Source organism: Vicugna pacos, chromosome 36 (assembly GCF_048564905.1).
Source record: "Vicugna pacos chromosome 36, VicPac4, whole genome shotgun sequence".
In the NCBI taxonomy this organism is placed as follows: Eukaryota; Metazoa; Chordata; class Mammalia; order Artiodactyla; family Camelidae; genus Vicugna; species Vicugna pacos.
The window spans coordinates 6256732-6328820 of NC_133022.1; the positions used below are offsets into that span (position 1 = coordinate 6256732).

At 41.8% G+C, this 72089-nt stretch overlaps 2 pseudogenes; both read left to right on the forward strand.

The window, feature by feature from the left end:
* Positions 1-13603: 13603 nt before the first annotated feature.
* LOC140691644 (alpha/beta hydrolase domain-containing protein 17A-like) lies at positions 13604-26399 on the forward strand (annotated as a pseudogene).
* A 3604-nt stretch (positions 26400-30003) lies between these two features.
* Positions 30004-31563, forward strand: LOC140691715 (suppressor of cytokine signaling 7 pseudogene; annotated as a pseudogene).
* The last annotated feature ends 40526 nt before the right edge of the window (positions 31564-72089 follow it).

Here is a 72089-nt window from a genome sequence, read left to right on the forward strand (position 1 = left end):
GCATGAGCAGCACAGCACGTCCTGAGACTTTGGCTGGTTCGTGGAGCTGCAGTGAGAATGCGCTGCAGGTTTTCCGTCGACAAACAGGCCCTTCCTTCTTCAGTGGCAGCAGCGAGATCCTCAATTCAACAGCAGTGCTGTCTGACAGCTGCACCGCGTCCATTTGTTTCTACTGTACTGTCCGTCACACACCCGCATCACGATGTCTTTTGCACAAGGCTTGGTGAGCAATTCTCTGATGCATGAGCCTCTCCGCTCGGGGCTGCATGGTAGTTGACACTGCATGATGCTTCTCCAGTGCTTCCATGATCTGTATTGACAATTTTAGGTGCTGGGGGTTTATAGTTTTCAGATGAATCAAGATGTTGCTTGAAAAAGATTATGTTTTTGTCTTTATATGCAGCATGTTTGGTTTCCAAATGTCTTCGAAGCTTAGTAGGGGCCAAAGAGCTTTTCGATAAAATTTCCTTACATAACACACACTGAGCATGAGGTGTAACTCTATTTCCAATGTATTTAAATCCAAAAGACAAATAACTTTCATCATATTTTCTTCTTAGTGGTTTCTTACTAAATGTTATTTTGTTGGAATTGGACATAAAATTGGTCCTGGAAATCTCACTTCCTGAATTTTTAGAAATGGAAGGCTGCAGTGCTCATCTTTACTTTGTAATATTCCGACCTTTTGATCACTTGATTCAGACACAATTTGATAACAAAAAATATTCTACTTCTTGTTTAAGACTTCCTTGTTTCAGCAACACATCCATAGGCAATGTGTTTGTGGTACAAAACAAGGTTAATTTAGAATAAACATTGAGTATCACAAATGTGTTGAAATTATAAGACAGGACACAGAGGATGAGCCATCATCAAAGAGATGCTACCAAGCATCTCGTCAGTGTCTGTGTGAGTGCTGCCTGGGCACCAAGGCACAGGTGGAGCACCGCATGCTCATATATCGGGCGATCTCTCACTCGATGTCCTGGTGCTCTCAGGCTTGGGACATCTTTTCATAAAGGTAGGTTATCACATAAAAATAAAAGCCATAGCAATGAGTTTGGTAGTCTTAAATTTTATTTTAAAATAAACTACAAAGGGAAAACTACTGTTAGCATGGATCTTTTCCCCACAACACTTATTAAGTTAGACAATATTGTGCAGAAGACAGTTTGGGAACCATTGGGCTAAGAAATAATGAAGAGGTCATAAGTGTATTTTTAAGGAAGGGACTTCGAGGTTCCATGGCAGGGGCTGGCAAACGTTTCCTATAAAGGAACATATGGTAAATATTTTTTACTTTATTGGGCCCCACGGTCTGTGTTGCAACAACCCAGCTTTGTAGCTGTGGCAGCAGCCACGGGCAATACGGTAAAGAATGAGCACAGGGGTGTCCCAATACATCTCTGTTTACAAAACCAGGATGGGGCCAAAATTTACCAACCCCCTTCATGGATACAGTGTCCTGGAATCTCTTTGAGCTTTCTGCTGCCTGCTGCCATTAGACACACTCGTTGTTGACACCATTATACATCTGAAGGCTCCTTTCAAGGGTAGCAACTGTTCTGATGAGCTATGTCAAAAACACACAAACATAGTTCAAAGTTGTGCAAGACACAAAATTCTGCTGTATCCTAATTATTGTGTGTTCACATTGAAAAATAAACTATAAACTGAAAGTTAGTTACTATTTCTCTGGACTTAAAATTACATAAATATTTACAGTATACAGAATAAAACTCATTGAAAGTAATGTATATATTTTACTGATTACTCTGCATCCCATTACTTTTTACTGAGGGCTAAATGAAGACCTAATGACAACAAAATCTCTCATTTTAATAGGTTTATTCCTCATAGAACAGCTTTTAAAAAGCATAATTAAATGGAAAGGTAATGCAAGTTTTAGGACCTCTAAAGAATGCTGGCTTTATAAGTTAAGGCATTCACATTTTGTGTCTACCTAAATAAAGCTACTTTTGATTTAAACTTTATGATTTGACTACTGAGTAAGCAAGGGCTTCTCATGTCAGAGCCTGACTCCGAATGGCTTTCCTAGTGACAGCTACAGAGTAAGTTACCTGGAATGAGGAGCCCTCCCTTCTGTAATCACATTCTCTCATTGGCAGCTTGAAATGCAGACTCTTTCAAAAAATAAAATTAAGGGATAGGGTGGAAGGGGAGTAACCAAAAGCCTAGAATGAGAATAAATTAAAATTAGACACTGCAAAGCAGAACTAACTACAAACCTCTCAGATGACCATTCCTTACAATTTGTTTTAGAACCAGGCAGCGCAAATGATTCTTCACCGCAATGCAGACCTTAAGAGTGAAGTAGAAGGGACCTAGCATAGGAGAAACACTAATGTTTTTGTTCTGTTTACTACCCAGGTAATCTCATTGTTTGGAAATGCTCCCCCATCCACTGACTTCGTAGAAAGACATTAAAAACTCTCAGAAACGAAACCTAACTCTTTAAAGTACAGCCACACTTTAATGTCTCTAAAACTAAGCATTGAAAGTAATCTGAAATGGAATTATACATGGAAGTGTTACGCACCGTGACTTTTTGCTATAACTCTTGTCTCAGTCAAGCTTCTAAGGTTACTAATGTTTGAGTGACCATTATTTACTACGTGCCAAGAACTGCTAAATCTTTTAGATTGGCTCATTTAATCCTCAAAACAAACCTGAGAGTCAGGGACTATCATTAATCTGCCCCCACCAAGCAGGGATAAAGAAATAGACACAGAGGTTAAGCCACCTCCTAAGTTAATACATCTGTGAAGAACTAAGAACAGAACCCAAAAAGCTCACCTACAGAGCCCACGTGCCTAGTCACTGCTGTGTGTCCCTGAATACTCTTAACTTCCCAAGCACTCGAAACACCTGGTACCAGGGGTTGGCTGGTGCAGAGAGAAATGACCAACGATGGAGCACAGCTGCCAGGAAGCCGAGGGCCTCCAACTGGTGGCAGCAGTGGCAGCAAGGCCTACTTCTCCATTGCTGGGAGCAAATGAGACTGTCTTCCACAGTCCCGAATGGGATTTGGCGACAGAGAACTTTATGGAGCCGTTCGCTGGGTGACCTAAAAGCTTAGGATCCATCTCCTTTGCTGCCCGAGAAGGACGCAGCAGAGTAGGAAGCTTTGTTATCAGGAAGGAGAGCCTCACCCCCACCTTTTTAGAGGTGCTTCCCCAAATCTCTGGAGGACAGAGATTGTCCTCTCTAGGGAGTAAAGTTTCTATTTGACTCCCTGAAAAGGGCAGGGTGTGGGGGACCCTCAACTTTTGTCTCTTCCAGTTAAGCTGACAGCACAATCCACTCACCCCCACCTCAGGTGGCTCCGGCTTTGAACAACACCCTTGGGGGCAGGAAGGCTGGGGAAGAGCGCAGTCCATTCACAAAGGCAGGGGTGGGCACGGACACCCCATCCAGCATCTAAATGCTTTTTTCAACAGTCACCTCAACCTGCAGCCTGGGCCAGCTGTCCCTCGGCTTCTCCTTGTCACAGGTGCGCGCTGCCCGCAGCCCCTGACAGCTGGGGGCTGGCTTCATGTTGGAGTCCACCCTCGCCTGCAGAGCCCCTCTCGCATCCCTGGATGGTGGCCTCAGCTAACAACCACAGGCAAAGGACACTGTCTTTCTCCTTCATCTCCATCAGTGATGGGGAGAACCGTGCGGCTGGGCTGCGGAGCCTGTGGCCGCCCTTTCACAGAGCACAAGGCAGCCGTCTCGCCAGAGGGCACTGCTGGGCCGCTGTGGGGCTCTGGTCCCCACCACCCCCCCACACCCGCACCCAGGCCTGAGCAGGGTCAACAGCCAGTCCTTATGGATGGGCTGCGGGAGGGGAGGAAGGAAGCAGGGAGGGGGAGGCAAGGGGAAGGGGGAAATGAAAAAGAAAACGGAGGAAAGGAGGATTCGGGACGGGACCAGGTGATGCTCTCAGCTCAGGGGTAGCGCCTGTGCCTTCTCTGCAGACATCCATTCATCAGAAGACACATTTGGCGCTCTGGGGCACCCAGCTTCCTGTCTTGCACTAGCTTCTTGAACTCACCAGGTTTTGTGATCCTGGCAGCACTAAGTTCTCACACCTCAAGGGCGAAGTCCTTGTCTTCAAGGCTCCTGACGAGGCTGCGACACCAATAATCCCATCCACACACACCCCCTCCCAGAGAAGGGAGAAGATATGGTTTAAGGACATTCTTTCCATTTCTATCTCTGAGGGAATTTTTGTCACTTGACCACATACAGAGACCTTCAAAGGAGTCTGGAAATTATGATTCCTTTTTTAAAAATTGAAGTAGAGTTGATTTGCAATATTTGTTAGTGTCAGGCGTACAGTATACGGATTATGTTTGCTGGCTTTTTCCTTACAGATTATATTTCATTATGGATTATTACAAGATATTGGGTATAATTCCCCATGCTGCACAGTAAATTCTTATTGCTTGTCCATTTTATGTTCGGTAGTTTGTGTCTGTTAATCCCATGTGCCCAATTTGCATCCCCCTTTCTGGTAGCCATAAATTTGTTTTCTATGTGAGTCTTTTTCTGTTTTGTATATAGTTTCATTTCTATTATTTTTTAGATTCCACATATAAGTGATATCATATAGTATTTGCCATAGAGTGTTTGTCTTTCTCTGTCTTAATCTGGGTGTATTGAGACTTGTATTTGAGATTCAGTTTCTAAAGGTGAGGTGAGACTAGTTCAGAAAGCGCAGTCTTAAACACGCCCATCAAAGAGCATTCCTCACACCCGTGTGTTCTGGGTACCTGTGGCTGCATGCTAAAGCATCCCAAAGCAATGATCTTCGCTATGTTCAGGATCCATGGGTCAGGATTTTGGTAGGACTCAGCTGAGTGATGCTTCTGCTCCCGGGGTTGGCTGGGGTCACACGGTGGCATTCAGCTGGCAGCAGCCAGTCCCTAGCCCGAAAAGGCTTTTTCCATGTGCCCGAGACTCTGGTGGGTGCAATATGAAGGTCAGCTGGGTGGGCGCACTGTCCCTCTCCTCGTATTCTCAGGGCTTCTCCACACAGTCTCCCCCGCGGGTAGCTGCTCTCCTACCTGGTGGCTTAGATGCCGAGGGGGCGATCCATGTCAAAGGGAAGCTGTCGAGCTCTTAGCAATCAGACTTCGAAACTGACATGACAAGCCTTCAATGCAATAGAAGAGACGCGGGATACAGACGCCCCGTCCTGCGGGAGGGACGGCCGGACAGCGCGTGGCCATCCTAAACCCGTCCTCCGGGGGGTGCTCGGCAGGGTCCTTGTGCTCACTCCTACGAAATCCGAATCACAGCGCTCCAACTGTAAAGTAAATAGATAAATTTTTAAACATCAGGTTTAAGAAATACCCTGGAGAGTTTCCCTAGATACAGATGACTTATAAAAAGCTAAGCTACTGGTTGTATCTACATTGTAGAATTTTTCACAATTTAAATTTTAGGTTCTGAAAGTAATTACCAATGTTCAAAAATATTTATTGTCCTTTTGAGTACAAATAGCCTGTTATCTTCCTCTTAAGTTAGTCTGAGAGAAAAAAATTCTAGGGTCACACCTTTCTAAATATAGTTTGGATACCAAGCAACTGGATGTTCAGGGTATATGTTGTGTGTGTGTATTTCAAGTTTAGGAAGAGATTAAAAGGACAGATGAGTGGTCTCACATCAGTGTGCCATTCCTTCTGGGATGAAAATGAAATTTTAAACTTCTAATTTGGTGTTAGATGCAGAAAACAAAACAACCTCAAAATAAAAATAGAAGGCTGACCAAGTGTCATCCAAGACCATTACAGCTCCAGAGACACCCCATAAACCATGTAATCTTCTTTAGTTAAATACACACCCAGAGAGTTCATTCTTTGCTGACTGGACAAGTCTGTTATAACTTTGTAACTAATAAAAGAAGAAAGAGGCCACTTCCAAAAGTTTTATTTCGAGATCCTGAATTTATCTTTAAACCTCCATTCTTAATTAGAGGTCACCTGTACTCTCCATTATTTCACACTTTAATTTTACTTTGAAATAATTTTAGACTTTCAAAAAGGGTAAAATATTACAAATATTGTCCATCAAGCCTTTACCCAGCTTCTCCAAAGACGAATGACTTATAAAGTCATAGCACAGTCATCAAGACCCAGGAAGTTAACAGTAACGAGACGTCACTGACTAACCTACAGGCTTTATTTGAGCTTCACCCTTCAGTCACCAATGTCCCTTCTCTGGTCCGGGACACACACTGGGTTTAGTCATCAGCTGTCCTCAGTGTCCTCCAATCTGGGGCAGTTCCCAGCCCTCCTGTCCTTCATGAACTTGACACTTTGGAAGAAGAGAGGCCATTTTGTGTATTTTCCCTCATTTGGGTTTGTCTGACATTCCTCAGTTTTATGTTTAAATTGCCTTTTTTTTTTCAAAAACACCAGAGACGTGGCTCTGTGCCCTCCTCCGTGCCTCATACTGAGGTGTGTGTGACAGTGATATGTCTCATTATCTGTGCTGTTAAATGAAAGCTTGACTAAAATGATATCCAGCAGGTTTCTTCACTACAAAATTAGTTTTTCTATTTATGAAGTATTTTGGGGGGAGACACAAACATGTGAAAATATCCTTTTCCCCATTATACAGAAATTTTGGCCACAAACGTTGGCATCCATTGATGGTTTTTTTTCCTGCAAAAGTTATTACAATTGTATATGCCAAAAAAAGATTTTCTATTTCCATTATTTTGATACATGTATTAATTGGAAATACTACTAATTGCTTAAAGGAATTCTGGATTTTATTTCCCACTCTACTGTGGCTTGATGATAACAATGACTAAATTTGAAAATAATACTGAGTTTTAGGTTTTGTTTCCTCTCTGTTTTGGGGTAGCTATTATTAGCATTACTTTGTTTTATCTGTGATTAAGGCCATTTTGTAGGGAAGTATTAAGGCTATTCCATCTTCTTTCTATCTGTCTTTTCCTCTTTGTCTCTAAAACTTTTTATTAAAACCATACTACCTTTCTATTTTCCACTTTTTTTCCCTCTATCATCTTTCATGTGAAAGATACTAACCATAATGTAGAAGCTTCGGTTGTGCTACTATTTGAAGAGAAGTAAATTAATTAACAGAAGAGAAGAAAACAGTGTTTTATTTTGATTTTATTTTTTGAGGCAGAAAATTGACACTTTAGTGAGATGAGAGAAAGCAGCTTGACATGACCAGAATGATCAATAACTTCCACAGCCCCTGGGAAACAGGTTGGAGGCAAAATTCAAACAAACCAAGGGGCCAGTAGGAAAGGAATTAAGTACACAAGTTCAAAACAGAATAACTGGCCCCTGGAGGATTTTTAAAACAGAAGAATTTTAACTGAATCTTGAAATGTTTCTGACATTCTTTGTACAAGAGGAGAAGTAACCCTCAGGCCACAGATGGAGTGTTTCGGGGAGACTGGGAGGTGTCCCTTGGGAATCCCGCTGCCAAGAGCAGAGTGAGGGCAGGTGCTTGTGAAGACGTGGAGCTGGCCTGACTGGGACTCAAAGGATGGTGGTGGAAGAGTGGTTTCAATTGAAAGAGGGAAAAGACCTGTAAAGTATGTTTGTTTTCATCTGAAGAAGAGTTAAGGACATGTATCTAACTAACTAACTCACTAAATAAATAAATAGAACAACAACAACAAAAGCAATGAATATACGTACGTTCATGTCTAACTGAACAATTGTGCTCCACACTGGAAATTGACACAACATTGTAAACTGACTATAACTCAAGAAAGGAAGAAAGAAAGAAAAGAAAAGAAAAAAGAAAAGAAAAGACAGGACATGTGTCACATGGTGGTATCACCAGTCAAGCTCATCTCAAGGGAGAAAACACACCATTTTGAGGCAGCAGCCCTTCTGTGTCATTTTTTTCATGGGTAGATGGTAGGCATGATTTATTTTATAATCTTTCTGAGGAAGGCAAACAGCCCATAAGCTAAGTCATAGCTGAACATCGGTCCCAGTCTTCACCTCGACATACTTCTGGTCACCATCTGCACAATCTAAAATGCAAATGATTGGCACATGAACTGGCACCCCTCGGCAAAGAATTCCAGACTCCCAGGATAAACTCCAGCCCACACAAGAGTGGTGGGTGCAGGAAGTCTCAGCTCCTGACACCTGCTGCTTCAGTGCCTTCAAACTGTGTAGCTCTCAGTGGACCAGCTCTGCCCCAGCCTTGGGTTGGAGAGACCAGCAAGCTCTGGGAGGAAGAAAGGGGGCTTTGGATCATGCTCTCAACCATGTGCATTTTATTTTATTTTATTTTATTTTATTTTATTTTATTTTATTTTATTTTATTTTATTCTTCATGTACATTTTAAACGCAGCTTTCCAGAACACAGTATCCCACTTCCTAAATATTTCGTCCTGCACTAGTTTAACAAAAACTCCCACATTGTTGTTTCTTGAACATGTTGAGATGTTTTACCCAGAGGGAAGAGTTCTGGGATGAACAGGGTACTAGCGAGCCCAGAGCAAGCCAGTTTACATCCCTGAATAGACCCACATTTGTGACTTTGGGCATCACAACTGACAACACTTAATGTGTAAGTTCTCCCTGTTTGCAGTTACTTTTCTGAGCACTATTTTTCCTGTGCAAATGATCACACAAATCCTTTTTTACAAACTTTATAATGTAGGTATTATTGTGACTCCATTTTCATGAGAAATAAAAGGGAGGGAGGAGAGAGGGATAACTGGGAGTTTGGGATTAACCAATACAAACTACTATGTACAGAATAGATTAACAACAAGGTCCTGCTGCATAGCACAGGGAACTATATTCAGTGTCTTGTAGTAACCTGTAATGAAAAAGAGTATATATATATGTATATGTGTGACTGAATCACCATGCTGTATGCCTGAAACTAACACAGCACTGTAAATCAACTCTAAGTTAATAAAACAGAGGGGGAATGAGGCACAGAAGTTAAGCAACTTACCCTCTGTCATAGGGTTAGCAAGTATGGAGGCCAGGATATGGCCCCAGAGGTGTAACATAATCTAAGTACCCCAACTTTTATTTATTTATATTTATTTTTATGGAAGTGTAGTGGATTTACAATGTTAGTTTCAGGTGTACAGTGGAGTGATTCAGTTACACGTATACATACATATATACATTTTCTTTTCAGGCCCTTTTCCATTATATGTTATTGCAAGAAACTGAATAGAGTTCCATGAGCTCTACAGTAGGTCCTTGTTTATCTGTTTTATGTGAAGTAACGTGTGTCTGTTAATCCCCAACAGAACTTCCTTTGATACACCTAGTCTTCATTTATAAGTTACATATATTTCTCTACCACCAATGAGCACCATTTATGAAAAAGAAACACATGTACTCACATATCCACTTTCCCTCAATATTTTGCGACTTGATGAAATGTATAATTCATGGAACGTACCTTTGTATGTTACCTAATGTTGTTTTTGAGTGGAAAAGGGAAAATCATATTTGATAAGCAGCGGAGGCCGAGGAAACCTGGGAGGGACTGAGTCTGAGTGGGGAGGGAGAGGTGGGAGACAGTGGTGAGTGACACACACTGCCAGGAGGGAGCCCAGTGGTGGTGACAGGACACAGAGGAGGGGACAACTACAGCGGCAGTAAGCTGACTATGAACTACTATGTTCTGCACATTTTTTTTCACTCTTGGCTCATGGCTTATTCCATAGTGGTGTATTATTTTAAAATGTGATTTTTCTAATTATGTCACTGCTACACGCTCATGAAAAAGACACGAGGCTTTTGAAACCTCTCATAGATGCACCCACAAAGAATGCCAGCTGCCACCTCATCACACGACATTCACCTCTGTTAACAATTTTGCCAACAGGCAGTGAGAAGAGTTAATATTCTGACTGCAGTCTGGGACCCAGGGAATTCTCTGGGACACCAAATGACATTTGCAAATCCTGTGCTGAAAGCTAATGGCAAAATACAGAAAGCCAATAGAGCAAGACCAATAATGACAGGAATTCAAGGACTGAAAGTTTGGATCACTTAACAGTCCTGCATCAGCAATACATTTCCTAATTTGACAATTGTACCAATGTTAGGTAAGAAGGTGGTCTTGTTCTTACACAATATCTGTCAAATCATTTAGTGATAAAAGAGCATAAAGTTCCCAGTTAACTCCTGAATGGGTCAGAAAGTGCAATAGGAATACACATAAATGTAGAGAGAGAGATGATGAAAAAATAAATGGAACAAAAGTGTCAGGAACTGGTAAATCTGAGTGAAAAGACATATGGGACTTTGTACTGTTCTTGCAACTTTTCTATAGATTTGAATTCTATCAAAATAAAAAGTTTTGGCCAATGACCGTTTGGGTCACCTGACCAGGTAAAGGAGTTTAGATCGCTTCACTATGTAAGACCTGGCTGAGTCCACAGGGTGCTGAAACCACTCCCAGAAGAGAGAGGCTGTAAACTGTGAGTTCTGGCTGGCTGGCAGAAGCCCCACCAAGATGGAGTGAATTACTCGAGACTCTGCGGAAAGTCAAGAGAGAGAGGGGGTCCAGAGGCCACTCCCTGAGACTCTCAAATGCTCCCATGCTTAGTGTTCCAATCAAAGGGAAAATCACTAACAGGTGTGAGGGAATGCAGGCATTCAGGGAAAGACAGGGTGGGCTGGAGACTGTAGAAGCCACAATGAGTACAAAGGCTTTGTTTATCTGTAGGGGAGTCATGGGGAGATGGGCACAAGGTACATCTTTAGATATGTTAGTTACAGAGCAGAGCCCAGCCCCACCAGGTCCCTGTTTTGGGGATAACAGACTGTCTAACAGCAGGCACGCCCAGCGTTTATAGATAGCTGAGGGCCTGGGTCATTGCTGTGCCATGAGCAGTGTGCTATCTAACACCTCAACTGTGCAAGCAAGGCATTGTCTCTGCTTTTTAGGGCCAGGAGACAGGGTTGCGGACGCACAGGTGCCTGCTTGCAAAGCAGTTACTAAGCACAGTTGTTCGTGGTGGCTGGGGTCTGTTACAATTTGTTAACCCTGTCATGGGCTGCCACAGTAAATACCAGTGACCACCAGGCAACCAGCTCAGAAGCGAGGACTGAGGGAAATGCATGCCCGCCCTTGTTACTCATTAATACAAGGCTCCATACTTCAAAGGAGGATATCAAAGGGGGATTGTGACTGAAAAATAAATAAAACATCATCGCTCAGAGTTAGAAAAGCAGTGTATGGAACTATCTATAAGTTGAAAAACGTAGAGTCACATCTTGTACAGATTTGTGAGTGAGGTGTTGACACACAGAACTGACTTGACTCACAGACAACAATTCAACCAAGGTTTTGAGAAGGTATCACTTTCAAAAGAATCGCTTGAACTACAAGAGGCTGACTGTTCAAGACTTAAAACGGCCTTTTTGATGGCCATTCCCTAACTTCTGTAAACAGGAAGCAGGTTAGAAGTCTGCATTTGCCCAAAATAATATATTCTGCAGTGTGTTCTCATCTGTGGTTGAGGAGAAGAGTATCTTTCAGAAGATGGAGTCACGAGTCCTAGAGAACCAGGGGTTTAGAAGCCCCACCCTCAGGGCAGGGCCTGCACGTCTTCCCAGCGGGATCACAGACTTGCTGTGTCCCAGGATGGTGCTGCTCCCCCATTGTTTCCTTCTGAAAGGGAGTGTTGATTATGGTTTTCTGGATTTGTGCAGCTCTTGCTTTTGTGTCTGTGTGAGCAAGGCAGAAAAATTGTCTTTATAGTTAATAGGTTTACAGTAAAAGAAGATCCGCGTAGAGACAGTGTTAAGATGCTCACCAATCCTAGCGCTGGGGCTTTGGGATTAGCTCCTTGGAGAAGAGGGTGAGAGTAGCTCTTGTGCATGGCAAGAAAACCAAGAGGGCAACTGGGTTAGATTGTATTACTGTCAAAGTATCCCCTCTCCTGATGAGTCCATCGTCACAAGACCTCACCCTGGGCCAAGCAGCAGTTTGGGGCCAAGAAGTATTTGTAGAGATGATGTGTGCTCCTTCTGAGAAAACGCCTTATGAGCTATCAGGTGGTTGTGACGCCACCTGCTTTGTTGTGCCAAGACTGCCGTAGATATTGGCTACTGATCTACCCCACGTCCATAAGTGAAGTGGAGGGACAGGCAGACTTTGGCCAATGTTAAGCCTATGTCTCTGTTTGCCACTGAGATTTTGAGACTGTTTATCACTGCAGCACAAGGTAGGAGAATCTAACCAATGCACCAAAAAATTAGTAAGGAAGAATCCATGTCTATACCACAGGCAATAAGGCTGGTGTTAGTGGTGATAATCACTGAACATGGAAAGCAGGTATGTGATCTGTCCACTGATTCAACCAACACTTACTGAAGACAACAACTGTATTCAGGAACTGCACTATTATTGTTATGATTTCTGATGTCCAGAAATGCACATGAGCAGGTTTTCTTATTGTGAAGCACTGGAAATTAATGATCTAAGACTAAAAGAAAAATAGCTTTGCAAGGGATATATCAAAATTACTGCGTCATCGTGGGCAGCATGTGCCGCTGGGAACCAAGCATAAAAGTACGCAGGGTAGTTCAGGTGAGAGTCGAGAATCTGTCATTCAGTCTGGTAGTTATTTGGAAGGATGCCCCACATAGGCAGCTTGCAGATCAATCTGCAGAAGGCCTAGCCAGTATGTCTTTTCCTCATGGATTTGAGGTTCTGTGGGTCACATGAATACACACGGGTTTAGCAGGTCCCAAGGAAAGAGCCATGAATTCCCATAAGCTAAAAAGCAGTTGGTTGGCTTAGAAGAAGTCCAATGGCATCCCTCATTCTTATACTAACATCCTTTTGAAAGAGACAACAAACAGAGAGGGCCCCAAACTGACGTAAGACACACAGCATGTGTGGAGGTGATGAAGCTCAGTGCCCTAGTGAGTGTGAGATAAATGGACATCGTGGCACAGAGACCAGCAAGTTGTGACATTTGGTGAAATCCTAAAGAGGGAAATGCTCATGTGGCCAAACATCAATATACTTCTATTAGCTCATTTATATAAGACAGTGGATTGAATGACTGAATTAAAAACACACAAAGAGCAGACCCCATTTTGATTTTGCAAAAAGAATTATTAGAAAATATAATTTTGTAATGTGGGTGGTACTAAGGGGACTGCAGACAAAGCTACTAGGCAAGTTCCAGGGACTTAAATACAAACTGCAGAGAGAGGTTTTCTTTAAGGATTGAGGTGAGAATCTGGGGACTCAGGAAGAGACATTGGTGTTATTTAGGAGAAACAGACACTCTGAGAGGAATTTCATAAGTTCCATTACTGTAAACAAAGTAGCATGAAGAGAAAGAAGACAGACTGGAGGAGATCAAGATGGTGAAGTGGGAGGTCAAGGAGCTCACCGCCCCCCACCCCCCAGACACAACTAAAATATACGTCTGCGTGTGGAGCAGCTCTCACTGAAAACAAAATGGAGACAGGCAGAAAGACTCTTCTAGAACCAAGGCTGTAGAAAAGGATCCACACAGAGGTAGGTGGGGAGGGAGGGGAAGCAATCAGTTTGGGACCCAACTCCTAGCAAGTGACACAGAAGAGGAGGGATGTCATGGCCGTGGACTCCTCCCTGGAGAATGAGGGGTCCAAGCACATATTGGGCACCCAAGCTGTGGGGTCCGACACCAGAAGGCAAGTCCCCTTAGCTGGTTTGAAAACTGGTGGGACTTACAGGAGGGCTGTAAGAAGCCTAGACTCTGCTCTTGGAGAATGGGTACACACAATTGCTTACTCTCCAGAGCAATCTGCAGAGGAAGTGGACTGAAACTGCCCGGGGCTCTGGCTGGTGTCCTGGGATGGCCCCAGCACCTCTCCTGGCCACACTGGGCATTCACTCCAGCCCCTCTTGCTCCAGGGCAGCTTCTCACTAGGGTGATGGCTGCTGTCACTGAGGGGAGTGAGCATTTGGAGGGGATGGGGCTGACTGAGACCCTGCACTGCATCTAAACTGGGCAAGGACAGCTGTTGCTGGAGCTTAGAGAGTGGCAGATCAGGACCAGCCTGGAGCTCTGCCTGATATGCTGGGACCCAGTGTCTGCTCCAGCCCCTCTTGTTCCAATCCTGCACCCCACGGGGGCAAAGGTGCCATTGCTGGGAGTGGGGAGAGTGCATGTAGATGGATTAGGACCAGTTTGGACCCTACCCTTATGACTTCTGCTCCAGCAACTTGGGACCAGGAAGCTGTGACTCCCACTGAGTAGCAGAGAAGCCCTGGCTCACACCTGCCTCTGGCTCTAGCCCCTCCATCTCTAGCCCCACCTCCCACCAAGGTGATAGCTGCTATCACCCCTGAGGGGAATATGTGACCCATACGCACTCCAGATCCTGCTCCCTGCCAAAGCCACCGTGTCCAAAGGCTGCAGAGGGAAGCTAGCACACAAGGACACTACTTCAGTACCAGGAGAGGTCACTGCTCCTTCTAATTTCATAAAGACAGTGTAAGCTCAACAAAATGAGAAGACAGAGAAATTTCTTTCAAACAAAAGAACAAGAATAAATCCCTGAAAGAAACGACAAATGAAACAGATAAGTAATCTACCAGGTAAGGAGTTCAAAGCATTAGTAATAAGAATGCTAAGTGAACTTGGGAAAAGAATGGATGAAAACAGTGAAAATTTTAACCAGGAAAATATAAAAAAAGAAAATATAAAGAAGAATCAGTCAGAGCCGAAGAATAAAGTAATTGAAAACAAACAAACAAACAAACAAACAAACACTGGAAGGAATTAACATCAAAGTCATACAGAAAAATAGAGAAATATTTTGATCTGAAATTTAGAATAATGGAAATCATTCAGTCAGAATAGCAAGAAGAAAAACAAATTAAAAAAAATTGAAGACCGTTTACGGGACCACTGAGACAACATCATGTGAACTAACAAGTGTGGTACAGGGGTCCCAGGAGGAGAAGAGAGGGCAAAAAGTGTAGAAAATGAATTTGATGAAATTATGGCTGAAAATTCCCAAAGCTGAAGAAAGAAACAAATTTCCAGGTTCAGGAATCTCAGAGAGTCCAAAACAAGATGAACCAAAAGAGACTCACGCCAAGACATGTCACATTTAAATTGGTAAATAATTAACTTAAGTAGAGAATTTTAAAGGCAGCAGGAGAAAAACAAAGAGTCACATAGAGGGAACTCCCAAGGCCATCAGCAGATTTTTCTGCAGAAGCTTTTCAGGCCTGAGGGGAGTGGCATGTTACATGTAAAGTGCTGACAAACCCACAGCCAACATCATACCCAACAGTCGAAAGCCAAAAGCTTTTCACTTCTTACAAGGAGCAAGGATGCCCAATTTTGCCACTTACATTTAACATAGTACTGGACCAGAGTGCTAGCCAGAGCAGAAAAGAAAAAGATACAAAATGTATCCAAATTGGAATGCAGGAAGTAAAATTGTCATTATTCACAGATGACATGATACTATATGTATAAAACCCTAAAATCTCCACCCAAAAAGTTATTAAAATGAATAAATGAATTCAGTAAAGTTGTAGGATACAAGATTAATATACAGAAATCTGTTGCTTTTCTATACACAAATAATAAACTATCAGAAAGAGAAATCAAGAAATCAACCCCATTTAAAATCAGAAGAAGAAGAACAACAACAAAAAAACACCTAGGAATAAACTTAACCAAGGAGGAAAAAGACCTATACTCTGAAAGCTATGAAACACTGATGAAGGAAACTGAAGTTGATATAAATAAATGAAAAGATAGCCAGTGTTCATGGATTGAAATGGTTAATACTGTTAAAATATTTATACTACCCAAAGCAATCTACAGAATTAATGCAATCCCTATCAAAATATTCATGACAGTTTTTACAGGAATAGAACAAATAACCCTAAAATTTAAACAAAACACACACACACACACACACACAAACTCAAGAGCCAAGGCAATCTTGAGAAAAAGAACAAAGCTGGAAGCATCACACTCCCTGTCTTCAAACTATACTACAAAGATACAGTCATCAAAAAAAGTTTGGTGCTGGCACAAAAACAGAGAAGTAGATCAGTGCAACAGAACGGAGAGCCCAGAAACAAACTCACACACTTGGTCAATTAATCCATGAAAAATGAAGCATGGGTATTCATTGGGGAAAAGACAGTCTCTTCGTTAAGTGGTGCTGGGACACCTGGACAGCTACAGGTAAATGAAACTAGAACATTTCACAGCATATACAATAATAAACTCAAAATGGCTTAAAGACCTAAACATAAGACTAGAAGCCATAAAATTCCTACAAACATTAGGCAGATAATCTTTGGCATATATCACAGCAATATGTTTTTGGTATCTGTCTCCTCAGCAAAGGAAATGAAAGCTAAAATAAATGATGGGATCTAAATAAACTTAAAAGATTTTGCATAGCAAAGGCAAACATTAACAAAATGAAAAGACAACCTACTGAGTGGGAGAAAGTATTTCCAAATTATATGATAGATAAAGGGTCAATATCTGAAATATATAAACAGCTCATACAACTCAAAAGTCAACTAAACCCAAACAACCCAATCAATAAAATGGGCAGAAGATCTGATGGACATTTTTCCAAAGGGGACAAGCAGATGCCAACAGGCACTGAAAAGGTGCTCAGCAGCACTCCTCATCAGGGAAATGCAAATCAAAACCACAGTGGGATATCACCTCGCACCTTTCAGAATGGCTAGAGTCAGTAAGACCACAAATAACAAATGCTGCTGAGGATTTAGAGAAAAAGGAAAAGATATGCACACATCTCAGTATTCATAGCAGCCTGATTTACAGTTATCAAGATATGGAAGCAACCTAAGTGTCTGTCAACAAATGAATGGATAAAGAAGATGTGGTATAAGTATACACACACACACACACACACACACACACACACACTGGACTATTTTTCATTTATGAAAAGATTGAAACTTTGCCATTTGCAACAGGCAGTATAGATGGATCTGGAGGGTATTATGCCTACTGAACTAAGACAGAGAAAGTCAAGTATTGTATGTAGAATCACACATACGTGGAATCTAAAAAATAAAGCAAGCAAACTGGTGAATATAACAACACAGAAACAGACTCACAGATATAGAGAACAAAATCATGGTTACCAATGGGGGAGGGGAGGGGAAGGCATGATAGGGCAGGAGATAAGAGACACAGCTACTAGGGATGAAATAAATAAGATAGCAGGGTACACTGTACGACACAGGCAATGTAGCCAATGTTTTATACTAACTTTAAGTGGACTGTAACCTATAAAAGAATTGAATCACTATGTTGTACACCTAAAGCTAGTAAAATCTCCACAGATATTTTTAAATGTCAGAGAAGAATACATAAGTTGGTTACTTACAAATGCAACAAATTGCTGAACTATCAGACTTTCACAATGCAATACAGGTGGAGAGCGGATCTTTCAGTGTATACTGTTGTTCCACAGCATTTCATGTCAGACAGCCTTTTGGCAGTAAATAATAGTACTCATATCTATTCTCAGTTAGCTTTTTATGTATTTACAGGTGATAAGAACTAAGGAAAAGCTTCTTGCAGTGTGAAAAGACTCAAAGCTAATAACAGCCATTTGCCCCAAGTCAAGGCTCTGCTCTGTGCACAACAGTAGAAAGACACGTGGTCTAGTAGGTATCACTTCTGACCTCTTCCTTAGACTGTACTTCATCATGAGTTTCTACTCCAAAAATAGTGGTATATAACGAATGTTCAGCAACAAATAAAAAGGTTATGAAGACCAGAGAGCTGTCCTTACCCTCCCCTTTACAACGAACGAATCCATTACACTTCTGCTTTGAAGAGTAAAGCAATGTATGTCAAAATCATTTTGGAGGCAACAACATAAAAACAGGGTCACAAATTTCTTTCTAAGTGTCCTTGATTTCTTGCTTCACTCTAAAAAAACAAACACAAAACCCAAAAACTGAAAATCAGAGTGATGTAGGGTGGGTGTAGTTTATGCAATAAAGACGAAGCAAAGAGCTAAGTCGAAGCCTTTCGTCTCTAAATCAGAAAAGATGCAAGTTAACATATTTCAGGGTTATATAAAATTTATATAATAGGTATGTGTATGTGTTTTGTTTTCCACTTTACCTGACTTTTCTAATTAAGCTATGACTTTTCTAGCCTGGTATTGTCAAATAATGCGATCTATAAAACACATCGCTGGCTGCTGCGGAGAGAGCGCGCCCAGCCCGCCGTGATACCCGCGAGCTCAGGGCGCCTCCTCTCGCCGCGGCCCCGGGCCCGGTCCGGCCGCCCCGCATCTGCTACTGGGGCTGCTGAGCCGGAGCGGGCGCTGGGGCGCGCGGGCACAGGAGCTGGGGGTGGGGGGGGTGCAGCGTCGGACAGGTCCCCCCCAGCCGATGGCGGGGACGGGCAGGACCCGCACGCCAAGCACCTGTACACGGGCACGGGCACGCGCGGCATCCAGAGCGCCGCGCACTGCGTCATGTTCTCCGCGCCCTGGTAACTGGCTGCACCGCCGGCCTGGGGCTCCACGGGCGTGGATGGGGCCGGGGCCCCGCACTGTGCACTGGGGGGCGCGGGGAGGCGCGGGGTGGGCGGGCGCGGTCCGGGACGGAGGGGGAGAGGGCTGTCCCTGAGGGCCCAACCGTTAAAGGCCGTCCCTCAGGCTCCTGTAACCCCCACCCTTCCCCGCTATACTCGCACCCAGGGAAGGGGAGGGGGTCGTCGCCCCTCGTGGTAGCCGGGAGCCCAGAACCCACCTGTGCCCCGCGCCCAGCCTCCAACTTCTGCGCAGGGGGGAGGCAGCGGCCTGATGTGAGGCTGGGACCCGGGGACCATGTGCGGCCGCCCAGCAACCGGGGGTCCGGCATGGACATTTGGACTTTGGATCCCCTTAGCTCGCCGACAGGCAGATCCCCAGATTGAGGGTTTAATTGCAAACCAGGAACTCGCGAAGGCATGATTTCCCACTCTGTGCGTTCCTGAGGTGGGAAGAGGGTGCCTGCATTCCCCCGAGTTCTGGAGGCCCCGCCACAGCTCCACGTGGGAGGGAAGCTGTGCTTTTGGTGACAGGACCCACTGGCCCTGGACCCAAGGCTGTCCTCTGGCACCTGCTCCCCTCTGCTCTCTTGGAGCCGGGTCATCTGCAAAGTGTAAGATGGGAAAGGTCACCACCTTGAATTTACGGCCCCTCCTAGCATGGCTCTCAGGTGGGGCTTCAGTGTGTGCTCCCTGCCAACCCCAGAGGCCCTGTCCTGGGACTTGTCCTAGGAGAAGGACTTCCTGCCATTCACACCTGCACGGGGAGTGAACGCCTTGCTCTCAGGGCCTAGATGCCCGGGATGAAGGAGGGTCCCCGTGGGCCAAGCCGACAGCCAGTCTCGCGGCCCAAGGCCGTTTGCAGACTTACGCAGAACTTGGCAGCCCTCCCCAGAGCGGGAGGGGCCCCTTGAGATGTGCCGAAGGGAAGCAGGAAGGGATGGAGAGCAGACGCCCAAGAGAAGCAGCCTGTTCAGAAAACGCGCTGGTGGAGGGTGGAGGAAGCGTTTCCTCTTTCTCCCCATATTTTGGCTCTTATTTCAGTTCATTTGGAGTTAAATCAACACGTTTTGGTCAGGGCCAGAGCTGTCATTTATTAACAATGTACTATGGGATCCATTGTATTTCAAGTTCGCAAGAACAAACCGACTTGAATTTTTAGACCTGCCAGTGGTATAGAGAATAACTTTTTGGCATAAAATAACTGATACGGATAATTTCTTTGTGAAGGATTATTCTCAGAATAGCTATTCCAACTAAATATACTAGTTAACGGGAGCCAATTTCAGTGGAATAAATCTGTCCAGGTTTTTTTTTTTTTAAAAGAGTAGCTGACATGTAGACATAGTAAGTCCATAAAAAAAAAAAAAGAAAACAAAAAACAAACAAAAAAACTCATTGCTGGCAGACCTGAAGTGAGGCTGGAGCGTCACACAGTGGTGGCAGATTATAAATTGGTCAAAGGTTTTTAGAAAACAAAATGCCCTTGGAAATATTAGTACATTTTGAGCATTTCTAGGCATATCTCCTAAGGAAATAATTCCTTAAAATTTAGAGAAAAGATTTCATGTAAAAATGTTTACAGCCAACCATGTGTATACATCATGACAAATCAGTGGAATAAATGATGGTGGCAGAGGTAACACACACACACACAGATATAGACATATGATCAAATTTTATGCAGTTATTGAAGTAAATGGAATATTAAACAGCATAGAAAAAGTCCTAAAATAATGTTTAGATGATAGAATAGGTTACAAACCTGTATATTGAAAATTATTCCAGTAAATGTAATAATAATTTGGAGAAACATCACCAAAACATATTGTTGGATGCTAAATGATTTTCTCTTACTTTTCTTCATAAGCTTTTACTCTTTCTCACAATTTTTAGGTGTATAATGTTTTTGAATCAGAAAAAAACCTAAGGTTTGAAATTATTTTATATTACAATTGTGTGAAAAAACATCTTGATAGCTTTATTCAAATGAATAATTAGACATTTTTCTAAATTTAACATTTTCCCCCAGTCTGAGAACATTTTGCACTGAGAAGTTTGGGAAGGAGGTGCAGATTTTCTGAAAAATAATTTTTATTCTCTGTAGGACCTTGTCTCTGTAAGCCTAGGTAAGATATTCTAGAACAGAAAGAATATGTGTCAAAACTTTGTACCAGGAGCAACTAGTATAGATTAAGAACAAAGAAAGTAGAATTAAGAGCTCTTCCAAGACTTCTAATAATGAATAGCTCCGTTTCCTCTTTTGTAAAATGAGGGATTTTGACTGTTTAATCTACATATATATTCTTTCATGTCTGACAGAGCATGCTTCTACCGTATTATCTCCAAAACCTGTAATTAGTTTCCAAATTTGCCTCTGCAGAAATAGTCCCTCTGGAGTTACTGCTGTGGGGGGAGGATGAAAATCCTGGTGCCTTATGAATGCTCTTCATTGCACAGCCTTTTCCCCTGTGGCCCACAGTCTCCTTCCAAATTTCTCAATCTCACCTTTCAGAAGTTTTTACTTTTACAAGAAGTGGAATTATTTTAAACGAACCATTTGTTTAAGCTTCAAGAAATTATCATTTTGATTTCAAACCACATAATTTTATTCTTGCTGTTTCACTTTGCTTTGTCTTCCTTCAGATATGGGAGCAGAGCGCATTTCCCTCCTTGTGTCAATTATTTTGCATTCCAGTCACTAATTGGTGACTGTTGGGGGCTCCACATGTGTTTCCCATAAAGTTGCCTGGTGTGAAGTTCCTCTGGTGTGAAATGACAGACTCCTTGAAAGTTAAAGACAAGGTGCTTGCACTTTGTCTAAAAACAGACATAACTGGAATGAACAGAAATTTACAGCAGCCGAGGGTACATCCTAACAGCAAACCGTGCAGTCGTGGATGAAGGAACAGTGGTCAAGAGCAACTCTCTCCTCAGAGAGATTCCAAAAAACAGGACATAACGTCTCTAAAAAGCCTCGCTCTCCCCCCAACCGCACTCATGCTTTTTAAACTCAGCCCCAGGACCCCTCACCACTCTAACCTCCTTCCCATCTCTTCCTTTTTCGAGGGAGAACCCATCTTACGGTGCCCCAGCCCCACACCCGCAGCCCCTGAACCATCACCCGTAGTAATGCCCAAAAAACCCCAGGAGTGACAGCTGCCAGACAACAAAGCCGTCCTTCTGGGAAGAAGTGGGCAGAGAAGAGGGCACACACCGGTTAGTGGTGGCTTAGTTATTTCCTTTTCTCTCGTCCCCTCAGGGACATGAATGCTGGTTTTCCTGCTGCTGCCCTGGCTACGGTTCCTTCCAACTTCTGTCTCCTCATCACACGGTCACGATGCTGAAAACAGCAGCGTGGTGACCAGATGATATCATGGCCCCAGTGGGGCTGTGGGCACCATCCAGCCTGGTGCAGGCAGCGCAGAGACTGGACAGCTGTTGAGAATTTTACAGTTTTACGAAAGACACTAAATTTATTTTGCTTTCTGCTGTCACTGCATAGTGTCAATGACAACTTACCCTCATGCGGGGCCACCATGTACACCAACCCCACTGGGGGTCACTAGTGCCTGGAGTCTACACCTGCCCCTGTTAACTAGGGCCCGTGATTCTCCAACTATGTGGGGAAAACAGAGATGTGAGGGGAGGAAGTAACCACGTGCTTCACTTCATGCAAGGCCGCCTTCTGTCTGGTGTTGAGTTGTGTCTACTCAGTGCTTCCTGCCCGCAAAGAACTCAGCTTATTTATTGAGTTAATCGGTTTCTTTTTGGGGAGGAAGAGGTAATTATGTTTGTTTGTTTATTTAATGGAGGCACTGGGGATTGAACCTGAGACCTCGTGCATGCTAAGCATGTGCTCTACCACTGAGCTACAGCCTCCCCCAAAACTCAGTTTTTTAATCTTCTGTTTATATTGAAATATCCCAACACACGTACAACCAAATGGCTTGCTACTTGCTTTGCACCTTAACAGGGTATGGACATTTTCACAGACATATTTTTTTTTATTTGAATAGGGATAGCGTGACAAAAAACAGTAGTTTTTGTTTTATTTTTTGCCTCGGTGACACAGGTCTATCTAGAGACTTGCTTGCTATGGAAGATTTGTTACAAACAGTAGTGTGGAAGTGTGGGGGGGTGTGTGTAAATTTGTTGGGCCTTTTTCTTTTTTTCTTCCTTAAACCCTATTTTCCACCTTTGATGAGCCAGGAAAGAGTAAATTCCTCATAGACCAATAGCTCTTCTACATGTAGGCGATTTATAAAGTGTGAATTGGAGGTGTTGTGCCCATATAGAAATGGACTTCTTTAAGCTGAAATGTTTTAAATTTTAAAAATCTTCTTCAGAAAAAGTTTGCCATGTTTGTGTTTACATTTCAATAAATGAGGAGAAATACAATTTTCATTTCTGTCTTATTTTTGTGAAAAAGTGCCCTTTGAGATGTAGTCTTTTTTTCTGCCCATCTGAGAATTTTAACTTGTGTCACAAGTATTGGAATTTAGCATGTAGAATCCAGAAGTTGCCTTAGAGATGCAAGGCTTGTCACATGTCTCCCAACAGGGTCAGAATTTTATTTTATTCTGCAGTCAGCAACGTGAGAACAGTTAACCTGCAAGTTACCAAGCAGTAAGACTTCTCTTACGATATGCTGTTTGATTTGGATATGGAATACTAGGAAGTAAATTGTAGCTCAGGGGTAGAGCCCGTGCTTAGCATGCACGAGGTCCTGGGTTCAATCCCCAGTACCTCTGTTAAATATAATAATAAATAAATAAGCCTAATTACCTCCCCCCAGAAAACAAAGCACTGACCTCCTAGGTCCACTCGAGCTGCAGTGTGAGCGCGGGCAAGCCCTCCGAGCCGAGCCTCCATGCTGACATCTATGCTGCCCAGCAGGCCCTGCGCACCAGGTGAGATCTGCACTGCAGCGGGATAGGGGAGGGCAGGCAAGCATTGCCTTACAGGTGATCAGACCAGGTGAAACCAGGTGGTTGCAAGGTGCGCCCCTCAGGCACTCAGGCTGGCTTCCTTGGGGAGGGAGGAAGCCCAAGGGGGTGGGCCTGTAGGAAAGGGAGCCTGTTTGTGGCCACCCTGGGCCACAGGGCAAGGCCTGGCCTTGTGTGTTCTCTGTGTGGTGACAGCCAAGTGCAGGGAGGTGGGTGGTCAGTCTTCAAGCCTCCCTGGGGCTGGCCCCTCCTGGGAGCCCCTTGCCTGAGCGGAGGCGGTGACAGGGCCTGGCACTGGTCCCCATAGGAGTGGAGGCTCCACCTGGATGGAGAGGGGTGGGTGTGGGCCCCTCCCAGTTCAGGAGGTGGTGTGTGAGGCCTGTGTGAAAGGGCTCAGCCCCACCCCCCAACCAGGCTGTGGTTGCTCTTGAGGGCTGGGTAGGTGGAGCAGGGCCTCTGTGTCAGGTGCTGGTAATGGATCATGGTCACATCCTGAGGGCAGGGCTCCTCTGGGCCTGGAAGGCTCCCTTGGGCAGCTTAGTACCCAGCACAGACTTGGTGGCTGGTGGGAGGTCGGCGAGCAGAAGCTGGGTCCTCCGCGGGCACGGTGTCCAGCACACACCCACGGGCCTGACTCAAGACAGGGCCATTGTGGTCTGGTCTACACCTCCTTCCCTGGACCCCACCGCCCTGGTCATGCAGACCCTGGTGGACCCTTCCACCCCTGTGCTCACTCACCGAAGCACAGTGGCTCCGTCTCAACCAGCGTGTGCAGAGTGCAGAGTGTGGCCCTGCGCCCCAGGCTGCTCTAGAGGGAGACGCACCCAGCCCCCACCCTCCTGGAGACTGCGCCCTCTGCCTCCACAGGGCTGGCTGCCCCAGCTCTGCCCTGCCTGGCCCACCTGCGCGACCAGCCCGTGCCAGGACCAAAGCCCATCTGCCCTGGGGAGGCAGGGGCCCTGGTGCCATAGTGATGCCCTAGCTGTCCCTGATGCAGGCCCTAAGAGTGGGGTCCCCTGGCAGTGGTGACCTGTGCTGGGTGGCATGGTGCACTTATGTGTCCAACCTCGGCTGCTTCAGCCTGTCGTCGCTGGCTCGGGGGGGGTCACTGCAGAATCACACCCCACATAGGGATGAGAGTTCTGAGTTCCATCTGTTGGTCCTTCTACCAGCCTTGACCTCCAGAGACCAAATCCCTCAGCCCCAACAGCTGAGAATAAGCAGGAGGGAGGGAGGCTTGGGCCCGGGCCATGATCTGGGGCTGGGGAGGCCTGGAAGAGCCAAACTATCCGGCACCTGCCACGTTTGTCCAGGTGGAGATGGCCAGGTTGCAGCTGGGGGTCCCTGCCTGGAGCTGGGTGATTGGACTGGGCCAGGGCTTGGCACAGCGGTGCTCACAGTGAACCAGAGAGCCGGCCTGGGAGGAACAGCCAGGGTAGTGGGCACAAGACCAAATGGCATCCCCGAGACCTGGAGGTTTGTCTGGGGATTTGGGCCAGAGGACAGGAACACTGCAGATGGCCCCTGGGTGGACAGGGAGATGGACAGTCTGGCTGCCCAGGTGAGATACAGCCCTTCCCTGGCCACTGAGAGGAGAGGCTCCTTTGGGATCAGGGTCATGGGTGTGTGGGAGGAAGGCCACAGAGACCTCCAGCACTGGAAGGTGGTGAATGGTCCTCGTGTGGTCAGGAAGGAGCACCTGGTGGTATGGTGCTGGATCAGCCGTGCTGGTGTGGGGCTAGGGGAGCTTGGGGTGGCGGGTGGGCCCCAGGACCTGGCCACTGGTAGGGGAGGGGCCCAGAGAAGGAGGTGGCGGCCACCCATTTTCTCTCAGGAGCCGTTGTTCCTGCTCACCTGTGTTGTACTAACCTAACTGGCTATGGAGACACTGAGGGGTTGCAAACTCGCTGAGGCATCAGAGGATACAGCTGCCTCCAATCGCCACCCCACAGCTTGCGAAGAGGGTGGATGAGGGTGGGGGTGAGGGCTGCTGGAAGACACGCCCCCTTCCAGTGCGACCAGGAAGGGCTGTCCAGTTCAGAACAGCAGAGACAGGAAAGTCCCAAGCAGGTTCTGCATGTGGCCCTGGTCAGGCATGTGTAGGGGTGGGGACAGCTGGATGACCAGGAGGAGCGGGTGGGGCCCTTACAGGTGCACTGCCCAGGTGTGATCAAGTAGATACTCTCTAAGAAACGGCAGAGTGGGGTGGCTGTCGGCCAGCTCCCCTCACACCTATCTGGGTTCTACCTCCTGTATTGGTCCGACCGCCTCCTTGGTGTTGGGGTTGGGGGTCAGGGGAGGGTCCTGGGCCGAGCCTAAGCATGGAGAATAGGGGACTGCCCCAGGAGGGCGGGCAGTGGGAGGGGTGTGCACGTGTTGTGTCCCAGCTGATCCTGTCCCCACCGCTGCCAGGTACGGCATCAGCCGGGACAGCAACATCCTGAAGGGGCAGAGCATCCGCACGGTGCCCGCCGTGGACCTGGCTTCGCGTTATGAGTGCGCCACGGTGGTGCTGCACCTCGGGCATGCGTATGGCCTTCCCCGACACCAAGAAGACCTACTACTTAGACGCGTTCCCCAAGTGAGCGCGGGGCGGGGACCCAGGGGGCGGGGCCTCAGCGGGGGTGGGGCGCGGAGGCCTAACATGACTCCCCGACCACACAGCATGGAGAAGGGGCCCAAGCTGACGTCGCCGGTGCTCATCATCCACGGGTTGGAAGACGAGGTGGCCGACTTCTCGCACGGGCTGGCGCTCTACGAGCGCTGCCCCAAGGCCGTGGAGCCTCTGTGGGTGGGGTCCTCTGGGCACAACGACATCCAGCTCCACAGCCAGAACCTGGAGTGCCTGCGCCGCTGCATCTCCCAGGAGCTGCCCAGCCGGCGCGCCTAGCCTAGCGGCCACCCAGCCACACCCAGACCTCAGCAGTAAGGAGGGGGCGCCAGGACCCCGCGCCGTTCCCGGGGGGCTGCATGTGAGCCCCCGGGTGCTCCACACCCTCGAAGCAACCGGCAGGCAGGAGTCGGGACATACCCCAGCCCAGGGACCGTGGACAATGTACAGGCGACGGAGCTATGCTCTCATTTCCTTTTGGAAACAGAACGATAGAAGAACGTGAAAGTGGAAATTAAGGATTTAAGAATTTTAGAATAATAATAAAATAAAATAACATAAAAGGAAAAAATCCTAGTTGAGTAAACCTGAATGCAAATAAAAGGATAATAAGATGTAAGAGACACACACGCAAAGCTCTGCGTAAGGTATCACCCACAAAGGAGCACTGGGAAGACTGCAGAACAGTGGTAAGAGTGTAACGGTGAGAAAATCTAAGAGCATGAGAGGAGGATCGTACCACATATGTAGATAAATGAGGAGACATTTGTCAGATACTCAAAGGACAAGATAATAGTGTGTAAGAAGGAGGCTGAGACATGGAGATGGTAATTTAATAAAACGGAGGAAGAGCCAAACTTAATCAGACAGCTCCTATCGTGTAGTATTTAGCATTCATCTGTAACGTTATCTATAGCCTGTCCTGGGTGAAACTGATTTTTGTGAATTTTGCTTTTTACACCACTCCCCACAGGTAACAGTGCATTTGTCATTGGCTTCCCTTATGGAGTCTCTCATGGGTGATTTTGACAAGGTGACTGCTCAATTTAATTACTGTGTAATGAGACATAATTTTTTAATGTATTTCTATGGTGTTCTGATACAGATTTTTCAATGTGTTAATTTACTAAAACCTAAAGCTTATGCACTTAGGGAACTACAGAAGCTGGAGCAATGTCCCTCCTTCCACCCAGAATGCTTAACTTTTCCATATTATCTTCCTAGTCCTCATGGATGTTAGCCAAACGTAAGCTAGTGTTTGATACAAAATATAAAGCTGTGAGACAGAAAATGTGTGTTTTGTCCCCAGTTCCCTGTATGTGAGTTCAGATAATTCCCTTAATGTCTTCATAGTTTCATTCTCACTAATGTAACAATAGAGATCATGCTCTGTACATATCTCTCAAGGCAGGAAGAGTAAACAAAACACAAGAGAGTACTGTCAGCCCTTCTGAACACATATCAGTCTGAGGTACAGCTGAGCCTGACTGTGTAACCCACCTTTCGGAATGCTACTACCATAAGTCAATGACTTGTGATGCCAGGAACCTCACATCCCCTTCTCTCCTGGAGTGCAGCTGAGAGAGGAAGCTCTTCTTGTCTGTGCAGAGGGGAGGCTATCTTTTTCCTTAGACGGCACTGTGCTGGCCATAAGATTTCTGCCCATCCCTAACCCCTACCTCCACCCACCCTCCCTAGTACGGTATTTGGTGTGCAATTGCAGGCTGGTTTTGAATGACCAGGAGGCCAGTGACTGGAAGGCAGCATGGTTAGAACTGGAAGCTCTCTGACCTGGCTCTCCACCTGAGCACTACACAGCTCAGACTCTTAAGCAACATCATCCTAAGAGTTGAAAAATGCCCTAAGAGTCTCTGAAAAATGCCCAGAAAAGTGTCCAGCCATCCACATTCACTGGCCAGCAAAATGCCAGGCATGTGGCCAGTTTGAATGATATAGGGAAGGCACATGGAGAGGGATGGCTCTTTCCTCCAACAGGCTTTAGAGCTTCAAAGGGAGAGTTTGTTTGATTATCATTATATCAACCAATCCCCCAACATCTTGGACCCCCAACAGTTCATCAGGCACTATGCCTGGCACTAGGACAAATAAAAAGAGAGAAGACCTATCTCTAGCACCAAAGGATTGAGACTAGATGGCAAAATGCCTAACAAAATAATTACCCACAATAGTCATAAATAATAGCAATTATGGTTGTTTTTGGAAATCCAAGAAAGGAGAGTATGTGTCAAAATACTCAGGGATGGCTTCACAGAAAGGGTTGGAACTGAACCACCTTGAGGGCTGGATCTGTTTTGGACAATTAGAGAGGAGTTAGGGAGCAACAGTATGAACAAAGCTTTTTCTGGGAATGTTCCTAGAAAGGCAGACAATAATTAGGCAGTAAGAATGGCAACAGGGTTGGCAAGATGAGTTAGAAAATTGTTGTTTAGTGGTGTATTTAACAACATCCACTCAACATTTGCTGTAAGTGAGGCATCGTACTGGAAGCTGGTTATAAAGTGATGAGCAAAACCGACCAAGTTCCTGTCCACTTAGTGCTTACCTTCTAGTCAGGGAGGTAGCCAACAGGTAGGTATGCCAGCGCGTAAGCAGTCATTCTAAATTGCTATTATCACAGTGCTATGGAGAAAATGCTCTGTTGCAGGAAGTTCTGAAACCTAGCTGGCTGCCCTGGGGGTGGCTGCCCAAGATGAGATACTTACTAAACTGAAAGCTGATGGATGACAAGGATCCAGTCACTGAAAGGGTTGAGCATAAGCTTATTCCAGGCAAAGACAACAGAATACAAGAAGGTCCAAAGAAGGGAAGAGTTTGGCATATTTCATATATTAAAAGGAAGCCAGGGAGGTTAATTGCATAGTCCTGATGATAACATTCTTGACTTATTTCTTATTGTGTAGAATTCTTGGCATCTCAGTGTTGGAGGACTCAGGTAATTGGTACTGAGCTTGTTAATGAGGACTTCTACACGTTATTGTGTACATTACCTAGGTAAGTGGAAGTCGAGGCAGTGAATACTACCTTGACCATCCAGAATGTGAAAAGGAGAGTGAATCAGTATGCATTTACTTTAAAAAAATTAGATGCTTTGAGCATACACAAGTTGGTGAAGTTGAGGGTATGAACATTTATGTAAGGCATTCCTTTTGGGTAATATAAATAAGATAATGATAAAGCAAGAAATAAATTTTAGTTCAAATTATAATATACATCTTCTGTGTAGTAAGAGATACTAGTGCTGGTGATATATTAATTCTTAAGATGTTGAAAATGATCATAATGTTGTTCAAGTCCCTTATCACACTGTTCTGTGATGTGTGAAATAGCAGTGATACTACAGAATAGGGTGAAGTCCAGATGAGACGACACCTAAGGCAGTTGCCTTTGGTAATTCAAAAGCAATATTTAAAAAATTATGTGAGTATACATTTGTGTGGTGTGTATGTATAAGCAGTTTCTTTACTTAACTGAGCCTCAAACCTACAAGTGAAAATAGTTCCATTAGTAATATTTTACAAGAGTTAATTGAGAGCATTCTAATATATTGATTGACATCTTCCAAATCATTGTGTGTATGTACTGAAACTATAAAGAGGACTTTTTAAAACTTCCATTGGATTCTTATCTTTTCATCCTTCTGTTTGTGATGATAACAATTGCAGGTTGAAAAATTAGGTCATGGGCGGCGGCGGCCTGAGACCACAAGGGGCCCGGCGCGCCCCCCGCCCGCGCCATGAGGCAGAGGCCGCGGCGGCCATCAGCGCTGTCGCTCCGGGTCGCAGCGGGCGGGGCTCCGGCGGGGCCCAGGCTCGTCCCGACCCCAGCCCGGCTCCCCGCCGCCCGCCCTCCGTCTCTCTGCTCGATGCCCAGGGCTGAGCTCAGGGATGGCGAGGCAGAGGCGGCGGCCGCTTAGTACCGGTTACGGGAAGGCGCCCCCGAGCCAGGCCCGCCGCCGCCGCCCTCCCTCGCGCGGCCCGGCCCGCGGGGCTCCCGGCCGCCGCAGCTGACGATGCTCCGCGGCGTGGCTCAGCCGCCGGAGGGGGAGGGGGAGGGGGACGCAGAGGTGGCCCTGGAGCCCGGCCCCTCGGAACCGCTGTGTCGCTGGCACCGCTGCGCCCTGGACCCCAAGGCCCCGCCGCCGGGGGGGCGCTCGAGCGGACATTGGGCCCGGCGCCTCTGGGGCTCAGGCAGCCGGCGGGGCCGGGGATCAAGACGGTGGGCGGGGGCTGCTGCCCGTGCCCCCGCCCCCCGCAGCTCCCCCTCCGCAGCCCCCAGGCCCTGAAATACCCCGGTGCCCTTCCCGATGCGGGACGTGGTCCCTCCAGGGCGCTGGAGTAGAGGGAGCAGCAGCAGCAACCTCCCCCGCCCCCTCCTGGGCCCTTAGGCCGCTCATGGGCCCTTCTCGGAAGGGCTCGCTCAAAATCCGCCTCAGTCACCTCTTTCGCACAAACAGCCGCAGCGGTGGCCCCGGCGGTGGTGCTGGGGCCGCAGGAGGCCTTCCGGAGAGCGGGCTGCTTCAGCTGCGAGCCTGACAGACATGGGAGGCTCTGCAGGCCGGGAGCTGGACTCGGAGGGGAAACCCAGGTTGACAAGAACTCAAAGTGCATTTTCTCCAATCTCCTTCAGCCCCCTGTTCACAGGTGAAACAGTGTCACTTGTAGACGTGGACATCTCTCAGCGGGGCGTGCCCTCTCCACACCAGCCAACCCCCGTCTTCCACAAAGAAGCCTCAGTCTCCTAGATGCATTTCCCCGGATTGCTCCCATCCGAGCAGCCAAATGCCTGTAGAGCTAGTCCCTGCAACACCTTCAGTGTCCCCTCTACCCACCCGACTCAGCAGCTTGGCAGCCAGCCTTCAAGAGTTGGAGAAGTGTTGGTATTGGGGGCCAATGAATTGGGAAGATGCAGAGATGAAGCTGAAAGGCAAGCCCGATGGGTCTGTCCTGGTAGGAGACAGCTCTAATCCTCGTATCCTGAGCCTCAGTTTCCAACCACAGGGTACCGCCCCCCACACTAGAATGGAGCACTGCAGAGGAAACTTCGGCCTGTGGTATCATCCCAAATTTGAGGATCGCTGTCAGTCAGTAGTGGAGTTCATTAAGAGAGCCATCATGCACCCCAAGAATGGAAGTTTCTTTCTTTCTTGAGATCCAGGGTTCCAGGACTGCCACCAACTCCAGTGCAGCTACTCTGCCCAGTGTCCCGATTCAGCAACGTCAAATTCCTCCTGCACCTTTGCCTATTCCGAATCCGACAGCTCGTCTGGATAGATCACATCCTGGATCTCCCACTGCCTAAGCCTCTGATTTCTTATATCCGGAAGTTCTACTAGTGTGATCCTCAGGAAGAGGTATACCTGTCAGTAAAGAAAGCTCAACTCATTTCCAAACAGAAGCAAGAGGTGTTGGAACCCTCCACGTAGCGAGGGGCCCCCTGCTGGTCACTGCCTAGGGTACACGCTCTCCGCCTCACCGTCCAGCCGAGTCTCCTGGGCAGTTATCATCATGCACTGGGCCTCGTCCCCCGCCCTCCCACCCCATGTGTATGCCCCTGATACAGGCATCTGTCCAGAGAGTTGCCAGACCTGATGGTGGAGTTCCAAGTGGATACATATCCCAACACGGAGAAGGGCGGATAGACACGAGAGGCTTGAAGAGTACTTGCCAGGCAACGTGCGAGCTCATCACTGAGTGTATATAAAGACGAAGACACACACGAGCAGCTAACTGTGCATCCTTCTCTCCTCCTCTGGCTGATCGCCCCGATATTGGACAAATGACAGATGAAGCAGGAAACCAGGGAGAAAGAAAACTTCATCAAAGGGAACACGAAATGCCTTTAATTGCAATAGGCCTGCATGTCAGTGAGAACCGCACTGTGTCCCATGGCTTGGACCGTGAGGATGAGGAAAAACAGCTTGCTCTTCTGTCTAGAATTCCATCTGGACTACTGGAAAGTAAATTGTTGAAAAGAAGAAATGAATTAACTAAAGAATTCATTTATCTAAGAGGCTATTCTCCCAATGCTTCACTGAGTTCTACTCATTTATTTTCTCATAAAATATCTTGGAATTAAAAAAAAAGAAAGAAAAATTAGATGATAACAGTTGAACTTTATATTCTACCTTTTATGTAAAACCTTGAAAACTTTTATAAATTAAACTTCTTACTGCCCCCTAGGAAATCATAAAATGCAGTATAATTCCTACAGCATCTCCTACCATGTTCCATGCTGGCCATTTAGTTCTATTTTAACTTCTATTTAAAATCCCTTTATGTATAAAAAAATTTAGATTCTCTGGGCATGTCTAACATGCAGGCACTCTGACACAAGATTGTAGAGTATTACTACTCTGCCAACTTGGACCTTATTCGAATTATATTGAGGCAGTTTGTGATTCTTTGATTCATTATCTGTAATTAGATTATCCCTATCTTTTTAGAAAAGGAAGCCATATTTATTAGTATGTGCATAACACACAGGAAAAGGAAGCACAGACCTATTGTTACAAGGTGCTCTAAGCCTTGTAGTATCTGAAACTTTTAATGTCATATATGTCATTTTTATTTGACTATGATGTACCTTAACTACGAGCACAGTAAATGGATTTCATTGTGTCAGTTGGTACCTGCAGTGTGAATGAGGGTGGAACAAAATAAGGACACCCCTCGGGAGGTGGCAGCTGTTGTGGGGTTCTCCTTTATTTTGTTGACAGTAATACATGGTTCTGTAATTACCAGAAGCTTTTCTGGTGATGTCATATGGGGAAAGTTAGCATTTATTCTTTTTTTAATGTTTTACTGGATCTTTATAGAGTTTTATAAAACAAGTGTTTGCTACTTAGTAGCTAAGCATTTCCCCCTCTTTGTTTCTTTGATTACTGTATTGATCTAAACCAAATCTATAGAAACAAGCTTATTGAGGCAGATGGCCTGTGCTCTTTCAAGAGATCACTGCTACACTTCTCCTTCTTCAGCACATAAAATATGGACAAAACTGCAACATGCAGAGGCAGAAGAATCCGCTGAAGACTTTTGGCAGTAGTGCCTTAAAGATATTTCAAAAATCATTGTGCTTTGTCACTTCATCTGTGCTATTACATATAATGAGGATTTTAAAAAGACCAAATACAGCTCTGTGATTTCCATTTAATGGAAGAGGTAACAAAGTTTAATTGTATACTTGAGCATGGGGCATCATTTCCAGCACATCTGATCAATAACTCATAGACTGGTTTGGGCTCAAAGTAATATTTGGAAGAAAATGCAGCTGCTGGGAGTTTATCTAGCCCAAGCTTCAGCATCTCTATTAAAAATGTTTTCCCAAAATTTGCATCATTTGGCCCCCAAAGTGACAGCAGATGGCGAGCAAACTGAACAGGATGCTGAGAGGACCAACACGAGAGCAAACTCCTTAGGAGAGTTCACTAAGTACCTCGCCCAGGATGCGGAAGGTATTAGAGAAGTCACAATGTAATCATCACTTCTCCCAACCGAAAAATAAAGGGCTTACTCAGGCCTGGAATTTATCTTGTAAGAGATGACGTTTCTAAATTTGGGAATTGGATTTTTAAAAAGTGTTTTGAGCTAGATATTGAAGGGCATTATTAGCTGAGAATCTACAGCCCACAGTGTTAAACTAGTGACAACAGTCAGTGAATTAGGAATCATGAGAACAGAACAGCAGTAAGTTAAATGCATCCCTTTAGGGTTCTTGAGAACAGGGTAGTATGATCACATGGGATTAAATTAGTTAACAGACAACATATGTTCTGCTATTGTTCTGTTTTTGTATTTAAACCTAAAAAATTTTTTTTAACAAAGTTAATCTTATTTTCCTTGGCACATTAAAGCAGCACTTAAATTTCTCAAAATGGCTTTTAAATATTTGGCACTGGTTTGTAATGAACATCTGCTGCTTGGGATCTGGGTGTGCTGCCTTACCAGAGCTGACTGCATTTAGTCCACAGTTCTCTAGGAGCTAATTCCTGGCATCTACCAATCTGATGTGAAAATCAAAGTGGAAGCCATTTTGGGGCAAAAGCCCAGATGAAGAAACTCAAAGAAAACAGATGAAGCTTAAACAAGCAAATAAGCCCCCCCAAAACAAACAACAAAACATTAGTTCTTAAATATCTATTAATATTTATATAATATAACAAACATGCACGCGTGTTGAGAAAGTAGGAAGAATGGTTTTTGCTCTAGAAAAATAAAACATTTTAAATTGCTCTACAATGTTATATATACACTTCAGATATTTTGCTTGGCTATATAGCCAAATAAATCAGGACACGAGATAAACTTTAAGGCAGATCCTGACAGGTAATCCTCAGGAATCACTGGCTAAGAAGAGACAGAAACTTCCAAAGATTCCCCACCGGAAGCAGCAAACAGTTTTAACCTGCGACGTAACCTCAGGCAAAACATGTCAGAATCTGAAACAGTTGTTGCTCCTACCAAAGAATTCTCAGTTGACTCACTGTGGTTTGTCCTTTGCTAGAGGAAGCTGTGCTTTCCCTGATATTATTTTCCATTAATGTTACTTGAAAGTGTCTACCCCTCCCCCACCCTCCCACAACGGTCAATCAATCAATCAATCAAAACACCGTGATGGTTAGAATTAGGAGATACGCAAGAGCGAGTGTTCAGAGCAGATCCATAATGAGGAGGAGCTAGAGATTAATGTTGTTATGAGCGATGTGACCATAATCATCCTGCTATTGTACTGATTACCTAGTGTGAATTAAATTTATGCTGATTGGTTTCTTTTTCCACAATTTTCCCAACAAGAGGTAATAAGGCAACTACTCTCATTATTTCCATTCTATAGCCAAGGAAGTTGGGAAAGCAAATTGCCCAGGGTCATGTTGCTAGCATGTATTACTCAGCAAACCTGTGTCTGAATTCAGGTTTGAATTGTCTTAAGCACCACAGAACAGAGCCTTACCCACTCTCTGTAATTATATACATTTATGTTTAAGTTAATGTATACAATTCTCATGCCAGCATTAGGCTCAGACTTTTCCAAATATCTTTTCAAAGATTCAGATTTAAAAATCATCCGTCCAGGTATAGTTATTTGTATGACATCCATATGGAATACTCTGTGTTCTGATCAAAATGTTGATACCTGGAATTAGCACAAATTGTCCTTGTTACAGGAATATCTGTTAAGGAAATATTCCTTATGCACATGCTGCTCTCGTAGTATTTATTATGATCACTTAAAGTCCCTCTTCATCACCAAAGAAACCCTACCAATATAAGCATATGAACTCAACCACCAAAGACATCTGTTCTACTGAAGCAAAGCAAAATGACTTTTGAGGTGAGAATACCTTGAACATCTTCAGTTCTTTCTTTTTGCTGGTTCTTTCAAGCTGATACGAATTGTCCTTTGTAATCTATGGCCTCTGAAAATAATTGGTTTTCTTAAAATCGTTGTGATGGCATGGTTAGCGCGACATCAGCTATGAGAGCCAGCTAGCCTGCTGCTCTTGTACATAGAATGCTACCCCTAGGCTTTTAGTCATCATTTTCTCCTAAAGATTTTTCTCTCCTATTGAGTAAGAAGAGTGGATTCTTACTATTTACTTTGTCCTTAAGAAAGAAATGCCCCAAATGATTGTCTATAAATATGATTTTATTTGATTGCTTATCTCTGAGCCTTTATGTGGAAACTGTGAATGGCTGGCTGATAAACTAGGTCTTCTCTTCCTTTGTGACTTTCCTACACTGCAGCCCAAGATCATTAAAAAGATTTTTCTTTTAGGCAGAAGATTTGTTTGCGATTTTTTTTTTGGATCTTTTATTTACCTAAAAATTCAGATGCAAAATTATTCATTTTTTTCTTTTACTATGAAAACAATGTAATTTTTTTCCTGCTTAACTTTTTTCAAAACTCAGCTGAATTTCATCTTGTGACTTGAAGAAATAGATGTCCCTCTTTTTCCATTATTACACAGAATATTTTTCATTATTTTGGAGAACAAGCAAATACAAAAGGGATGTGAATATCAGTGGAAGAGAAAAAATTCAAAGCAATTATTTTCAATGGTTGAAATTAACCCTACCAAAGCTACTCTATTTCTGGAGCCCTGGTTCTCAAGTATCTGCTTCTTTCTTCATTTTTGCTCCACTCTCCTCTGAGGAAAGAGTTTCACTACTTAGTCATCTCTATATCCTAAACTGTGGGCCTCAAGAATCCACAGGGCCTTTCAGTTCACTTTCTACCTACTATGCATAGTTAGTCTTGATAGAAATTCTTGAGAAACATAATATCGGTTGCTGACTAGACAATTCATTTCCTTCTATTAGATGAATTGTTCACTACTGGTCGTTAGTCATGGCCAGGATTATGAGGTCATAAGTTCTTCTGAATAGTCCATTTGGGACTTGGTGGCACCCAGGCTTATTTATATTATATGATCATTAAGAACTGTGACTGGCTAAAGAGATAGAGTACTTGTCTTTGAGAAGATTACCTTTTTGACAGTCTTTAAATACATCATTCATTTCAAATAGTTAGCTATCTGTATAAAGGAAATACATTTCAAATATCTTCATGGTCTTATCTGACCTCACCATACCTTTAAGGTGTCTTGACTCATTCATATTCAGCACCTTTCTGCTTCATTAAAAACAGTTGCCGAGGACACTTCTTACCTTTCTCCTAACTCTACTCCTGTCCTGTGTTTCCCATCTGCCTGGCACTTGGCCGTAACACTCATCTCTCATAGACACCACTTGTGCAAGTAGTTGCTGTTCGTTTCCTTAGTTGGACCAGAAGCTCTGTTCCTCTGGCTCTTCCTTCTTCTTGCTGCCTTGGATAGAGTGCTTTGTTTTAACTTAGATTCTAAGACCCAAAACTCCACTGTTTAATCACTTTGTGACTATCTTGACTTCTTTCAAGTTTCTAAACCTTGTTTAGATAATTCACGTGAGTGTTATTTTCAAATTATTTCTGTGATTCCCCAGTTTCTTTCTAAGGAGAGCTAATGAGCACTCTTAATGGTAGAGGCAGTAGATTGCTATAACTTCACTGGCTATGTCTAAGAAGTAGAAGAGAGATTATTTTCATATTTGTTTTCTGGCATATATGAATGAAAATCAAATCAGCATTTACTTAGGTAGAAAACACATGAGACTATTTGGATGAAAAATCTAGAACAGGAAAATCTTCTGGTTGGGGAGACATTTTAAGTAGAAGAGTATCTTTGGGGGCTAAAGAGATGAGTTAATTCTTAGCAATTTTACACATTCTAACTTTTGACAATTGACCTGGGCAACCTATGAGGCTGATAATGAATCTCTAAAAAAATCAGCCATTTCAAAGTTTTCTTGCTGGCTTCTTAATAGATTCCCCATTGCTCTTTTCATCCAAGGAAGAGTTAATAATATATCTGAGACTCTTAACAGAAGTATCAAAGCACTGAATGTTCTTCAGTTCCAGTCCTAGATTAGAACCCAACACAAGATACTGTTTTCCCAGTTCATTGGAATATTAAGATTTTTGAGGTTTGATTGCCTAGGAGCTGGTTTATTTGGACTAGTAAGATATGAGAAAGACTTTTTAACACAAAGAGGTAAACCAGTGGTAAGCTCGCTTCCCTTTACATATCACCTGTTTACCTCAATGTGAATTATGGCCTTGTACAACTTCTAGAATTATGATTTTAAAGTTTATAAAATCGCTGTAAGCTAATTTCTTTAGGTCATGTTTGTCCTGAGACTGAAGGTGTAGAGAAGTACATGCCTGTAGGGAATGAAATTCTCTAAACTACTGCTCGCTGATAATTGATCTTAACTGTATAGATCAAGAACACCAGAGTGGGACAGCAGCACAGGACACTGCACGGCCTCAGACATAACCCATCCTGGATGTTCAGATAGCTGCTATTTCAGTTAGACATTTGTTCAATGTAAGCAATTAAATGTGATTTGCATTATTATGTTTACCTACATAATGTTTTTCATATGAGTAAACTCAGAAGTCAGAACAAAAATTCTTTACCTATCCATGTATCCTGGCATTTATTTTAAAAATGTTATCATTGCAGCTAATGTGCATTCATGAATATATGTTGGAGAGTAATGCAGACAGTTTGTAAGCCCCTGCAAAGCTCTCATCCTAGCAGTCTTGGGAAGAGATGACCAAGATCATATGAAACTTGGAGTAAGCCTTACTTGCTGCAACCTGATGGAATATTTTATTTTTATTCATTTTCTTCTTCCTCTATTGTTATGCACTGGCACCCTAGTGCTATCTAGAAGTGAATTAAATGGCTCAGAGGCTGTGATTCTACAGCTACCAAGATGTTAGAATGGACATTACTATCTAGAGGTGTTTGCATATATAATGTACTCATGTCCATTTTAAGCTTAAGAAGTTTGCAGGAAGCTTTTTTTAACACCATCAAGCATTTACTATTTCTGCCTGTATGCCTTCTGAATCACTGAATAATTGGTTTTTTAAAGTAGAATTATAAATAAAGGCAATATGACAGAGGAGAAATAACATGTTTCAAGTAAAAGGCATGAAAATTCATATTTAAGCAGCTGGAACAGGTAAGGCAGCTCCTCATTCCTTGTATACCAGTTTCCTTTGTGTGCTTAATGGCCCAGGCCAATGTGAGGAATCTACATCAAAGGACTTTTAAATATTACTCCATCTTATAAACACTTTTCAGAATTGGTTGGAAGGTAAAAGTGAATTGTATTTGCATGGGGCAGAATTTTAAACTTTTTCTATTATTTTCATAAAAATCTCTGTTTGTTCTCAACCACAGTATCTCTAATAGTATAAAAAAAAGTAGGAAATCACCAGAGTACTTTTATCATTGAGTCTATTCTAAATCAGGCTATAATTCTCTGTATCGACCCCACAGTGCTCTGAAATTGAGTAGTTTCCCTCCCTGAAGCCAGCACAGAATTAACCTTTCTTCCTTCCTCCCTTGATCTTCTTTGTCTCTCCCTTCCTTCCTTTCCTCCTCTCCTTACCCCTCTTTTCCTCTCTCCCTACTCCTACTCTTTTTCTTTTTATTCACCTCTCACTTCACCCTTTTTGATTTCAAACATTTATTAAGCTCTTGTGTGGCAAGCAATAAACACATTACCAGAGACAGAAAACCTAAGAAGTAATTACCGACTTTGAATTATATATAATCTAGAAAAATGATTTCACACTTTTTTTGACTGGGCCCACAGCAAGAAATACATTTCCTTGCAATCCAGTACACACAGACACACATGTATTAGTTGCTAGGGCTGCTGTTAACAGAGTATCAAGAACTGAGTGGCTAAAAACAACAGATATCTATTGTCTCCCAATTCTGGAGGCTGCAAGTCTGAAGTCAAGGTGTGGGCAGCAGTCCATGCTCCCTCTGACACCTGTAGAAGACAATCCTTCCTTGCCTCTTTCTGGCTTCTGGTGGTTTCCTAGCAATCCTTGGCACTCCTTGGCTTGCAGCTCCAGCATTTCAATCTCTGGTAGGGATCTCACATGGCATTCTCCCCTGATGTGCCTTCTTTCTTTGAGCCTCTTCTCTTCTTTAAAGGACACTAGACATATTGGATTGGGTCTTACCCTACTCTGGCATAGCCACATTTTAACTTCACTAATTACACCTGCAATAACCCTATTTCCAAAAAAGGTCACATCCTGAGGTACTTGGAGAGTATTTTTGGGGGACACAATTCAACCCATAATAACACATACACAATGAAACAGTAGTTTTATGAATCAATATTCAGTTTTTTACTTTGTAATTTTTTGTTCTATCTTATTATGAAAAAGTTTGATTTTTGACCCACTAAATTTATTAGCAACACACTAATAGATACAAGCCCTTGCTGGAAAAAGATTGTTCTAGAAAGGGAGATAAACATACTTAAAAATGTTGTATTACAGGTGCTAATAGAAGAATGTATAGCATGAATATTCTAGTATGGGGATAAATTTGTTTATGAAAGTAACGGAAAGCTACATAAAGAAGTAACCCCTACTGAGTCTTAAGGGATAAACAGGAGTCACCAGTGGTGGGCACTTTGAGGAAGAGAAGAAAGAAGAAAAAAGTAGCTGTATAGGATGACTGACCCTTGGAGGATGAATAGGAGTTCATGAAACAGTGAGACCAGTTTCTAAAAGTTCTTATATACAATGCTAAGGCATTTAGCTTTTATTCCATAATAATGGAGGATTTCAGACAGAAATAAAAGTGGTGAAAATTATGGGTGAGAATTATTTGAATTTAAATCCCAAAGTGACCTTGAGTCACTTTGTTTTTGCTTTGGTTCGCTGATATATCATTGGGAATAACAATGCCACCTGCTTCATTGAGTTGTTGTAGGAATAAATGAGTTACTATATAAAAAGAATTGCATCTGGCTCATAGTAAGCCACAATAAGGGTTAGTTACTATTATTATGATACAATTGATAGCTTTTAAGCAAGGGAATGAAACAAGGTGAGCAAATGCTACTGTACAGTTTGAAAATCATTGCAGATAAATCCATGGAAGATGGAAGCCACTGGGTGAAAAAACACAATAGGTGCTACACAACAGTTCCAAATATTTGGCTTCACTCTCCCCACTTCCAGGTTAAGTGGAATAATTGATTTTTAGGTGTTCTTTAGGTATAGGTCAATAAAATATATTTCACTTTAGACAGTTCAATTGACAGGAGTAATTTCTTTGTCATTTTCATAGTTTAAGTGCCAAAGTGAGGGCACTGTCTTTGTATCTTACATTTTTTTTCAAAGAAAGGTGTTGGGGACCCATACATACACTTGGAGTCACAAACAAACAAAAATTTTATTTAGAAAAATAAGGCAAATTTCAAGTGAACAAAATAAATTACTACAATTTTTATGTCACTTTGTTTTGTGTATTAAACTGAGTGTAATATAATAAAACACTGCAGAATATTTAGCTAGGTCTTTGATCAAAGTCAAATAAAAATAAAACGTTTTACCACAAATTGGGATTAATGTTGGAATTAGATTTGGAGGTTTGTTGTAATTTGACTTTTTCTTTTGTTTAAACCACCTTCATTTTATCTCCAGTCCCCCATGGCTGTCAAGTTATAAGAACGGAAAAATCTAGGCTCGCATTAGTAGTTGTTACAGCAGCTGCACTGTGTGTGGCAAATATATCTGGGCAGAAACCTGTGTCTTAGTTCCATCCCAGAGCAGCTGCCTTCAAACTGAGCCAAAATCCGAGCCAGCCAAAGAACCACAGCGATGAGTGGATATCAGAAAGAAGGAAAGAAGAAACCAGCCTGGGAACTTGGGGTCAGCAAACAAGGAGTGATGAAATCCTTCCAAGCCGGCGAGGAGAGCCGCCCCCGCGGTCACTGGGTCACTGCATCCGCACAAGTGCGCTGCGGCCGCTGCTGAACCCAGATCCTAACGTGAAGCGATACCCACCGCACACTGATGCGCCCCTGTGAACATGCCCACAGTCCTGCTCTGCGGCGTTGGAGGGAGTTCCCTTTCTCCTTTGTCCTCTGGAGGCTGCAGGGCCTGGTGATGCTCTGGCTCCACAGCAGAGATTCCGCAAATGATTGTGTCTTGCTTTTGCTTAATGGTGTCCCTGTGGATCCTAGTAGTGAAGGTCACTTGAAAATTTTTCCCTGGCTCAAGCTCTGAAAGAATTTCCCTTTCAGGGCTTGAAAACTAAAGTCAGAGAACTCACCCAGCAAGACGACGATTTTGTAGACTTCTCCCTTGGCAGAGACAAAAGGACTAGTGATTGTAAACAGACCTTGGTAAGGGCCTTCTTTACTCCAGCAAGGTGGGGAACCAGACTTTGATTTTATAAAATACCACTGCTTAATAAGACAATTTCTGTACACAATGACAACTCATAGCTGGCTAACTCTCATGGTGGACAGACCAGCTTAGGAGGAATGTTACAATCTCCTTTACAATTTTCAAAGTCAATCATAATTTTCAAAAGTTTTGTAAATTCAGCTTTCATCCTTCTAACTATCTATGTACTCTTAAAAGACAGCACACTATTGCCCACAGCAATTCTCTGCAATATTACCTGCACGCCATTAGTCATAGATACTGGTGGATACATTTTCTGATTTATATACAATAAACAGGGGAAGACAAAAAGATTTCAGGCTCTTGTATTTTAAAAAGAACTCTTTTGTTTCATTCTATCGTAAAACAATATGTATCAATTACTGAAAATTTAGAAAATATTAAAAAGCAAAAAAAAAACATAAATAATAGCCACCATAACCCTACTGCCCTGAGATAACCAAAATGTAATTTGTATATTCCTTGGGGGCAGGAACTGCACATTAATTGTAAGTCCACCACAGGGCTCAGCTCAGAGTCTTGCACAGATGAGGGCCTTGGTTTGAACCCTGACTGAGCATCTGTGGAACTAAAAATAAGTACATAAACAGAATGAGTAGCCTGGGCTCTACCTCAGGCCTATACATATTTTTTCAGCGGTGGCCTAGGTAGCAGCATTGCAAGGAAATTTCATGGAGAATTCTGCCAAGGTTGAAAAGTAGTGGATTCAGTACTCAAAAAAAAAAAAAAAGCTTTTAAATTGAATTAGAGATTTTTGTTGCAATCAAATAAAAGGGGGTACTCAAACAATTCATAATGATCTTTTCCCCCATCTGCTGAATTTGCTTACATTCCTTGAAGCCTCACTCCAGCAGAAATTATCATGCATGTTTGAAAAGTAGTTTCCTGTCCTGAGAGCTTTTCCTCAGTCTTCTCGAACAAGGCATGGCCTATGATTGTACCTAATGGCTCCATTTCTAGCTTTTTAAGGTTGGTTATTCTATGCACTACTTACTCCAGCACCTAAGAGCAAGCTTCAAATATTACAAGCTTTGAGTAATTGGCTGCACCACATTCCGAGCACTTGGAACCTGTCTTTCGGCTTCTCAGGCTTTAGTTTCTATTAAATTCTCGCTGCCTTGGCCAGTGGAACCACGTGCTAGGATGACAGTCTGGCTTTTGCCTGCAGGGGACCTTAAAACTTGGAGACTAGGTCATAAATTCAATTTAATTAAAGTACCCTGAGATGTTCTCTTCACTTCAGAGACCCTCTTTTTTTTGTTGTCTTTTCCAAGATTCTGTATTTGGGTCTATAGTGCCAATACTGATTGAGCACTCCTAATGTCCCGGATCTGTTTGAGGTTCTAGGGATTTAAGAATAAATTGAACCTGAAAACCCTGCTCCTGTGGCTCTTACAACCTAGTGAGAGATAATTGAAAACAAATATGTCAGGTGGTGATTAGTGCCATCACTAATAAGGGAAAATTGAATAACTTAAGGAGATACAGTTGTAAAACTGACCGTTTTATACAGAGTGGTCAGAGAAATGTCTCCTGAGGAATAGTGAGCAAGTGGCTATTTTATGTAGAATGGTCAGAGAAAATTGCTTTCTGACCACAGAATCTAAGGCTGAAGGGACCAAGTCATGTCTGTGTATCTGGGGCAAAGAGTGTTTCAGGTTGAAGAAATAGCATGATAAAAGCTTTTTGGAGAGCATGTGTAGATAAGGAAAAAAGCAGGACTGCATTGTCTGGGCATAGCAATGAAAATACAGTGGTAAGAGATGAGGTCAGAGAGATATTGCAGGAGCATGGGTGAGGACATGTAGAGATGTACAAGAAAATGAAAGGACTTTGCATTAATTCTGAGCTGATATGAGAAGCCATAGGAGGGTTTTGGGAACATTAATGACATTTCTGACATATTTTAAAAGGAACACACTGACCACTGGGAGAGAATAAGAGTAGAGGCTATTGCAAATATCTAGATGAGGGTCATGTAGCTTGAATTAGATTAGTGGTATTGGAGGTGGTGAAAAACTGTCAGCTTTTGATGGTGGACCCAATAGTATTTGCAGATGGACTGGATTTGATGTGACTGAAAAAGAAAAGTGAACATGACTCCAGCATTGTTGTCTGGAATAATTGGTAGAATGAAGTTTCCACTTATTAAGAAGAGGAAGAAACTGGAGGAAGCAGGTTGGAGGTGGTTGAAATCAGGGGCTTGATTTTAGTCACATTAAATTTGAGATTCCTGTTAAATATCCATGTGGAAGTGTAAATAATCAGATATAAATTTGAGCTCAGGGGAGAGGTGGGGGCAGGAGTTAGACATTTTGAGGTTATCATCTTAATGATGGTTTACTGTTAGGATTACATTTGGCTGCAAATACCAGAAAAGCAAAATCACACAGGTGTAAATAAAATAAGAGTTTTTGTGTTTCCATTATTCAGAAAGTCTGGAGATGAGCAATCTAGGAGCATGGGTCCACAATCATGAAGGAACTCCTCTTTGTTGCTCTGTTATCCTCAATATGTGACTTTGATCTCATGGTCTAATGAGGCTACCTGAGCTCCAGCCATTATGTCCCCATTCATGTCATCAAGAGGAGGAAAGAATGAAAAAGGATATGGTCCCTCCCTTTAAGAACACTATCTAAAAGCTGCGTGTCCAATTACAGCTTACTAGTCAGAACTTGGTCATTTGGACACACCTAAATGCAAGGAATCTGAGAAATACAGTATTTATTCAGGAAGATCTTATACTAGGTACAAACTGGGGTTTCTCTTACAATTGGAGAACAACTAACATGCTATATTACAGATGATATTTAAGTCAAGGCACTGCATGACTTCTACAGTGAATGTACACCTGGGATTGAGTAAAGGTTCCAGGGTTACCCATCTAGTAAATGTTAGAACTTGCAGGTTTAGCTCAGTCATTCTCTCACATGTGACCTGCTCCTCAGGCTGACTCATTTTACATTTCTTGTCTCTGTAGTTTTAGAAATAATGTTTCTTTTTCCAGAAATGCTTACTTCTCCTTTGGCTGCCTGGGTATCCATTTTCTAAATGTAGTTTAGAAGATCATTTCTTGAAAATCTGTCCTGATAGCCTTTTCCTCACCTTCCAGTGACTTTAGCCTTCCCTCACCTTCTTAGGTGCCTTATACATGCTCCTAGGTGTAACTGTAACTTTAGTAAGTTTAAACTCTAATTATCGTGTTTGTCTCTAATAATATACTGTGAGCTCCAATGAGGGAACAAACATTAAAAAAAAAATTCACCTCCAGGAAGCAGCCTAGTGTTTGGCAGTTAGTTCTTTTACTGATTAAGGATTAAATGAATGAAGGCCTAATCTCTGCCTTTAGACATAAGTCATAAACATCTGGGGCCAAGCTGACTGCATCAATATAGGCAATTAGACTCACTCTAAGCACGGGGGAATGGAGGGGTGTGGGGGGAGCGCTATGGTGATTGTAGAAAACTTGACTCTATCCAAAGATATACAGACTCAAAGTTTTAATAAAACAGCAGCTCAGCTTAAAAAAAAAAAGTCTACAGGTAAGAATAGGCTTATGGGATACAACTTTCTACTCCCGTATTAGATAGTTTATAATCTCATAAAGAGGGACACATTCTAAGAGAAACAAGAAAAGGTTGCATTAAATTGGAAGAGGGGTAACAGTGGAGCTCCCATATTCTGTTGTGCACTAAGGGGACAGAGCAGATTAACTACTTAATTGGATCATAAGCCACTCCTTTAAGTGGCTTCTTTGGTCACAAGCACCTTCCCTTCTTTATTTGAGTGCTCTTTATTCAGTGGCAGTGTGAGAGTTAACACAGCTTCCAAGGGTGGTGCTGGTGCTATTGAAAAATCACTACAACCTAGATGACAATGCTATTATCCAGTGCAATGAGCGTCATAGCAGAAGGAACTACTCTATTCATGGACTCTTATTTAGAGATGGGTAAGGACTTTAGAGATCATTTAAGCCCTGAAGTTACATTTATTTCTTCTGGTCACATAGGTGATGTGTCAGAGCTGAAATTAAAGCATTTAAGTCCCTAGATGTCCATCCTGCACTCTTTCTACAACTTGGCATGGGGAAGCTAATGATCTCACCACTGATCCTTTAGTTGAGTCCTTTATAAAATTTATTCCGTGGAGCCCTAAGCCAGGGAGGCCAGGTCCTCAGTCCCTACTATTTGAGCTGCTATAGTTTTTATGTTTTAAATATTGGGCTTCTCATATTTTTTTAAATAAATGCCTTTTAATATAAAAATGAATATAAAGAAAATAAAATCTCAGTGTAGTCACCACCCAGCTTGGTTAAATCTCAACATTTTACTATGCCATATTTTCCTTCTTCCTTTCCTTCCTTTGTCTTCTTTTTCTTCATTCCTTCATTCTTTCTTCCTTCCTTCCTTTGACTCCTTCATTTCCTTCTTGCTTTCCTCATTCCTTCACATTTTTCCCTTCCCTCCTCCTCTCTGCTTCTCCCATCCTTCCTTTTCTCTTTCCATCTCTTCTTCCTTCCTTTTTCCTTCTTTCTCCCTTTTAAAAATACACACATTACAGATTTGGACAGAGGCCTCATCCTTGTCCCATTTTCCTTCCCAGAGGTAACCTCTATATTCAGTTGGTGTTTCTCATTCCTAGCCCTATTTTATAACCTAATTATATATGTATATCCCTAAACAGTGCGTTGCACTCTTTGTGCCGTTTTGCATAATCTTTATACAATGGTGTCTTTTGCTTATTTTGTTTGTTTGTTTGTTTGTTTTTTTCTGAGACAGATGTTTATGTACAGGACATTTACAAAAGAAATTTTGGGGGCTCACACCTGTGGAAAGGTAAGAAAGGAAGCATGATAGGGCAGAGATCTGTCCAGTAAATACTCGGACAGATTCCATTCTTTTCCAACAGGAGCTCTCTTCTTAGCATAACAGAACTGCTTTGTTTGAGAGTTTAACTTTGGAGCTTGACTATTCTTACAATGAATTCCTGAGCCTTATTCTCAGCTTTCTCTTCCTTCCCACTGCAGGGAGTGAGAGTTTTCTATATGCTACCAAGTAGGTTCTCTGACTTTCACATTTAGCATTTAATTACCAATTAACCACTCTCAGGTCTCTTTGGCACAGCTTAAATTGCATTGAGCAAGAGTCACACAAGTCTACTGCTCTTATACTTACCATTTCCTCCACATTTCTCAAGTGCGTAATATATCATATATTACCTACTAATTCATTTGCTTCCATCAGTGAGTCATCTCAGTTCATTGCCTTTAAATATTTTAAGAGTTAAACTGCTAGTTTGTGCTAGGACTATCTGTGCTCTATTTGCTCCTAGCAATGGGGTCTTCATTTAATTATTCTGGACCTGACTTCAGCTACATAAAATATTTTATTTTTTTTATTACAAACAGATGTATTAATGGGTCTATGATCACAGAGTGGTTCTTCTGTGGGGCTAACTTATATTTATATTTTATATCTACAATTATCATTCAATGAGTGGATTCAATTCAAGCACTTTCTGCAGTTTGGACCAATGAGACATTTGGAGACCAGCTCAAAAATCATAGTAGTAGGTTCAGATTGGCCATGTTTATATCAAACTTATGAGAATTCAGTAAATGATGTTTTATAACACTATCAGTTATCAGTGTAATGTACTCCATTAAACTACACATTTTCAGTTTTTAGGAGCCTAATTTTCTTGGGTGGCAAAATTCAGTGGAGGTGAAGCTAGAGGTGAGACAGGATGGAAGGAGGCAAGGCACAGCCATTCAAGGAATGCTACAGCAGTTAACATCAAAATGATGAAAGAGTCAACCGCCAGTAGGCCTTGAGGCTCAAGATGATGAGAGATTTAATTTCTAGTAGATCTTGAGCTTCATTATACACTCATTGTAACATATTAACGTGGTGAATAACATGTCCACAGGCACAATGGCAGTCCCAAGGCTAGCCACAAAACATCAAAGTGTGGGAAATGGCCAACTTCCTGGGAATCCCAGTCCCTTCCCCAGGCTACTTAGACTGGTCCTTTCACTTATTATCATAGGAAGCCACCAAGCCATAAAAACCAACAATAGTCACCTCGCAGCTGCCCCTCTTCCTCCCCCTTTGGAGACAGCCCACATTCTGTCTATGGAATGTGTACCTACTTTTAATCTGAGCACCCAACCCCCAAACCCCATGGCCTTTCTCTTGCCTTTCAGTGTACCTCTGAATAAATCTACCTTTACTCAACTGTGGCTCACTCTTGAATTCTTTCCTGTGCAAAGCCAAGGACCCACACTTGGTGGGGCATATCCCAGGGGCTCCTCACACCCCCACATCCATTTTCCTGCATCAGAGGGATGTCATGGAAGCAGCCAGTCACTCCAGTTTTTTTTTTTTGTTTGTTTTGTTTTTTGTTTTTTGCTCTAGTCAAAGAAGTTTTGAAGGAAAAGCCAGGCTGGTTTAACAAGATAACTCACAAATCTAGGAATGTGAAGGAGAGGCTGGGCTGGGCTAACAAGATAACTCACAAATCTAAGTATCAGAATACTGATCTGAGTTCTGCTGGACTAACTTGTAAATCTAAGTTAATTAGTGTTGGTTTGCTGATTCCCTGTTCATGTTTTTTTTTTTTTTTTTTTTTTGCTAGCCAGCTGGATTTTCAAAGAGATATATCTGGCTTTGGAATGTTGGTTTGCTGTCTCCCTGCCTCCACTTTTGTGATAATGATGCCGCTAAAGCTGTTCCATGCCTATTGGCCTAATACCCCAAGCTTGTATTTTACCCTATAAAACCTTGTGCACACGTCTTGGAGGTGCTTAGAGCTTCAGAGCAGAAGCCCCTCTGAGCCCACCGTCATAATACATCTGAACACTCCAACCCTCTGAGTGGTGCTTGTTTCTTGGCTGGCCTGTGGTTTCTGTAACAAAGTTACCCCAACAGGTAAAGACCCCAGTTCTTGTCAGACCTCAAAAGACAAGTTTACAGTTGGGAGACAGTGCCTTGTGTAGCAAAAGATTTTAAAGATTTATTTAGAAAAGAACAGGAGGCAGGCTGTTCCAAGGGAGGAAAAGCAGTGGCTTCTGTTTTCCCTTTCTCCTGTACCCTCACTTAGAGGTGGTCTTTTGATTGATTGATGGCTCTTGTCCCTAGAATGCTTAGTCATGTTTGGCCCCTTTGTGCATGTCCTTACTACGGTGTACACAGGAAAACCCATGGCGGGGAAGGGCACTAAGCCGCAATGTTAATTATAATACGATGAACATTGGACCATGTCCAGTTAAGTCCTTTCTGCTACTGTGCAGTTGTGGCTGTCGGGTTTTACCAGTTTCTTGCTGGCACTCATTTAGAAGTAAAGTCCTTTTATACTGGAGGTGGGCATAACACAGTCTTCCAGACCATCCTCCCTCTCCTCCACCTGTCTGCCCGGTGCCCCCACTTATCTAATTACCTAACAAAAGTACTTCTGAACTCCTATCACTCAAATTTGTATGTTAACTTCTATTAATTTAAAGCAGTGACACGTGTTAGAGTTTTGCTTATCATTTAAGACTTTTAGCAATCGCACTGTTTGTTTCTCCATGGTTACTCATATATTAGTAGCTCTATACATTTCACAAAGCTCTCTTAGCCACATGGATTTTGAGATTCTTTGGGGGGGGTATTAAATGGAATTTTTCATGGAAGAAATTAAATTCAAGTTAAACCCGGGCTTTACACAGCAAAATCCATGTTCAGATATCATGGTCTGAGGGGCAAACTCTACTACACTGATCAACTAGGATTATGTGATTTATCAGCTGTTACTGTTGTTTTATCAGTGAGGAAGGATTTCATTCGTGTATATACACTGGGATTCTAGAACATTTAATCTTAAAGTTTACCTTGGTAATTGGAGTTTTGTATTTCTAAAAATGAATCCCAATCTCTATTTGTATGCTGCCAAGACTACATCAAATAGCTGAATATAGGAAGGAGTGAGTTGAAAACTTGCTTAAGTGATGAAAAAGTGTTAGTACTTAGTGAAGTTATTGAGGAGAAAGGGAAATGACCAAGTATAGGCCATCTTTTCTTTCGTATAAAGCTTAAAAATTAACTTTTAATTTTAGTAGAGATGGAATAGCATGGGCTTAGCTGAGAGTTTAGAAAAGTCCCCCTCCTACATAAACTTAGGAATGAGTGGTAGAGTACTGACTAACTCAGCAGAGATCTTTCATTGGTGAACTTTTTTTTTGGTGGGGCTGGAGGTTGCTCTTAGGAGGGTTGGGCAAATATTCCAGAGTGGTCAGAGAAGCAGATGCAGAAGGAGATGCCAGGTCCATCATGGGTTTTCATTTGGTACATGCTAATACTAGGCCAATTAGCTGGTAAACCACTGGCAATTTTGATGACACGCTGCAAGGTAGGACTTTGCCAAATTAGGAAACTCAGGTATCGTACACCATTGCACATTGATCCTTGGAGTTTTCATCTCTGTTTCAAAAGAACTTGGCAATCTTGTGGTTTGGTTTAGAGAACTGTTTATAATATTCCTGGTGCTATACCATGGCATTGATCACCTTCTCATGATTTAGGGGAGAGAGCAGAGTCAATGCCCAGTTAGCTGTGAATAATGTGTTCTCCTGAAGCTCTGCAGACCCATTCTTTTACCTGCTCTTGTATCCATTATAATGACATTTGGTTCCACTATCCTATTTAACTCCGAACTCTTCCAGAAGAAATAGAAAAATATGAAAATGACTGATGTAAGCTGTGAACAACTAGTTAAGAGTAATAAATTTAAGTTCTGGAAATTAGTTCTTAAATGGTAAATAAAGGCTCCCCCCCCAGTATTATTATGATATAATTAACATACAGCACTGTATAAGTTTTAAGGTGTGACACATAATTATTTGATTTACATATACTGTGAAATGATTACCACAACAAGTTTACTTAACATTCATCATCTCACATAAATGCAAAAAGGTGGAAAAGAAAAAAAGTTTTTCTTATGTAAAAGCTGTTTTAACAAGGGGTTCTCTAACAAGTAGTTTTTGATTTAACAGCATCTTGATAAACAAAGGCCAGTTTCAGGGCCAAGCCAAATTTCTCCTAAACTCTAATCTTATTACTTTGAGGAGCAACTGGCCCAGCATTGTACATAAGTTTTGCAAGGCTCATAAAACAACCTCTCCCCTGAGCCTCTAGAATCCAGGCATCCAAGTGCATGTGACTTAGTAATATTTGCACAGCAGTATCCTGCATGCTTTGAGTGATGTTGCCATTTGCTGGAGTTCTCAGCAGTGCAGCTCTTCCGCCCAGTTGCAACCAATTTCACTGATCAGTAGCTCTGGCTTAGCTTCACCCTCATAAATTTAATAATTCACTTGACAGGTGCAGAGCAGACAGAGCTCAAAGAAATGTGTAGATTCTTGGAAGAGTCAGGAAAAAGACTAACTGACTTTTTATTAGCTTTTGGATCCTGACATTTAATTTGAATAAGGGGATGATGCGGTAGTTCAGGATGCTCAGGCACAAGAGATTTTTTTTCTTTTTCAGTTCTTAAATTTTTATTCTTCTTTCCTCTGTGAAATGACGCCAATCTGTGGAATACATTTACGAACCATTGTTGTTAAATGTGGCCAGTCATTGGCCCATAGGGTTGGGCTAGTAAAGCATAAGAACAGAGCATCAACTTTGTGCTGACCCTTTACATTGCTGGGGGCACATGTAACTGCAATCATACAGAGACTTGGCTTACATTATGTGTACACACACACACACACACACATGGCCAGACTGTCTGGATCCAAATCTCTGTGATGCTTCTTACTAGCTGAGTAATCTTGGGCATGTTATTCAGCCTCCTTGTATCTCATTTTTAATTTGCAGAAATTGGTATTTCCTCTCTCGTTGTGAGGATTGAACAAGTAAGTAGATGTAAAACAGTTTTAAAAAGTGTCAGGAATATCAGAAACTCTCAGTGAATGTTAACTCTTATTAAAATTGTTATCCTCACTCTTATGTAAAGGTCTATCATTTATAATTTTTTCTGTAAAGCCCAAAATTGATCTTTTTGTTTTTTGCTTTTTAATTTTTAAACTGGTAAGTTATTCGTATGGTAAAAACTCACACAAAACTAAAATATATATAGTAAGTTAAGTCTCCTTCCCAATTTCTGCCCCTAGGTCCCGCTTTTCCCCTTCTCAAAGGTAACCATTTTTTTCATTTCTTAAGTATTTTCCAGAGATATGTATATATAGAAATGAATTTACTCAAATCCTCTACCTAGGACTTTAAAATATATTTTGAATACCAATTGAAGACTGTTATCAATAAGGGAAATAATAAGTTTGCCTCATTTGTATTATGACTAATCAAAATAGTATTAATCATAGTTTGAATAATAATAGCTGTCTTTGCTATGAAGCAGACACTCTGCTAAGTTCTAAAACCAAAGTATCTGATTTAGCTCCTTTAGCAACCCTCTGAGGTGAGTATTGTTATCATCCCTAATTGACATATAAAGAAACAGTGGCCAAGAGAGACTACATTTTGGAGAAGTCTTTGGATATCACTTTCTTGGATGTAGATCCAAGGGAGCAGTTGCAAATTCCCTGATGCTAGAGAATTTTAAGTGTAATATGGGGAATTCTGTCCCACAAAACACTTCAGCAAATCTCAGCGACTTAAAGCTCTAGATACAAATACTTCCAAGGCATACTGGTGACATAATGCATGTACATATTACAGCATCTTCTTCGAGCCAAAAAGTGTCTCCTGACATTTCATGGGACAGTCCTCATAAGTGTAATTCTGAGCAGTAGGCACTGAAAATTGTCATGCTTACTTTGGTCTGTAATGTCTTTGAGTCATTTTGTCTTTCACCACTGAAAGACTGATCTCACTGGGCAAAGTCAGCCAGAGCAGCTTCTTAGATCTGTTAGCATAATTTCTTATTTATTTTTAAGGAGGAAGCTTGAGTTTTTAGAAACTGGTGGAAAGACAGAGTTGGAAGGGGTTTAAATGAGTTCAGAAGTAAATGACAAGTGAAAATGATGCAGCAGGGGAAGTTGTGTTCAGCTGCTGGCCTCTGTCTCTTCTCTGATTGCTCTCCAGCCTCAGCACAGCCCTTTTGTACTCAGGAAAGCCTCTTGGTACTCATGTGGTCCCTTTATCTTTTCTGCAAGAACTTGCCTTCACACAACTGCCTGTAAAATTCCAGCGTGCTGAAGTGATTCATCACTAGTTATAAGGGCGAACACAAATTATAAATAAGAGGCTTAATTATCCTGTTTGAAAATAAGGGAGGAGACTCCCTACCCCTCCCCTTTCCTAGAGCATTTAGTTTAGAAACCTAATCATTTTAAGTTCTTTTTCATTTCTTTGAAATTCATGTAAATCTTTTAAAAGCTAAATAAGCCTCTTGCCAAGACTGTCTCTCTCAAGGACCTGGGAGCCACCTGTCAAATATAGTCAGTTGAGGAAGATAACAACCCAACCTGCGGGAGGGCAGGAGTCTGGCTTCAGTGAGCACTTCATTCCAAGTTGCAAAGCTACCTCCTTTCATAAAGATATGAGAAATTTACTTTTCCTTTGAACAAAGCCAATTAACCAACACAAATGGTCACAGAGATTACCAGGTGAATTTAGGATGAACCATGTGTGAGACAAATGGTGCTGTTAAGTACTCTTATTTGAGGACTAGTTATTGGTTGTCTTAGCACAGGTATGTAATGGGTCGTATCTGCCCAGCTACATAGAAAGGTGAATTTTCTTTGTGTCTTTGCAGTCTCTTCAAAGGCTACCTATAATGCTCATCACATTCTGGTTTAATGCTTATTCAGTAATAAAATTGCTTTCTTTCCCTACATTTGTGAAGAGGTTTTTCTGGGTTGGGAGGAAATTTTTTTAAATTTTATTTCCCAACATAGTATACTCTGTTCAGAGGCACCTATTTTTTTAACTGAGGTCAAACCTTAAAGATTATGTCACTGAAAAATTGGCCACTGCACCCTGAAAAGCAGATTCAAACTTGGAGGTACAGTTTTGGTAGCAAGGAGCAGCTTTATTGTTTAGCCCGGCATAGGGAGTCATAGCAGGCTAATGCCTTAAAGACTGAATATTCAGGTTTTATATAAAAACTGGATGGAACAGAAAAGGTGATAACAATCAGAGCATTTTACAGAGTGCTACATTCCTCTTAACCTCATTGAATCTTCAGGAGGATCTCTGGAGGGTCTGTCTATTTGCAGATTATCAGCCTGATATCTCCTTCCTGGAGCATAGTCTTTGGGTTAAAGTTATTCTCAGTAAAGAATGAATCAGAAAACAGCTTTGCATCAGGGAAGTCAGTTTGTTAGTTTTCTTTATACTCCTTCAATTAGAACACAAATTTCTATAGCATTTTAAGTACCGTAAACTGAGATGGGAAGTTAATCAGGAAACCTGAGACTAGACATAGCCAAGGAATACCTGAAGTTCTATCCAATAGCAAGTCTCTTGGAAATGTGAAGTGCTTTCTTGATGGGGTGGAGGAAGGTAGGGTGGGGGGATGGACGGGTAACTACCCTCCAGTGTTTGACTCCTGTTTGGAGGACATTCACACTCTTCGAACATTAAAAGAGAGCAACTCAGCCTTGTTCATAGGAATTTCTCTGGCCTGAAAGTCTGACATTGTTGCCGCTTGTAAGTTTAAATATTTTCATCAAATAATAATAAGAGACACACACTAAATTTAACATATTTTTTTAGCAGTTCAACTGTCTTTTTTACTGGGCCACTTACCAGCTTCCCCAATCGTTCCTGAGTTTCGGTAGCACTCAAAGAGTATATTGTAGTTTTCCTTGCTACTGGTGATGTCATCCATGAGGTTTATATGTCCTTGAGGATAGAAACCATGTTTTATTCATCTCTGTCCCCCAAACATCTGGGCACATAGCAAGTGCTCATTAAATACTTGGATGAACAAATAAATACATGGGACTTCCAATGTACAAGGCATTATAAAACACAAGAAGAATACATAGGTGATAAAAATAGCTAATGATCCTTGAGTTTTTACATAATTGATATTGAAAAAGCCTGACTCATGGGAGATAATTATCAAAAAATTTTATTGTTTCCCACTCTTGCTTTGAAATCTTCTCTTTTGGGATAGTTCTTCAACTACCCCGTACCTTTCCTGACTATGACTTGTTAAGACAAAATACTGAGTTATAATTATCACCTCCAATTTTACTATATGAATACATAGTTTGAAGTTGTTTTAACTTTGAGGCACCTCCTCTCCAGCTCAGGTCTGACAAAAAAGGGGAGCATCCTCAGTCAGGGAATGGGGAGTGGTCAGCTTCTCTTCTCTTACCTCAAGTGAGATTTTACCTACTTGGGATTTTATTTGTATGGATTTCTGGTGTTGTGGGAGAATAGGTTCTTGCCTTGCGCAGGAAAGAATTCAAGAGCAAGGCATGGTAAAGTGAATGCAGGTTTATTTAGAGAGAAACACACTCCATAGACAGAGTGCAGTCTGTCTCACTCAGAAGGGAAAACAGCTTAGGAGATACACACTCTACAGGCAGAATGTGGGCCATCTCAGAAATGTGAGAGGAAGAGAAGCCAAGAGGTGTGAGGTGTTTAGTTTAAAGTAAAAGTAGATACTCACTCCATAGACAGAGTGCAGGATGTCTCAGAGAGCAAGAGAGAGCGACAGAGCCAGAACGACCAAGAGGTGCAGGGTTGTTGGGTTTTATGGGCTTGGTAATTTCATATGCTAATGAGCAGGACGATTATTCCAACTACTTTGGGGAAGAGGTGAGCGTTTCCAGGAAACACCCCCTGCCCACTTTTTGACCTTTTATGGTCAGCCGCGTAACTGTCATTGCACCTGTGGGTGCAACATGAGGCTCAAGGTCTACTGGAAGTCGCAACTTCTGCCATCTTGGTTCTAACCACTTTGTCCTGTCCTCAGTGGCTGTGTCATTACTTCAGTGGTTGCGACCTGGCCCCTTCGCTCCTATTTCAGTGGAATGCCCTTGGATTGAGTTTCCTTTGGTCATGTCTGACGGAACAAATGGCACTGAGTTGTTTTAGTTATTCAGATAAAAAGCTTTGGAGTCATCCTTGACACCTATCTTTCTTCCATGAGCTATATCCAATTCTTCAGCAAATCCTTCAAAATTCTCCCCCATCCAGCTATTTCTCTTGCAAATGCCACTTCAGGCTGCGACCCCCACACCCTCTGTTTAAACTTTAGCACTAGTTTTCGACCTTTTCTCCCAGCAGATTCCATCCGCCACCTCTAAATCTACTTTCCACTCAGTACACTGAGGGGTCCTTTGAATATGCCAGATTGTATCATTTCATTCTTCTATCCTAAAACCCAGAAGGATTCCCATCCCTCTTCATTATGGGTGTTTAGGCCAGCTGATTTGAGAAGAGAAGGTAGAAATTGTGCCCTGTGACTCTGAATGTGTGTTTTTGCAGATAATAAATATCAGCAGAAAAAGGATTAGGAGGCTGTCATTTCACCAGTCATCCCCTAGATGACACTGTGGGACCAAGCAAATTTCTGCCCGGGTGGTGATTTCCAAGGGTCTCGGAGAGCACAGTCACTTCTAGAGGAATACTTTGCTTCAGGCAGTCGGGACTAAAACGGACAGAATTTCCTGATCTTTTTCTTTCTTCTTCTTCGCAACCCCATTTTTTAAAGGGAACCGACTGTAGCCTGAAAGAAATAATTGGAAAGATTCTGAAGGGGCTGAATTCTCGCAGAGAAACAGGTTGCTGCTGTTTGATGACGGAGAATGACGGGGATCCGCGCCCAGGAGGTTGGAGGGTCAGGGCGGGTGCGGCGCGGAGAGCACCCCAGCCCCCAGGAACTCGGACTGCTTGGAGGGGCTTGTTGCCGAGCCGAGATGCCAGACTGGAAGCGTTGGCGTTTGGGAAGAAAGTTCAAAAAGTTTCATCCGAATTCGTCACTTTTACGAAACGTCTTCTTTTCTCTGAGGCCAAGCTTCTGCGAATGCAGAAACTAGGCGGGTGTCAACAGGCGGCCTGAGGGGAGCAGGTGCAGGGCGGCGGCGGCGCGGGTTTAGGGCGGCCGCTCCTCGCGCCCAGGCCGACGGGGAACTGAGCCTGCGCACGTGGGGCGGGGGCGGGGGCGGGAGAGCGGACGGTCCCCTCGGGCCTGCGGGGAAGGAGGAGAGCGGAGGGCGGTGCCCGCGGCCTGCCCCAGGCCGGACGCGGCCCTGAGCTGTGTCTGAGGAGGGGCCGGCCGCCCAGGGGCCAGCGGGCCGGGCGCTGTAGGACGCGGCGCCCCCCGCGGCCCGGGACGCTCGCGCGCTGCCGGCGGCCCCGGCGAGGCGGTGCAGGGAGCGCGTCCCGCCTGGAGGCCGCCTCCTGCCCTCGCCCCCCGAGGCCCGCGCCGGGCGGCCGCCCAGTCCTCCCCGGTCTGCGCGGCGCCCCGCCGGCGCCTGCGAGTTTTCTTCAGGTGGGCAGGGGGCCCGCTGGGACGCCTCGGTGTTTAGGACGGGAGCCACCAGAGTCGCCAGTTGTGTCCCGGGTTGGAAACAGCCCGCACACGCCCTTGTTGCAGCTCTTTCGCTTGGTCAGTGTTTTTCTCGCGGAGGCTGGAGGGCTCCCTGAGGTTCCTCTGGGTCGTGAGGAGAACATGATTTGCGCGGCCCAGAGAAAAATGAAATTGTGCGAAATTTTAAGAATTTCAAGACTGTGGTGGCAGAGCATTGGAACAGACTGGTCCTCGTGAGTGTGACTGCTCAGGTGTCGCCCATTAAGCCCACGACGCCAGCCCTGCCTCCAGGCACCCCCTTTCCCGTGTTCAACCGGGGGTATCTGTTTTAGCTCCGTCTCCCCTACTTTTTTGACTTTTAGGGGACATTGTTCTCTATCTCGGACCTACAGGGGAGGGACTCTTTCAATAAAGGGTGAAAAAAGCTCTACCTTTTTAGAAACCATGCTCCTAACCCCTCTTCTCATTCATGTTAATTTAATGGCTGCCTTGATATCTTTCAAAGGAGCTTCCTCAAAACCGTGTGTTTCTGAAGCCCAGGAACACTTTCTGTGTTGTTCTGAACACGCTTGTAAGGAGGACAATCCTCGGTGTGGAAGAGCTCAGGAGAGGCCACAGCTGAACTCAGACATCAGGAGAGAGGGGCTTTGAAACTGCCTGAAAGCCATCCTGGTTTTGATGACCATGTGCAGGTATCTGGCTCTTTTTAATGCAGGGAAAAGATGTTAAGTTTAAAAAATTTTTTTTTCATTTAAAATCTTCCAGATTATTTTCCTTCTCCCTTTTGAATGAAATTTATTTAATGTTTTGCCATAAATAAAATTAGTTGATTTACCATTCTTTGATTAGAAATGAATAAACATAAGTGCTATAGTCAATTTTTAGTAATCACACCACTCTCACACACAAGATTTCATTTAACTCTCACAGAATCCCTGTGGGGAGACCCTCACATTGCCATTTTCCAGAAGAAAAACAGCCTCAAGAATATGAAGTGACTGACCCAAGGTCACACAGCTAGGAATAAGTGGGGAATCTGAGGTTGGATTCTCAGGTCAATGCAGATCTTTTATTTCCAAATCCATACCTACTCCATTGTATCACAGTGCCTTTTCAATAGTTAGTCTCTTGGTATACAGATATGAAAGTTCACAGGTTAATCCTTTGTTAGAGTCTCCACTTTTTGTAGCCAGAGATAGCTTCACAGTAGATTAAAATAAAATTCAGTCAGCATTACCTTTCTCTTGAAAATATTCAGTTAGTGGTCAAAGAGTGGGATAGTTTTGGCCTCATTTTTAGGATAGTTTCCCATGAAGAAGTCTGTGTTGAACAATACCAAAAGTATGCCCGCTGTGCCTTCTCCCATCAGCCAACATCTATTGCATATGTAAAAATCCTTTCTGTGTTAATATAAATAGAATAGACTAGCATTTATCTTTTATAAATCTGCCTTTCCAGTTGACCTTAAGTTTTCTTTTGATTTTTGTAGTGGTAGCCCATCTGGGGCTGAACATGCACGTATTATTTACATTTTATCAGTTTAGAGTCTATATTTTGGTTAATAAGTTTCATCTCACATGCTTGTCTTGATGATTGGCAATGAATTTCTATAGCACTGTGGTGAAATAACGTTCTCCCACCGTGTAGCCCATCATTATAAATAACACTAAAATATACCTAAGTTGTCTACCATTCCTCATCTACTATAGATTATTTATGCTGGGGTTGAGGGAATCATGTTTCAATGTGTTCATTATGTCTACCATTGCCAGGAAAGTCTGCTGGTAGTCTGCTGAACATCAGCTAAATCTTCTTTAGATCATAGTGACCTGTCTGGAAGCACTAAAAATTGCTGTCTGTCTTCCTGTTGTTTATCTGGCTGCTTCACTGCATCCCAAATCTAATGCAGATTTTCCTGGCATCCCAGTAGCTCCTTGGTAGATAGACCTCTTGCTTCCTCCTGGCAGGCCAACTGACAAATGCCAGATGCTACCTCTTGGCTTCCTTTGATTTGCCCTTCAAATATGTGGCCTGGTCTTTCCTCATGTGGTCGTCTGATTCCATGTTTTGTGTGCTCTTCAAAGACAGGGGTCTCAGGCACAGAAATTTTTCAGAGAGAAGTAAGTCTATGTAGAAATTTTGAGTCTCATCGACTATAGTAAAATACATGAATCAGATAATTAGAAACTTGAGAGCTGATTCAGTTCACAACTAAAACATTAAAAGTCTCTTTATGCCAGATAAGTATTTGCCAAATTTAAATCAGAAGATCATTGGAGTATGAGAACCTTAACATGTCTCATGATTGGGCAAGCAATGGTTCCTTTAATTCAGCCTTGAATTTTTCACTTTTTTAGGACACATTTAAGAGAGCCAGAGGAAGTCTGTCCTTCTAAGCACATTTAAGGGGAAGCTAATTTATGCTTGTGCATTTTTTATGCAAATTTATGGGTTTGGATTTTAAGATGTCAAACAGAAAGAGCAAGGTGGGAATAAATAGCATGGGGAATAGGAGGCAGGTGACTTTAAGGCGAGGGCCTCCTGGAGTCTGAAAAATACAGCTAGTTGTAGAGATCAAGTTCAACTTGAAATGGGGTTCTCAGGGGTCAGACTGCACAAGGCAGGGCTTTCACCTCATGTTGTTTATATTAACAGATTAACTTTATTGTCCCTTTCCCCGGCAACATCTTTCTCTCAAGTTATTGATCTTTATTCAGTTACTTGTTTTTATAATTTTTTTTAATCTTAAAAGCTCCCCAAATTTGACCCTAGATACAGATATTCATGAATAGTGAACTGGTTCTAACACAGATTCTTTTGTGCCTCTTCACAAGATGGGATTGGAGACCTCAGTATTCATGAGTAATTCTACAGGTTTTAGTAATGGTTCTCCATTAGAATATTCTGAATGCCTCCTCTTTTCAGCTTTGCTAACTCTAATTCTAGAGATAAATTGAATAGGGACTCCACTTTTACAGGCTTTAAAGATGAGATCTGAATTGTCATTGCTTATGACGTGGGGATCATCTGAAAAAGGAGTCACTGGAACAAAAATAGTGAACAAAAGGTAGCAGTTTAACAGACTGGTATGGGATGATATTGTAACTAAACAGAATTTAAGTTTAAGACCCCAAGTTAAAAGTCACAAGGGTAAAGTTGAAAAATGAAAGATGATTTGCAATTGAGAAGCTTCTCACTTGGTGACTTTATGTGTTTTCATTCAAGGTAAGGATCAAAGGGATACTTTACTTAATGATAGATAATAGATAATAGTTCTTTGAATGTAGCTGGATAGGTCAGCTAGGTTAGAAAGAAGATTTTTTTTTCTGTGAATATTTAAAAAGAAAATATTGAAGAGCATATTCTGAAATCAAGTTAATTTAAATGTTTTATTTTTGAAAAGAAGGTCAAAGCTGTATTTAAATAATAGTTGGTTAATTTTTCCATCCAGTTTTTAAGCTTTCTGTTTATAGTCATTGTCAATTTGAAAGCTTAGTCTTGCAGTAGAAATAAAAGTAGCTGGGAAAACAGTGAAGCATGACTAAGAGTTTCTGCCTTCTGCTATTAAAGTGATCTTTTATAGCTTCTTGCTATTTCCTAGCTCAGAGGCAGTGTTAGAGAAGCAAAGCGTTTGAGGTCAGAAATCATTTGTCAGGCTAATAGGAATGATTTTCGCAAGAGTTTCCCTAAATATGACAAAGTGAGGTGAGGGAGGGAATGTTTCCAAAATGAGAGAGAATTGCTCACATGGGAAAATTCCTCAGGGAAGCTGGTAGGTGGAGATGAAAAGGAATACATCACATTTCTTAGTGACTTAACATTGAGAAGTAGGAAGATGGTTGAAGTAATCTCTTGTTATTATCTCTTCAACTTCTATCATTTGATTAACAAGAACCTCAAGGAATTAATATTTAGAGTAATAATATAAATCATTGGATTCCCCAAGTATTGTCAATAAATGACTCTTTCCTTTCCACCCCCTTGCTTTAATCTTATGTCCTTTTCTTTCTGGCAAGGTTACTTCTGAGCTGCTTAGTGGGTATAAAGTCCAGAAACTCCTTATGGAAAAGGGTTAAATGACTATCAATATTAAAATCATAAACAAATTAACACAGGCATGAAGAAAATCTCTCTTCTGGAAAGTAAAATAAGAGCAACACTTGTTAAATGAACTTGAAAATAAAAACATTAAAATGTATGTCAGCACATTTGCATCAATTAATGTTCAGTTTTACAAGCTGTGTGATAAGGCAGTTTTTTTAAAGAAACTTTTCTGTGTTTTAGTATTTTATGTGCTAGTACTTGTTCTTCTCTTTGTAAGCCTAAAAATGCATTTATGAGAGATGTAGGAAATATCAAAAAAAGGTAAATATAGTAAGATGTACTTAATATATATTTATTGATAGGAATTAATTATATGCACTTATTGGATATCTATTAAGTCCTATGCTTTGGAGATAAGAATAAAATATAAGATATAGCCCCTGTTCAAAGATGTTTACCACTTAGTTATGATTTTAAACTTAAGGGTCATTAATCATAGAGGATCACTGAAAAGAGGATTACTGGCCCTGACTGCAAGTCTATGTGGAGTTTAAAGAAGGGAACAATCTTGAGTTGGAGTCATCCTGGGTAGCTCATTACATTAGTATGAATGGTTTCTTTTTCACTTCCAGAGAGTAGGGAGACCTTTCCTTTCCAGGGCTAAGTCTTCTCTTTATCTCTTGCTTAAGGCAGGAGTAATTATTCAGAATCCTGAAGAGTTTTGGGAAGAGAAGGCAAGGGAGGAGGTGGGTAACATGAGAAGATTGTGGTGGGCAATTTCTGTACATCTATAGGTGTTCTAAATTAATAAAGTCTGAATTAGAAGAATGGGAAGAAAATTTAAATATTGTTCCATTACCTTAAAGTAGATGTAAAATTGTAATCTATTAACTAAGCACTATAATCTATGAGAGGTCCCTACAGGTCTTACTTCAATGTTAAGACTTGGTTTTCCACAGATGATACATTTGACCTCAGTTACTGCTTTAACACTAAAAATAATTTTATCCAAAATTTCTTCTTTTCTTAAAAAAATCTGCTTAATAATACTCTTTTGTAGACAATGGGACAATAAGCTTTGGCCCCAATTCAAAGCAGAAAGTCACAAATTTGAGATCTGAATTTATAATGATTGTATCTTTTATTTATGTGGTTTTATTTACAGGTGACTTGTTTGTCATTTAACAAGTATTTTTTGAGCTCCTGGCATGTGCCAAACACTGTTTTTAGGTACTAGAGATACAACAGATAATAGAGATAGAGTGGTAAGTAAGACAGTCTCTACTTTTGTGGAGCACATACTGTAGTTTGGGAGTGGAGAGTGAGAAAAGGGAAAACAAATAAAAAGCAAAAAAGTAAACAAGATAATTTATGAGCAGTGTTGTAAAAATAGAGAAATGGGGTGATGGGTCAAGATTGAGGTGTAGGGCCCAGGTAGATACTACATAGAAAGATTCAGATAGGACAGAGAAGGTTCTCTGTGGAGATGGTTTTTAACCTGAGAGCTTGACGAGGAGAATGGGTTGGCCATGGGGAGAACATTCCAGGCAGAGGCAGCTTCCAGAGTGAAGGCTTTGAAACTGAAGTGAACTTGGTTTGTTTGAGAAATGTGAAAAAAAGCCAGGGTGGTTGTAGTATAGTGACTGAATAGGGAGTGGTATGGATAAAATTGAAGCGGTAGCAGAGGCTTGATCATGTAGGGCCTTGTAAATAATAGTGGGAAATTTTTCATTGCTCAGTTCTATGTGCAAAGTCAAAATATTGGAAGGTGTGTATAGGAAAGCACAGGGCCTTTATGTTTAAAAAAATACTGTTCTGGCTGCATTCTGGAGAATGAATTGAGGATGGCAAGAGTAGAAGCAGGAAGACCAGTTGAGGATTCTGCAGGGGAAGGTCCTGGCTATTCTCAATTTTGGTGGAAGAGACTGGGATACAGAGATGCTCAGTGACTTGCCCAGGCTCATACAATCAGGAAGCAACCAAGTGAGCCTTTCTCAATTTAGTTCTCTTTCCCTCATATCCCGGATATGAAGAACTGGGAGTCTTTGAGCCTAGTTAGGAAGAACAGAAGACTTGGTGGTAGAAAGTTTCATTCAGGTTCTGGCTCCGTCACCTACAAGGTGAGAGAACCTGGAGGAAGCCACTTGGTACTCAGCTTCTGTCAATTTGTGATTCCTTTTTCAAAGAGTTCTTATTAGGAGATATAATTCTTATGAGAAATAAGATTTAGATATGAAAGAAATATCTGTGTTTCTCAATGCAAATGAAAGAGCTATAAATTTTTAAAAGGCCTCATAAAAGTAGAAAAGTTGAAAGGGATTAAAAGTGAAGACAGCCAGGAGCTTGTTTGCCTTCCTGCATTTTAAAAGTTGTGTAAGTTCAAGTTAAATTGATCAGGAATATACTGATTCTGTTGTCAGTGGCTTGAGGCCAATAAAGGGGTCAGTTGTTTAGAAGCCAAACCCCTTCTCTGCTGACTCTGGGAAACTTACATCTTTGAGAAGACAAGATATTCACCTGGAACGATATACAGACCAAAATGGAGCTGAGAAGGAGTAATATAGCTTATTAGATGAGTGACTTATGAGGGGAAGGTAATATAATCGTTTTTCTTGGTGTTTCTTAGTGTGTCATTTATTCTACAGAGGGATGGCAACATGTTTTATGGTCTATAGAGCTTGTTTTCACCTAAAGTGAATATCCAAACTCATAAGGACTCACTTATTTGAGATCACAAGAGCTAGACAGTTCTGTAGTGGGTGGGCATTTGTGTAAAGAAAAAATCACACAAGCTGTTTGGCATTATTTTGGCCAGAACCCTCTGGGTTTGGACTGAATGTTTCACTTTGCATCCAAGTTACATTTGTGCCCTGTTGGCACAGCCTAATGCTGATGAGTTAGATTGGGAGAAGGAAGATTGTTGTCTCACTACTTGGCTCTGGGCCATTTTGGTGCTTAAAGAAATATTGATCCCGGAACTTCCAAATAACAGCTAAGAGTGGACATGAGGAGCAGGTCAAAATTTCTTTGACAATTTAAATAGATTTTCCAGAAAATATATAAACAGTTCAAAGTCCAACACATTTTAAAAATTACTGGATTTTGATTTGGAGGCAGAAAGACTGTGACTAGGAATGATTGCACTAATTTCTTTGCTTACATGGAAACAAATCAGTTACTTACCTGTCAGCTGTTCAACGTTATCTAAATTATTTCTTCTCTTTGAACCTCAGACTCCTAACCTAAACAATATGAGGAAACAGTACATCTTCTCTGGGTTACTGTGGTGGATAAATGCAGCAATATATCTGTAAGAACTGTGTGCCTGGCACATAGTAAGCATCGAACCTATGTGAATTTCTGACTAGACCAGGAGCAATGTGTTAACTGTGAGGTCTTTGGCAGAGCAGACCTGGGTCTTTTGTTTGAATATGTAAACTACCAATAATACTGACCTTTGCTTGTGTTCTACATGGATTTTTAAATTGACAAATATTAAGTTGCTGAGCTGGGGTATAAATTAGGAGTGAAAGAGGAATACTTTCCTCAGTAGGTAGTTATCTTTTTTTTTAATTTAAAAATACTTTATTGCTAAAAAATACCATCATCTGAGCTTTCGGCAAGCCAGTTTTTTTGCAATAGTAACATCAAATGTCGCTAATCACAGATCACCATAACAAATACGGTAATGAAAATGTTTGAAATATTGTGAGAATTACCAAAATATTTCACAGAAACACAAAGTGAGCAAATACTGTTGAGAAAATGGTGGTGATAGACTTGCTTGACATACAGTTGTCACAAACATTCAATTTGTAAAAATGCAATATCTGCAAATCTTTTTTTTAACTTTTTTTATTGAGTTATAATCATTTTACAATGTTGTGTCAAATTCCAGTGTAGAGCACGATTTTTCAGTTATACATGACCATACATATATTCATTGTCGCATTCTTTTTCGCTGTGAGCTACCTCAATATCTTGTCTATATTTTCCTGTGCTATACAGTCTAATCTTCTTTATCTGTTCTGCATATGCCTGTCAGTATCTACAAATTTTGATCTCCAGTCTGTCCCTTCCCTTCCCCTCCCCCTTGGCAACCACAAGTTTGTATTCTATGTTGGTGAGTCTGTTTCTGTTTTGTATTTATTTATTTATTTATTTATTTATTTATTTATTTATTTATTTGGATTCCACATATGAGTGATCTCATATGGTATTTTTCTTTCTTTTTCTGGCTTACTTCACTTAGCATGACATTCTCCAGGGACATCCATGTTGCTGCAAATGGCATTATGTTATAATTTTTTATGGCTGAATAGTAGGTAGTTATCTGAATAGATTTTTAGGAGCTGGAGGAAGCATGAAACAGTGGAAAGAGCTTGGACTTTCATGCCAGACAGTACTTGTCTTGAATCTTAACTGTGCTACTTACTAGCCCTGTGTCCATAGTAGGGTGGAAGAAGTTGTCAGTTTTGGAGCTTATACCTACCTCTTTAAGCCAGTTTTTATCTCTGAAACATTGTTTGACTCTCCTGGTATAGCGACAAAAAATGGTCTTTGATTATTTTATCTTTTATTTCAATCCTAGGCCCCTAGATCTTAATAGAACACTCCTCCAAAACTTACCAGTCTTGGATCATGTATCATGACTAAAGGATACTAATTAACTATTTAATTAACTATTCCAACTAATTTCAACTAAGGTGAGTATGGCTGACAGTGATTAAATATGTGACTCCTTTCAAGAAATGCTTGTACAATTTACACAATTCTAAAATAAAATGAGTTAATATTAGAGAAATTCTTAGCCCTATAACAAGACAAACTGGGTAAATGTTTATATATAGGAAGCTTAAGTTTGTAATTTTTAACTTATATCAGATATGATTTGGAAAAAAGGGATTATTTTAAATCTGAGTTTAACTTTGTTTCAGCATAAAGCCATTCGGTGATGCTGAAACTACTTTAGTCTGTTATTGTAACAAACTCCACCCACTGTCAGTCACAGCAAAGTTTCACACATTAAAAGAATGATAATCTTTCTATAGACATTTGTTAAGCACATATTGTCTTTTCGTATTGGAAATAGTGGATAAAGGAATATATCCCTCCCCCAACCTCCAGCATTGAATTAATCCTTGAAGGATTTTGAACACACGGTTGTAATATGAGAAGTACACTCTCCTAAGAAGGCATGTAACCTGGGATCGCCTGGCCTCTGGCTGGTTAGGATGGGCTCCTTAGAGACCGTTGAAACTGGGGCTGAGAGAAGGTGTGTGGGGTTCACCATTTGGAGGACAGTGGGAGCAGAGGGAGCAAGTGTCCTTGGATTTTACTTTGAACTCTGTACTGCTTACCAACTGAACTCACACTGGCTTGTAATTGTGGTTCAGTTAATGGTATTTCCTCCTTCTGATGGACCTGTCAGCAAGCCTGAAGTGATAGTGAAGGTTGTTTAAAATATTTAGATACTTCACTGCCCTCTTATTGGGTAATTCTCTGGTACAAAACAGAGTTGACCTTTTGCAATACTTTTTTTTTTCCTCTTTGTTTCCACAATACCAGTCTCTATTCCCCCTCCTTTCTTACTGGCTTGCTTTCTGATTAACTTTCATTTGACATCTAAATTTTGAAGGCTACCAGGTCTTGATTCCAGACAACCTCATTCCTCTACTTGTACCCTTTCCCTGAGTCATTTCATGAATCCCCTGGGTTACCATGGCTTTAACTACCATCCATAAGCTTATGACTCCCAAATATATCTTTCCTTGGACTCTAGAGTTGTGTATTAAGATGCCCACTGACATCTCTATCTTGATAAAGGCATATAAAACTTACAATAGGCAGAGTAGAATTCATGATTCTAGCCTAAACAATTCTGTACTCACCTCTGTTCCTCACTGCCTGCTCCCTCCCATATAATCTATTAAGAAGTTTTGGTGATTAGCCTTCTAAAGGGTTAACTTGCTTCCTTATCTACCACTCTGGTACAATTCATCCTCTTTTCTTTCCTGTTCTCTTGAAAAGCCCTCCAGCCTGATCTTCTTTCTACTTTTGCCTCTTTACAGTCTATTCACCATAAATCAGTCAAAGTTATGTTTTTTTAAAGATCATTTTTGGGAGTAGTTTAGACTTACGGCAAAATTGAGAGGAAAGTACAGAGATTTCTCATATACCCTGTACCCCTTCACATGTATAGCCTCCCCTGTTATCACCGTCTCCCAAGAGAGTAGTGTATTTGTTACAATGGATGGATCTACCATAACACATCATTATCACACAAAGTCTATAGTCATTCTTAAGTTGTATATTCTATAGGTGTAGACAAATGTTTAATGACATGTAGCCACCATAAACATGTCATACACAGTATGTTCACTGCCACCCAAATTCTTTGTGCTCTACTTATTCATCCTTCTCCTCCTAAAACCCTAGCACCCATCAATCTTTTAATTATCTCTGTAGTTTTGCCTTTTCCAGAATATTATATAGTTGGAACCATACAGTATATAGCCTTTTCATATTGGCTTCTTTCACTTCTTTTCACTCATACTTATGTTTTGCCATGTCTTTTCATGCCCAGAGTTGTCTTTTAAAGTCATAAATTCAATTATGTCCTTCTCCTCATTTAAATACCTCCATTATTTTTTCAGTACCCTTAGCACAAAAATCCAGCTTCTTTACCCTGGACTATGTCCCCATCTGTTCTCTTCGATTAACCTCTTACCTTCCATCATCCTACTTACTGTGCTCCATGGTCATCTTCACGTTCTCACAAATGTCAGAATTGTTACCACCTTCATACCTACACTTGCCATCCTGTCTGCTTGGGATGTTTATGTCCCTGGTTATTGTACTAAGAGAAGTGTATTGACTTCTCATTTCAGGTCTCACTTTAAAAATTGTTTCAGAGAGATTTTTTTCTGGTCATACCATTTACAGGAGTCTACAGTGCTTTTTGTCAAAGCACTATCACAATCTGAAATTATTGTAAATGTTATTTTTTTCCCTCACATCTACTCTGTCACCTCTTAGGATATGAAAGTAAGCCTCATGGTGATGGTTTGGTTGACAGAAAAGACAGCAGATCCATGTAAAGATACTGGTTCACAATCCCTTACTCTTTGGGGGTCAGAAATATTTTAGAATTTAATTTTTATCAAAAGATCATTCTAATTTTATAGAGGTGTTATGATACCTATACAATATATTATGTAGCATCACCATCTGGGTCTAAAGCAATATCCCATAATCAAACATGTTAGTATTTCTTTAGAGTAATTTAAGAATATTCATTCTAAGTGGAATGAATGGAGTTCTTATGTTGGTTAGGTTACATTTTGCTGTCAAGTGCAATTTGGAAAAAAATGTTTTGTTTTTCAGAACTTCTCATATTTTGGAGTTGTGGATGAGGGATTGTGGAACTTGGGGAAGTTTCATTAACGTTGGGTGTAAGAAGCTCCTTCCGTCCTCATGAGATCTTTTTCTCCCTCTGATCCCTCCTGACTGTTCTGGAGATTTTTCTGGAGATGCCTACCTTCCACTAGGTCCAGTAATCCATGTTATGTCATGTAACTGCATTACTGAGGGCTTTCTACCAGGCTGAGTGAATTAAGTCTCTTTCTCAGACACAGCATTCCTGAGCAGCCCTGCACTTCTTGCCTGAACTCTACTCATAAGTGGCAATCCTAAAACAAAGTGATTGAATTGGAGAAGAGAAAGGACCGTGAATGGCAGGATGTTTTTAGACTTGGTTGCATTGTTCCTTTTATAGACTTTCCTCTTGCTAAGTTTCATCTTAAGGCCTGATTTGAGTCTCACTCAATAAAAGATAGTGAGAAAAATAATTGCTCAGTAGTAGAGAACAGAAAACTGAGAGTAATCTTATTTCTTTGACTGTTTATCCATATAATTATTTAATAGACCATTTAGAATTTATAATAAATCAAAAATCTGGTTATTATTTTCCTGCACTCCTTTTAAAAACAGATTTAAATAGTGCTTAAAATTTTAGCCAAATTTCAGAAGATAAACTTTTACATTGTGTTAAATTTTATAAAACAATGGTTGTAGTGAAAAATGACAGGATGATCTTTGATTTATCACCAAAGGTGTTGGATTGCTTAATAAAATAATCTGTTATACAATTCACATGGTAACTATTTCTGCATTAAACCCTTTTAGTTTTTACATGTCACAGTGTAGATCCTGAAATGACTGAGTGGGAATAAAGTTACTGAACTTTGGATCTCCTTTAGCTTCTCTGCATTTAAATAATAGAACCATTTAATTTCTGTACCACTGCTCTCCACTAAATGACACGTGCTTAATTCATTGTTTTTACAAGGAAAATAATTTATTTCTGGATGTTGAAATTTACTCCCATGCAGCTTCTTCCCTACATTTTCTTCTATGAAATTTATGGTATCTGACCTTATGTTTAAGTCTTTGATTCATTTTGAGTTTGTTTTTGTGAGTGGTGTAAGATAGGGGTCGAATTTTGTTTTTCTCTGTGTTTTCCTTTAGTTTTTACAACACCGTTTGTTGAAGAGAGTATCTTTTCCCTGTTAGGTGTTCCTAGTTCCCTTGTTGAATATTAGTTGACCATATATACAGTGGTTTAAATCTGAGTTGCCTATTCTGTTTTAGTGCTCTGTGTGTCTATTTTTGTGCCAGTATCATACTCTTTTAATTTCTATAGCCTTGTGTTTATAGTTTGAAATCAGGAAATGTGATGCCTAAGGCTTTGTTCTTTCTCTGGATTGCTTTGGCTATTCAGGGTTTTCTGCAGTTCAATACAATTTTGGGATTGCTTTTCTTTTCCTATTTCTAGTGTAGTGAATGCCATTGGATGTTTAACAGGGATTGCATTGAATCTATTGATGGCTTTGAGTTATATGCACATTTTAACAATATTCTTCTGATCCATGAATATGGGATATCTTTCCATGAGTTTGTGTCTAGTTTGATTCCTTTCAACAGTCTTGTGAGTTTTGTTGTACAGATTTTTCACTTACTTGGCTAAACTTATTCCTCAATATTTTGTTGTTTTTGATGTTATAGTGAATGGGATCATTTTTTAAAATTTCTTTTGAAGATGTTTCATTATTAGTGTAGAGAAATGCAATTGATTTCTATATGCTTATTTACTATAATTGTTCTATAATTGTTTTATAACTTTTCTTCTGCAAATATTCCTCCCTTCATACAAGTAATATCAGATGTATTTATGTAGACCAGGAATGATGCGTGTAATGATCTATTGAGAACCAAGTCATCCTTTTGAAGCACAACACCTCATCTAAAGTCTTCTCTTTCATAGAGTATACTTCAAATTTGATACGTTGCAGAACAGACGTTTACTGGAATTACATTAGTGAAACATGCCATTACAGGTGCAGTTAAGCTTGAATTCTATAGAATTCCAGAGGAAAGAGAGTGCCCTACCCTATGGCATCTCTCCACTTATTCCACCATTGACTTTTCATGTCCCTCCATAATAAATCTTTATCATATTAAGTATTAGGATAAATGGTTTACAATTACTCCAAACTACTTAGAACACTTATTTAATCCATCTGTTTTTTATTTCTGTGTTATAGAATGTATCCATGTAGAGTGATCATCCGCCCTTGCAAGAGCCCTGTAAGTTTGGTATAGGTACAGATGTGAATAAAGCTAGCTTCCTCTCTTGGCCCCTCTGTTTCTACTGTTCTATGTTGCTAAAGAAATTAACAAGGTAATACATTAGAAGTGATGGGACAACAGTCAAAATTTTTAATATAATATTTATTGATGGACTTTTTACGTGAAGATGTTGTAGAGTGATTGGATAAAGTAAAATTTTTCCTTCAATGGCAAAACCCTTTACTGGCTATTAATGTACTTGGGTAGATGCGGAAACAATTCTCTGTGTCTCTGTAATAGTGATTGTCAGAAACTGGCTATTAATTCAGGAGGAATTAAAATGCAGACTACCAAGATAGAGATGTAGGACATGACGGGTAGGATCCAAATAGTCATAGTAATTGAAAAAAATAAGAACAGGTGATTTTCAGAATTCTACTAGAGAAATGCATTTTCTGTTTTTATTACTTAATAGTGGAGTTATCTTATATGTGCTAATGTTTCTTTTTTTCCCCCTTATTTTCTGTCTTCAACAATTTTCTGTGCTTTTGTTAAATCTGATCATCTGATCCTTGGTTTTGTTATTCATACTTTTTTTTCTTAAGTTTGACATACTTCTTGTCACCCAGCTTAGATTCTGATTGTTCTTATGCTTACCTAAGTTATGTGCAAAAGAGAAGATTTACTTAGCTATAATAAAATGAGCTAAATCTGCTTAAAGCCAAGATAGGAAATTAAAAAAAATTTTTTTTTTAGTTTTAATCTATTTCTTGGTGCCAGAGGGAGGGGTAGTGTGTCAATTATGTATTAAGTTAGACTTTCATATCCACAGTGCACATGCAACATCAAAGTTCTGAGCTAAAATAATTTCTTATTAACATTTAAGTAAGATTTTTATCTAATCCAGACACAGTGAGAGGCAGAAACCAAAGGGGTTTAATAAGC